This window comes from Lagenorhynchus albirostris, chromosome 2 (genome assembly GCF_949774975.1).
Source record: "Lagenorhynchus albirostris chromosome 2, mLagAlb1.1, whole genome shotgun sequence".
NCBI classification, from domain to species: Eukaryota; Metazoa; Chordata; class Mammalia; order Artiodactyla; family Delphinidae; genus Lagenorhynchus; species Lagenorhynchus albirostris.
The window spans coordinates 71,298,144-71,359,091 of NC_083096.1; the positions used below are offsets into that span (position 1 = coordinate 71,298,144).

Here is a 60,948-nt window from a genome sequence, read left to right on the forward strand (position 1 = left end):
TCTCTCTGATTTATCATAGTTGCTAGAGGTTATATTTTTTATTTATTTATTTATTATTTTTTTTTTTAAAAAAAACTTTATTGGAGTATAATTGCTTTACAATGGTGTGTTAGTTTCTGCTTTATAACAAAATGAATCAGTTATACATATACATATGTCCCCATATCTCTTGCGTCTCCCTCCCTCCCACCCTTAGAGCATGTCTTTAAAGACAGCATTAAAAATAGGGCTTGGACATTTGGCTGCAGGTGGGGAGGTGCAGAGTAGGTGAAGAGTTGGGTTTAACCAAAGTTGAGGCTCAGCTAGAAAAAGAGGAGGAGGGATATGAGAGTGTGTGCAAGGGAGTGATTGAAATAATTGACCATAGAAATTTGTCTGGATAAGAAGGGAAATGAGGGCCTAAGGCAGGTAACAATGAAAAAGTAGATCAATAGGTCATTCATCCCAGTAAGGTCAGCAGACTGTTGGAGTAGTGTGGTCAGAGGGGATGTTTGAAATTAAGGTTATGAAGGAGTTGCAATTATTGGTAAGGACCAGATCTAGGCTCTAACCCTGGGAAGGAATCTTTCTTATGGCTCTTGTAATGAACTTATTTTGAGCATATAAATGTTCTTCAGTTTGAAATTATATAGGGATAAATGAATGCTTTTTAGAGGTTATATTTTTAAATTAATCTTTCCAAGATCCAAACTTTTTAGAAAGTTTCTAGTATTTTATATTGCTTTAGTATTTTAATTAATTTTATTTCATTATTATTTGTTTCTACTTTCTTTGGGTTTATTTTGTTATTTTTTAAGCTTTTTGAATTAAAATATTTATTTTTCCTCTTGCTTTACATTAAATATTATAAGGCTATAAATTTCAGAGAACAACTTCAGATTTACCCTGTTCATTTTGATGTGTAGTGCTGTTGTAAGTTGTATTATATAAATTTTCATTTTTATTTTTTCTTTAATTCACAGTTTATTTAGATGTTTATATTAAGATAATACACTTAATACAAAAGAGCTCAGATCCTGGAGTTGGGGTGCCTGGGTTTGTGTCCCATCTGCCACTTGCTATATGTGACCTTGGGCAAGTCGCTCAGCCCCTCTGTGCCTCAATTTCCTTATTTGTAAAATGTGAAGTATAATAGTATTGACCTCAAACAATTGTTGTGAAGCTTGAATGAGTAAATATTTGAAAGTTCTTAGAGTAATGGCTGGCATATAGTAAGTGCTATTAAGTGTTTATAAAATAAATCTTCAGTAGTATGAGGAGGGGTAATGGAAGGTTTGGCTACTTTTTTGGATTGATTTCTTTATTGCATTATGGTCCATGAATATTATTTGTATATCATTGTTTCTGAATTTGTTGAGGCATCCTTTGGGGTCAAAACATTCTCTGGATGAAGGTTAGAGTTTTAGGTTAGGCTTGTTACTTGTCATAACTTTTTTAGTCCTGTTAACCCATTGATTATTTTATTAGTCCAAAAGACATGTGTTAATATCTCCTACTATGATTGGTGTTTGTTTGTCAGTTTCTCTTGGTAGTTTTATTGGTTTTTGCACAATACATTTTGAAGCTATGCTGTTAGGATCTTACAAATTCAGGAATGGAATACCTTCCTGGTGAACTGTTTTGTTTACCAATATTATATGTCTCTTAGCGGTTTTCACTTAGAAAGATATTTTGTCTGATATTCATAACGTTACATCAACTTTCTTTCTTTTTTTTTTTTTTTTTTTGCGGTATGTGGGCCTCTCACTGTTGTGGCTTCTCCCGTTGCAGAGCACAGGCTCCGGACACGCAGGCTCAGCGGCCATGGCTCACGGGCCTAGCCGCTCCGCAGCATGTGGGATCTTCCTGGACCGGGGCACGAACCTGTTTCCCCTGCATCGGCAGGCGGACTCTCAACCACTGCGCCACCAGGGAAGCCCACATCAATTTTCTTTTTGTCAGCATTTTTCTGGATAACGTTTCAACCCATTCATTTTCAACCTGTGACATTTTTTTTTTAAAGGGGAAAGTGGATCCTTTCTTTTATTCAATTTATTTTTAAATTTTATTTATTTATTTTTGTCTGTATTGGGTCTTCGTTGCTGCATGCAGGCTTTCTCTACTTGCGGCGAGTGGGGGCTACTCTTCATTGTGGTGCACAGGCTTCTCATTGTGGTGGCTTCTCTCATTGTGGAGCGTGGGCTCTAGGTGCACAAGCTTCAGTAGTTGTGGTGCACAGGCTTAGTTGCTCCGTGGCATGTGAGATCCTCCCGGACCAGGACTTGAACCCGTGTCCCCTGCATCGGCAGGCGGATTCTTAACAACTGTGCCACCAGAGAAGTCCCTGTGACATATTATATTAATAGTATAGTGTAGATTATTAAAATTCAGTCTGAGAGCCTCTGTGTTTCAATTGATTAGCTTAATTCATTCACACTTATTATAATTAGAGTAGTTGTTAAATATTACTGCCATCTTATTTTATATTTTCCATGTGCTAAGATTTCTTAATCTCTATTTGTTTCTTAACAAATCTTTTTGTTTGATTAATTTCTTTGTTCCATTTTTCTGGTTAGAAAGTTATATATACATCATTTCTATTTATCCAAGAGTTAACCTTAATTTTTACAATTTAATTTTGTAGAATTAAATGCAGAATTAAAAGGTAGAATTAAAAATACAAAATAGTACTACATTATTAAAATGTTTTCTCTAACCACCCATGATTCTTGCTTCTTAGAAGCACCTACTTTCAACTCTTTTACCTGTGTCTCATGTTATTTGCCTCCACATTTCTGCTATATTGTATATAAAATGCATATAATGGCATTTAATTCTTAAATTTTAGGCATTATTTCTTCCTAGTTCATTTATAACACCATCATTTGTACACATGAACACAAACCTATGCACATACTTCTCCTCTTGTCATCCTCCTAGTAAAAATTAAGTCTATTTTCAAAATATACATTATGATAATATGCAACTATTACTCACAACTGAGCCATGCAGCATACTCTAAGTGAACATCTCTTCCAGTGCAATCTTTGTTTTTCTAACTAAGTTTTAGTAATTGAGTCTGTGAATGAAAAATGTTGCCTGCCATATCAGTAAACAAAGGGTGTTGCAACCATCAAGCTATCACATTACAGGCTACCCCCAAGGGTGATCCCTGAGGGAACCTAGAATGGAAACAGGATGCCCACTGCCAAGCCCTCAGCCACTGTAGCCACACACACCTCCCCTTTCCCCTTCTCCACCAACCTGACTGTGCACCCTGAGGGGACTCAGGATAGGAAAGAACAGGATCCTGGCCCTATATGGCTAGGGTACATATCAAAGAAATGATTTCAGTGAGCCCAGACTCTTGCATCTTCCCATGTATAGTAAGGTGCTAAATTCCTTAACTTGAGCTATCTGGTTTTCTTTAGTTAACAGTAATCTTTTGAAGTGCTGACTACCTGGTCTTTGTTGCAAAAACTCCTGTATATCCTGGCTCCTCCCTTACTTCTTTGGAATAGTCCCTCAGAGCTATCTGAGAGGCTGTGTCCCATTCTTAAGTTCTCAGTATTGTCTGCCAGATAAAACATAATTCTCAACTTTTAGGTTGTGCACTTTTTTCAGTTGACAGGTCCATTTATTTGTTTAGTTTTCAAGTAGCTCTAATTAATCCAGCCTCAAATTTTCCACCAGAACAGTAAAACCTTCTTCCATAGTTACAGTCAAACATATCAGGTAATATTCCCAAGTCACTTTTATCTGACTGTCTGTCTGTCCATCTATCTAGTTAGTTGGCCTCCTAGTTAGTTTCTTTTTGTCTTAAGATCATCTCTTTCTATCTCCAATCCAGCTCTTGAGTTGCTCTGTAGGACAGCTGCAGGGCTATAATCCTGGAACTTTCCTCCACCAGTATTCCTCCCACTTTAATAATTCCTCCCAGATTTATTAAAGTATAATTGACAAAAACTGTATATATTTAAAGTGTTACTGTGTGATGATTTGATACACATTTACATTGTTAATGATTACCACAGTCAAGTGTATTAACACATCCATCACCTCATATAGCTACCTTTTTTTTGTGTGTATGTGGTAAGAACACAAGATCTAATATCTTAGCAAATTTCAAGTATTCAATACAGCATTATTAACTATAGTCATCATACTGTACCTTAGGTCTCCAGAACTTATTTATCTTATAACTGAAAGTTTGTACCCTGTGACCAACATCCCCCCATTTTCTCCCAGCCCCTGGCAACCATCATTCTACTCTCTGCTTTTGTGAGTCCAACTTTTTTTGGATTCCACATGTAAGTGAGATCACACAGTATTTATATTTCTGTGTTTGGCTTATTTCACATAGTATAATATCCTCCAGGTTCATTCATGTTGTTGTAAGTACCAGAATATCCTCCTTTTGTATGGCTAAATAATATTCCATTGGGTGTATATATATGAATGTGTGTATACGTATGTATATAATATCTCCCACATCTTCTTTATTCATTCATCAGTTAATGGATGCTTAGATTGTTTCCATGTCTTGACTATTATGAATAATGCTGCAATGAACATAGGAGTGCAGATATCTCTTTGACATACTGATTTCACTTCCTTTGGATACACTTCCAGAACTAGGATTGCTGGATCATAAGGTAGTTCTATTTCCAATTTTTTAAGGAACCTCCATACTACTTTTCACAGTGACTGTAAACAATTTACATTCCCACCAACAGTTCACAAAGATTCCCTTTTTTTTCCATCCTTGCCAGATTTAGTTATTTCTTGTATTTTTGATAATGGCTATTCCAAGAGATGTGAGATGATACCTCATTGTATTTTTAATTTGCATTTCCCTGATGATTAGGTGTTGAGCACCTTTTCATACACTTGGCCAGCAGCATCCTGAGATTCCCTGATCTCTTGCCTATGTCAGTTTCCCTGTATCCTGGAGCACCTCTTCAATAACTTCCTGAGAACAACAATATGGGATATACATTTCTTGAAATATTACTTCTTTGAAAATATCTTTATTCACATAGGTTGTGAATCATTTGCTTAATATATTAATGTAGCTTAGAAATAATTATCCTTTACAATATTGAAGGCATTGCTTCATTGTTTTCTAACTTCTAGTGTGGTTGTTAAAAAGTCTAATTTCAGGGCTTTCTTGGTGGCGCAGTGGTTGGGAGTCCACCTGCCGATGCAGGGGACACGGGTTCGTGCCCCGGTCCGGGAGGATCCCACATGCCACGGAGCGGCTGGGCCCGTGGGCCGTGGCCGCTAGGCCTGCGCATCTGGAGCCTGTGCTCCACAATGGGAGAGGCCACGGCAGTGAGAGGCCCATGTACCGCAAAAAAAAAAAAAAAAGTCTAATTTCATTTGAATTATCATTCCTTATAATATGATTTTTTCCCCTCTCTTTCTCTTTTTGGAAAATTTTAGCACTTTTTTATCCCTAGAGTTTTGGTATTACAAGATGATACTCTTTGACATATATACTCTTATTTGTTTTTCCACTATGCTAGTCACTCAACCTGGAAGTTGATGATCTTTAATATTTTGAAATATTCTTTTCATTGATGTTGTCTCTCTTCCATTTTCTCTATTTACTTGTTCTGAAACTGGTATTTGTTGGACATTAAACCTCTTCTATTGATCCTCACATTTTGTTTTCTTTCTCTTTCATTACCTAACTTTTTTCTTCTTTTTAATACACTTTCTGGAAGACTTTTTCAACATTCTCTTTTTAAATTTACTAATAGAATAAATTGTCTTTAACAAACATTTTTGTTATAGAAACCTTTTTTGTTTCATGAATGCACTTTATTCTCTCATCTCTTTGAGAATATTAAATACATATAAATACACATGCATCTATATTTAAATTTTTCTCTCTTCTCTATGCATTGTGTCTCTTTTCCCCAGTATTCATGTTTTTTTTCTGTTTGCTCCATCATAGTCTTTCATGTTAGAAACTACCTTGATTTTTCATTTGTATCTAGGAGAGAAGCTCTAACAAACTAGTTGGAAGTTCTATGTATATGTCTGTGTATATAGGACAATAAAGTGACAAATCATTTTTCACTGGGAAGTACCCATGTCAATATCTATAGATGTATTCTCTTGGGATTCTTTATTTCCCCAGGGAGGATTACTGTAATGTTCTTTCTGGTGGCTACACACCTTGTTGCCAGAATTCTGGCAGACCACGGGGGAGAAGGAGCCTGAGGGGAAGTCTTTCTGCTTGCTGTATGGACGTTTTCTTCTTCCCCTATTTTCTACACAGCATTTTTCTTTAGTTCTGCAAATATCTCTGGAAAGTGTGAATTTCCAGTATTTTACCTGAATGTGGGAGGGGCACTGACATTGCTATGCAGAGTGGAGAAGGAACCCCCATTTTATATATTCTGGAAGAGCCACATTTAGAGAATTAAGAAAGTTGGAATGAAGTCATTGTCGAGAACTCTGAAGGATCTGAGATTTACCTTCCTTCCAAGCTTACAAGTGAGCCTGCCATAGTTCCATGGATGCAGGTAAAAGATGCAAGACACCTTGGACTGAAGCAAAAGACATTATTACTCACAGCAATAGTATTGACATTTGCACCAGTTCTCCAAGTTCCAATTCTTACAGAGGAACACAAAGAGAGCCAGGAAATACCTGAACAGGCAGTGAGTTGCGTTAGAAAAGTGGAACTCTAAGCTTAGGGTACCTGAATCTGAGATAATATAAGTATGACTGTTTACTCTATGCTCCAGAGAGAGACACTCTATCTTCCAAGGCTGTTCACTATAAAAGTACACTTGAAATAATAATCTGGAACAAAGGCAGTCAGTGTGTCTGCTCACAAGACATGTAGAAATGCAAGAGACCCAAGGAGAACTGTCAGAGTTCAAATATGCACAGCAAAGTCTAAAAGGAAAGGACGACGTGTTGTGTGTGACAGTGGGTGGGCGTAAATGTTGGCTTCTATAATAAAGTGTAGAAATATTGAGCATCACCTATGGAGGAAAAGCAGTGTGGCTTTTATAAGGGGACTGTATCCTTTAAGAGGCTAGATGAACCATTTGCTGTATAAATAAGAGAAATAATATACTTTTAGTTCAAAAATTGGAAGGGCTCTCTCTCTAACATTTGAGCCATTAAAATGAAGAAGCTTTATCATGGTTATATTAGAGGTGGGTAATAAAGGTCAAGATTAATGGTTATTTATCTTCATAGAAATGTATATACTTCTCAAAGGTGTGAAGATATAAAGTCAAATGAAAATAAATGGCAGGAATTTCTTTGCAGCTGTCAGGAAGAGGCAGGTAAATTTCAGTGAGAAAATGAAACATAATGCATTAGAAGAGGAGAGCATAGAGTATGATTAAAGCACAAAGTGCTCTGAGTTATTAATTAAAAAGAAAGTATAATTTGAAGTTACTGTGGGCTATTCCTCAGTATGCAGGGCTAAATGATTTTTTTTTAAAGATGGATTTAATTAGCGAGCATTAAAAACAAAAGCAAGAACCCTCACACAAATCCTTGGTTCACCTTCATGCAGTGCAGGTGACTCCCCATCCATGCTACTTGAGAAGGTTCAGAGAAGAGCTGGTAAATGCCCTCGTGAGAGTGGCAAGGGCTCCTGTGTGCAAGTAGCCTGATAAGACAGAGACTCTGAAGTCTGCAGTGGTAGAAGCAGAGAAGGGATGTGATTTTACTTCAATACATTATGAATAATGTGAACAGAGCTAATACAGTTTCATTCAACTGACACAATATTAGGAAGTACACAATGACGTATTTAGTTCAATCAAATTCAACCTCTGTATTTTGGAAAATCCCATACACCAACGCACTCTTCAGCTTCAGGGACTCAGCTGGGTTTCTCTTTCTTCCTCACAGGAGGCCCCAAGGACTCAGTCTCTTTAAAGCTGCTATGAACCACAGAGCCTAGACCCATTCAGAACCACACTTGTTTCCTAAAAGTGACATGATTGTCTCTAATAATGATAAAAATCATGGCCAACATTTTCTGAGATCTTACTTTGTGTCTGTCATTTTGCTCAATGCTTTATGCATTAACCTATTGGAGCCTCACAATATTCTTCTGAGTTAAGAACTAGTATTGTATAGATAAGGAAAGTATGTTACAGAGAGGATCAGACCTTGCCTAAGGTGAAATAAAATTCAATCGTAGGAACCTATGACTTCAGAGCCTCTGTACTTAACTGTAGTGATTCTCTTGCTGCTTCATCTGTATCTTTATAAATGCTGGTCCCTCTAACTAGATGTCCGCAGGGACACATGCATCATTCACCTTTTCCTTACTGTCTTGGATAATACCTCCTTGATAGTATACTCTGGCCCTACTGCTGAGTTAGGTGCCCCTCCTTTATGTTTCCATACCATCTTATACTAATCTCCATCGTAGCACTCATTACTCTGTACTGTCATTCCCATTTACCCTTCTCCTCTAATGATGTTCTGAGTTCCTTAACATCAGGGATTCTTTCCAATGAATTATTCAGTCAATATATATTTATTGAGAAACAAGTATGTTGTAGCCATTGAATCCATAGATCTTAGTACATAGTAGAGGGATCAGAAATATTTGATGGACAAATAAATGAATCAATACTCTTCTTTGGGATTCTTCTCCCCTTAAGATCAATTGTGGATTTTTTTTCACTAATCTCACAGAAAAATATAGGAGTTAATTGCATAACCACATTGAATAAAATATAAAACTAATTGCATTCATGCAAGCTTCCTGTAATTATTGCCTTTTATCTTTAGCTTCCAATTCCCACTCTGAACTGATCACTGCGAGTCTTCCTGGTTAAGCACTTCATGCTTAAGGATCTCTGCTGGTGGGAAGCCTCAAACCTTGTATATACTTAGAGTTGACTTATATAACATTTACTAGGTGCCAGACACTTTTCTAACCACTTTGCATAAATCAACAAGTTAGTCCTCACAACAACTCTCTGAAGACCAAGCCGTTTTAGAGATAAAGAAACCGAGACACAAAGAAGTTAAGTAACTTGCCTATGGTTACATTGTTAGGAATTGGAGGAAAGAGGATTCAGTCCTGGGCAGTGTGAATCTAGAGTCCATGCTTTTAATCACTGGGCCCTATTGCCTCTCATTACTCTCTATTTCCTCTAGAGCCATAATGATGGGCAATTGCATTTTGACATATTGTTTGTGGGAGATCATTTGGTAAAAATTTTGTAGAGAAGAACAATACTCTATTAAATACTCTTTAAAGTTTAGGATGCTCATGGTCTTTAACTTTGCATTTTCACTTCCTGGTGTTCACTTATGTGTGAAATGGCATGTTTATAGAGTTTTCTATTTCAGAATTGTTTACAGTGGCAACAGCTAGAAAAAAAAAGGACCAAAACATTCATCAGTAATAAACTTGGTTAACAAAAATGACATATCTATAAAGTAGAAAGTTACGCCACCATTGAAAAATAATCAGATGATTATTTAAGTGCTCTACAGAAGGACATCTCAGATATTGTTAAATATGGTGGGGAAAGTATTAACATGTATGTAAACACATATGTGCTTTTATATTAGCTAGTATATGCAAGGCATCTCTATATTTATATACTATATATTGCCTGGAAGGAATATAGGGTGGAGGGGTAAAGGGAGGAAGTGTGCTTACTGACTATGTTAACGTGACTTTGCTATTTAGTTGTTTTCGTAATACAACTTTACTCTTCCATTACCTTCATCAGCATGGCATTACTATTTCAAAACATTCTTGCCCAGGAAGACAAAAGTTGTATATAACTTTATTGTTCTTCTTAGGAACCTCTACCAAAAACTTATGTCAATGAGCATCAAACTGTTTGGATTTTTAATAAATAGCATCAAATGACTGTTAATGCTCTAAGGAAATTGAAACTCTAATCTCAAAAGTATTACTTTGTTGAGTCTATCAGTCCTAAATTATTAAATCATGATCCTTACCCAATCCTAATACAGTCCATGAATTGAAAGACTGACGTACGCCATACTCCGAAACTTTGTCAATAGCCTAACTTTGCACTTCCTTCTAACTTTGCACTAATACTTTGTCAAGGTGGTATTCTCCCTTATCAAAGTAAGAATAATCTCAGCCTTGTTTTCAGTAGGTTATTGGGGTAGTATTTTCAAGGAACCAGCATCCTAAAAGCAACAGGAAGGAAACTGAAAGAAGAATAATGTTTAACTATAAACCTGTTTTACTTTTGGATTGCTGTTCAACGTCTGTGTATTACTTGTTCAACAAAAGAATTGGAGAAAGGAAGGAGGAAAGAATGAAAGAAAGAAACTAAGGTATTGGATGGGAACACTTCAAGAGAGAATATAAATGAAAAATCCCAGACCTCAGTCCTTTGTCATTTCAATATGTAGAGGCAAAGTAGGAGCAACCAACAGAGAAACATTATCTATGATACAACTGAGCTAAAAAAAAAAAAAAGTTCCGAATGCTTTAAAGTTCTTAGATTGAAGCAGAGTCATTTGTAGAAGAAAGGGAGAGAGGAGGACTGTAATTTATGTTTGTGGTTGTGATTAAATTTCATGAATTCTAGAACACCTTAGACGCAAGGGGCAAGTAAATTTTAATGTCTCCATATTAAATTCATTGTTTCTTAAGTAACTGAGTCATTCTTTGGAGGGGAGGAACGATTCTGGCTGCACCAATTCAGGTAAGCAAGACAGAGAGTAGAGTTAACTTGCCACACTGGCATGCCATTTCTTCCTCAATAAATCCAGTGGTCTGGGTCCTTTCTGGAGAGAAAGTGCTGTGCAGAAGGAGAAAAGAGCTGGAATTGAAGTTGGAGATCCAGCACGGACTGCTTTCTTCTAAGAAAAGACGTTTGCTTGTATCTTCCTTCCTCAGTTTCCACTGTGGGTTCAGTGGCCACCCCCCCCTTCCAAATTTGATGAGAAACATTAGTCTATCCATCCAAGAAAGACAAGACACAAAGAGAGCCACATGTGGAAACATTATAGTCAAATTGTTAAATGCCAAAGACAAAGAGAAAATCATGAAATCAAGAAGAGATAAACAACTCATCACATACAAGGGCCCCAAAATAAGATGAACAGCTGACTTTTCTTCAGATAGTAGAGTCCAGAGTCAATAAAACACGTCTAAATTGCTGGGGGGAAAATCCTGTTCATCAATAATTCTTTTTTTTCCCCCCAAGTTTTCTTTTAAAGGAAATGTTTAAAGTACCCAACCTTAAAAAGTGACTTCAGGAAAAGAAATGCAAGTAACTGTGGATCTGAAGAATGTCTGTAGGGAATGATCTATAGCTTCCTCTTAAATACAATCTGAAGCTTTCAATGCATGATGCCCAAGGTCAAGAATTCTATATTTAGCAAAACTATCATTCAAAAATGAAGGTGAAGTAAAGACATTTCCAGGTAATCAAAGACTTGAGAGTATTTGTTGATAGCAGACCTGCCTTACAAGAGTACAAGAGGAAATTTTACAGACTGAAAGGAAGTAACACTCGACAACAATTGGAGCCCATACAAAAAATATAAATAGTACCAATTATAGTAATTACATAAAGCATAAATGTATGCTCTTATTTAGATTAAATTTTGATATCAAAAGTGATCATTTATCTTTCCCTTCCTACCCCAGCACTGGCTCCCATGATGGTTTCATGCATGAATCTCTGTTCCAGTAAACCATGACTCCTTATATTTGCCCGTCTCTGCAATCTTAAGGGCTGTAGTTTTCCCTGTGTCCTCACCTTTCTTATGGATTCAAGAACTGTTGATTTTTCAGCCTGTTCAGGCTTTCACTTTCTTTCATTAGGATAGAATGGTGTGTTCCACGCTCCTTACATGTGGAACCAGGAACCAGAATTCCTAATCAGATTTTTTTTTTTGGTCAAAAAAATTCTTTTGAATAAATCCCCTTTCAAGCATCCAAGTTGAATTAATTCTAGATTTAGTTAACTGTATGTGTTATTATAGTTTATATCAGTTTATGATGTACACTGAACATCTTAAGTTTGAATTTTATGCTGTAGACCATATTTTGACCTCATAGAAATCTCAAGAACGAGAATCAGTGGGCATCAATTTAAAGGGCTATATAGTTATAATATTAACAATAGGCTGAGGTTATAAGAACATTTTTTTTGAAATTTGTACTTGAAGCTCACTTTTATGCTGGCCCTAGTTGTGTCAGACGACACATCACCAGTCACCTGAAACCTTGACACCAGTGACTTTATTTACAATATCTCTATCTGGAAATTTTGCAAAACTACTTGAGAAGAGATTTTAATATCCTTCCAATAATCCTGGAAAAGAGCTTTATTATCTACAATTATGTCAAGGCATTCTTGACATCTTTACTTTTTTTTTTTGCGGTACGCGGGCCTCTCACTGTTGTGGCCTCTCCTGTTGCAGAGCACAGGCTCCGGACGCGCAGGCTCAGCGGCCATGGCTCATGGGCCCAGCCACTCCACGGCATGTGGGATCTTGCTGGACCGGGGCACGAACCCGTGTCCCCTGCATTGGCAGGTGGACTGTCAACCACTGCGCCACCAGGGAAGCCCCGACATCTTTACTTTTAAGTGTTACAGACTCTGATTAGAGTTGGTCATTGAGATCAACTAATTTTAACATTTGCTGATCTCACTATCATGTTTGAAGTAAGCTCTAAAGACATAGCTTTACCAGATGATCACTATGGTGAGATGAGAAATACAGAGGCAATGTCTTCTTCTGGCTAATGCTATCCTGAAAATGGTAGAAATAATGAAGATATAAGAGTCAAAAGGACAATTGTAAAGGTAGTAGTCAGAAGACTGTCAGTGACAGAATCAGTGATTGGACTAGCAGAAACCAGGTCCAACATAACTTAGACATAACAGAGAAAATGATCAGTGAGTGGATCACAAAAGGTTAGCTAGAGAGTGGCCACAGCCTGAACCAGTGATAGAAGCAATCCTGTTGCACACACTGAGGATGCCAGCCTGACACACGTCCTCCAGTTCTTGAACTGAGTAAGAGTGGGTTGCAGGTGCCAGTGAAAAGGTATTACCCCATTACTGCTATGGGTTGGTGATAAGAAAGCAAGGAAGATGATGATCTGTGTTTCACAGTTCTCCAATATTCAGATACTGATTCTTGCCTACAAGACTTGAAAGCAAAATGAGATAATGCCCGTGCTGAACATCTTTGAAGGAAACAGGACACTAAAAAAGAAACACAAGGAGAATGTGAAAGTGATAGCTAGTAAAGATTATAGTCCCAATGATGACATTATCAGCCACTGTTATGAAGTATAGGCTTAGGGGCAGAAAAAAACACTCTTGAAAAATAACTCACTCACCTCTACGTATACCATTTCATTGAAAAATTTTACAATAAGGAGATTTAGAGAAAGTCAACATTATTTATTAACACCAGGTACTGTTCTTTTTCTCTAGGGAGTATACTCTATAGATCAAGAAAGAGATATGTCAAAATTTACTTCAAAGGAGCATGGACCTCCATGTCTGGAAACGTGGGTAGTAGGGTAGCCTGAATGGCCCTCCCAAAGCCTGGCCAAGTACTAGTCATCTTCTCTACACAAAGAAGCAGGAAAGGAGAGCCCAGGACTCAGAATACTGTTCTGGAACACTCCCAGGGCACATACTTTGTGTTGGCAGTCACATTGACAGAGACGAATGGATCAATCCCAGATATTCATCATCCTTCCCTGTGTTGCTGTCTCCTCATTGTGTCATCAAAGGCCCAGATCAAGGATGAGTACAGAAGGTGTTGAAGTGCCAGGCTCACGCAACACCTGTGTCTTCTTTGACCTGAACCCACCTCCTTAATGGTCAAGTAAGGTAGTTGTTTTCATAATTCTGCTGTTCATCTTATGTTGAAATTTTCCCTCCCTCCAACCCCTGTCCTAAACTTAGTAAATCATGAAAAACTTCTTAATTTGTTCTCAAGAATGGTGAGCTTTTGGCCAGTGGAAGAGCACTGATGTTCCCCTGAGCCTCAGACATTATTCAATAGTGCTGCTCAGAGTACTGTGTAATCTGTTGTATAGTTAGAACCTCACCTCTCCCTTTCCTTTGTCCAGTTCATTCAGATCCAGATTTTCCTTAGAGTTTAGGCCAAACTCTACTGCTGTTACTGAGATCCTCTTTAAAGATTTCTCCAGCTTTGGGTGGTAGCACCGCCTTGTTCTCTTTTTTTGTCTTTTTGACTTTGTACCTGCTGACTCTCTCTGGCAGTGTCATCATTGTGACTATCATTTGCTTGGGTTGTCACCTCCATACTCTGTTGTACTCCTTCCTGAGCATGCTGTTCATCTCTAAGACCTGCTACACTCTGGTCCCTACATTCTGTCTGGCCTCCTGAGCCCATTGTCATTCAAGACTATGACATCTAGCTCTTGAATGCATGAGCTATTTCATGTATGTAACCAACAACTGTTTCCTGTTCATGGCCATGCAGTATGAACACCATGTGGCCATCTGCAGCCCCACTATGGGATTCAGTCATTGTATTAGAGTTTTCCAGAGAAACAGAACCAAGAGAATATATATTGATATATGTAAGAGATTTATTATAGGGATTGGCTCATGTGGTCATGGAGGCCAAGAAGTCCCACAGTGTGCCCTCTGAAAGGTGAATAGCCAGGAAGTCTGGTGGTATCATTTAGTCTGAGTCTGAGGGCCTGAGGATCAGGGGGCAAATGGTATAAATCCCAGTCTCAGCCTGAAAGCCTGAGAACCAGGAACGCTGATGTCTGAGGGCAGGAGAAGATGGATGTCTCAGCTCAAGCAGAGACAATTTGCCCTTCCTCTGCCTTTTGATTCTATTCAGGCTCTCAACAGATTGGATCATGCCTGCCCACATTGGTGAGGGTGATCTTCTTTACTCAGTCTACTGATTTAAATGCTAATCTCTTCTGGAGACACCTCCACAGACATACCCAGAATCAATATTTTACCAACTAAATCTCTAGACATCCTTAGCCCAGTTAAGTTGACACAGCATCACAGTCACCCTAGGTAAGAGGCCTATGCCAGTTGGCATCTGAGTCACTGGGAACTGGCCTGGACATGACACTGTACAGGTAACATCTGTGTTTGGCCTGCCCTTCTGTGATACCTTGGTCATCTCTCACTTCTTTTGTGATGTGAGGTACCTGCGGAAGCTGGCCTGCACAGACAGACATCACTGTCAGTGAGATCATCAAGTTGTCATCAGTGTCTGTGACGTTGTTTTACTCGTGGGCCTGGTCTCCGTCTCCTATGTCGTCATCTTCTGCACCATATTTAAGATTGCTTCATAATCTTAAGATTGCCTTGGAATCTTAAGGCCTTTGCCTTTGAGTCAGTAGAAGGCTTTTGCCACCTGTACCCCCCACCTCACAGTGATCATCATCCACTATGGCTGTGCCTCCATCATTTACCTGAAGCCTAAGTCCCAGAGTTCCCTGGGGCAGGACAGACCCATCTCAGTGACCTACACCATCCTCACTACCTGGTGGACCTTGTCATGTACAACCTAGGGAACAAGGAGGTCAAAGCTGCTCTTCACACAGCCACGGTTTAGATACTACTCAGGGACTTCCCTGGTGGTCCAGTGGTAAAGAACCCGCCTTACAATGCAGGGGACATGGGTTTGATCCCTGGTCAGGGAACTAAGATCCCACATGCGGCAGGGCAACTAAGCCCACGTGCCACAAACTACAGAGCCCACGTGCTCTGGACCCTGCGTGCTGCAACTAGAGAGAGAAAACCCGCATGCCACAACTAGAGAGAAGCCTGTGTGCCGCAAAGAAAGATCCCATATTCCTCAATGAAGATCCTGTGTGCTGCAACTAAGAACTGATGCAGCCAAAAATAAATAAAATAAATAATAATTTTATTTTTAAAGATACTACTCAACCCTCAGTGCATCAGACTATGACAGCGTCTCTTCGTGTACTCACTCTTCCAAAGTGTTTACGGTCAGGAACACCCTCCACTACACCAGGTGCCTCCGTGGGTTCTGCTCCTGCAATGGCATCTCAGGAGACAGCTCCTCTCAGACTGCCAGTCACATTCCCATGAATAGCATAGGGAGGACAGCTGCTGGTCTATAGGGTGCTTGTGTGTATTTGAGAGAAAAAAAAAACATTCCATCCCCTCCTCTAGACACTGCTGTCAGAAGTTGCCATAGTTATTTTACTGCCTCTCCCGGGAAATTATCATAAATCTATGATGCCTAAAATGTGAATGGCACTCCCTTAGATGTGGCACTGTCACGTACTGCACAACCTGCAGAATCCTACGCTGTGCTTCTGACTGTACAGCTGAAAAAGGGGCCTAGAAACAAGTAAGTGCCAGTTTCTTTCCCAGAGTCTTTATTTAGTCCTGGATTGTCTGAAAGGCTGAAGTCACTGACTACTATTATCCACTAGAATACCTCCAGTTTCTCTAAGTCAAGTCTGGTCAAGAGAATGTTTAAAACTTATAAGTTCTGGAGTTATTACAAAGGTGAGACCCAACACGGGGATCCTAGACAGGACTAGCCTCTCTGGGTCCTGTAAACCAGAACCATCCCCAAATCTAGCAAGAGCTAGTGGTACAAATTTACATGCATTGAGTTCAATGCCATGGTTGCTCACCCTGCCAATATCCTAGGGTATCTTCCTAACCAGAACTCACATATACAGGGGCTATGATGTTAAATTCCCAGTTCTGAGCCTGGTGGGTCTTGTTCTGCTATCAAAGAAGAAAACATGCATGCTTTAAGTATTTACTGTATAACAAGCACTATGTTAGAAATTATAGGGCTTCCCTGGTGGCAGAGTGGTTAAGAATCCCCCTGTCAATGCAGGGGACATGGATTCGAGCCCTGGTCTGGGAAGATCCCACATGCTGCAGAGCACCTAAGCCCATGTGCCACAACTACTGAGCCTGCACTCTAGAGCTCGCACACCACAACTACTGAAACCCACGTGCCTAGGGCCCATGCTCCTCAGCAAGAGAAGCCAACACAATGAGAAGCCCATGCACCGCAACAAAGTGTGTCCCCACTCACCACAGCTAAAGAAAGCAATGAAGACCCAACCCAGCCAAAAATAAAAATAATAACACGTATATATGGAATCTAAAAAAAAAAAAAAAAAAAAAAGGTTGTGAAGAACCTAGGGCCAGGACAGGAATAAAGACGCAGATGTAGAGAATGGACTTGAGGACACAGGGAGAGGGGAAGGGTAAGCTGGGACGAAGTGAGAGAGTGGCATGGACATATATACACTACCAAATGTAAAATAGATAGCTAGAGGGAAGCAGCCACATAGCACAGGGAGATCAGCTCGGTGCTTTGTGACCTCCTAGAGGGGTGGGATAGGGAGGGTGGGAGGAAGACGCAAGAGGGAGGGGATATGGGGTTATATGTATACCTATAGCTGATTCACTTTGTTATAAAGCAGAAACTAATACAACACTGTAAAGCAATTATACTCCAATAAAGATGTTAAAAAAATGATTAAAAAAAAAGAAATTATAGAGTCAGTACCTAACTATACTTGTGTTCTTTAAAACCTAATATATCAATTCTTTATTTCACTCATTTATTCAAGTGATATTTACCGAGGGCTTCATTACCTGTTCATGTTGATATGATGAAGCTGGTTCTTAGAAGGCTGGTATCATTCCAAACTTTTTGATCAAGGAACCCTTTATTTTTTTTCTTTTTCTTTTAAAAAATTTATTGTATTATAGTTGCTTTACAATGTTGTGTTAGTTTCTGCTGTACAGCAAAGTGAATCAGCTATACGTATACATATATCCCCTCTTTTTTGGATTTCCTCCCCATTTAGGTCACCACTGAGTTCCCTGTGCTATACAGTAGGTTTTCATTAGTTATCTATTTCATACATAGTAGTATATATATATATATATATCAATCCCAATCTCCCATTTCATCCCACCATCCCTTCCCCCCTTAGTCAAGGAACCCTTTAAACTCTTAAAAATTATTGAAGACCCTAACAGCTTTTGTTTATATGATTTTACTGTAGTAACAATTAAAACTAAAAAAAAATTATAAGTATTTTTTATTAATTCATTTAAAGATAACAGCAATAAACCTATTGGATGCTAACATAAATAACATGTTGTTATGAAAAACAAGTATAACCAAAACAAAAAAAAATATTTAGAAGAATGGCACTGATTTACATTTTTGCAAATCTTTTTAACATCTGGCTTTAATAGAAGATATCTGGATTCTTGTGTGTGCTTCTGTGTATAACCTGATGCCATATCACATATTATGTAGCCTCTGGAAAACTCCTCTCACAGGAAAGAATGAGTGAAAAAGATAATTAATGTCAGTATTATCATGAAAACAGTTTTAACCTGACAGACCGCCTGAAAGGAATCCCCTGACCACTCTTTGAGGATGTCTGAGCTAGTGTATAAGACCTTGTCTGTCTGTTGTGAGCTGTATTTGCTAATGTTTCCCCTCCCTGCACTGACTACACTGACTTTAGAATTTAAAAGGGAACTAGAAGAAGGAGTGGGGAAGCATCACTTCTTAGAAGTAGTGAGTAAAGGAACCAATGAGAGGTCACAGGTCTCTCTCATCTTTGGGCATTTCTATGGTCCATTGGAAGGGGCATCAGAAAATGCCTGAGTGGGTGAGGGGAAGAAATGAGATGTAGAGCTGGGGTCAGGAGGTTCTAAATGGATCTCATCACCCATTAGTGTTTGGTATATGGGTAAGAGATGTGCTTTACAAACTGTGTTTTCCTGTTGATTTTCTCTTATTCCTGGATCCCAACCAGCAAATTGAAGCCTATGCTGTGCTTCATAGCATCGGTTTCTGAGAATCAAGTGAGACCCTTTTTCCTCCCTCCCTCCCTCCTTTTTTCCTCCCTCCCTCCTTTCCTCCTTTTTTCCTCCCTTCCTCCCTCCCTCCCTCCGTTGTTGGCTCTAAGCACACTGGAGTTCAGAGCCAAGAAGTACAGTTAAAAAAAAATCTAAAGAAAAAGAGCTTCATCACTGCATATATCTAAGTGGCATCTGTTAGTCATATTCCTTTCTTTTTTATCATATGCCAAATTAGTATATGTGTACACAGCTGTTTTCTATTCTATTCTTAAGTATGGATCAATTTTGGCTATTTTTGTGCCAAATTTTGTGCTGTTTTAATTAATATAGATTTATGATTTATCTTGATATCTGCTAGATCAAGAAACCCATTGTAATTTTTTCTAAAAGTCTTGTCTATTTTAGCATATTACTAAACATAAGCCTTATAAAAGCAGTGATACTGTTTATCATTTTCATTGCTGCACCCCAGCAGCTTTAATAAAAGTGACACAGTGTAAGCACTCAGTAAATATTTATTAAATAAAGGAATGAACTAATCTTAGAATTAGTTTTTCAGTGTACATGCAGCATCTTACTGGGGTTGTTCATAGGATGGCACTGAATTTGTAGATTGACTTGGAGAGAATGGACATCTTTGCATCCTTAAATCTTCCCACCAATGGATATGGCTCCATTTGTGCAGTTCTTTCTTTAGGTCCTTCAGTAAAGTGACATAATATTCCCCAGGAGGCTCTTGTCAATTTTTGCTGTATTTTTATAAGGTGCTCAGGTGTTTTGTTATTGCTGTAAATGGATATTTTTATATAACAGCTCTATTGAGCTATAACTCACAGAACATAAAGTTCACCCTTTGAAAGTGCACAATTTAGTGGTCTTTGTTAAATTCGGAGTTGTGCAACTATCACCACTGTCTAATTTCAGAACATTTTCATCATGCTAAAAGATACCCTGCGTTAGCAGCCACTCTCCATTTCTCCCCTTTCCTCAACCACTTACAAACACTAATCTACTTTCTGTCTCTATGGATTTGCTCATTCTGAACATTTTATATAAATGGAATCACACAATATGTTATCTTTTGTGATTAGCTTTTTTTGCTTACCATAATGTCTTCAAGGTTCATCCATATTGTAGCATGTATCAATATTTCATTCATTTTTATGGCTAAATAATATTCTAATATATTGATAAACTCTATTTGTTTATCTATTAACCAGTTGGTTGAAATTTGGGTTGATTCCACATTTTAGGTGTCATGAATATAATGTTGCTATGGATGTTAATCTACAAGTTTTTGTGTGGACGTGTGTTTTTATTTGTTTTAGATATATACTTAGGAATGAATTGTTGCTGGATTCCATTTTGCTGAGGATTTTTGCATCTATATTCATAAGGAATACTGGTCTATAGTTTTTTTTTTCTTGTTATGTCATTGTCTGGTTTTGATATTAAGATAATACTAGTCTCATAGAATGAGTTGAAAAGTATTTCCTCCTCTTCTGTTTCTTGAAAGAATTTGTAAAGTATTGGTATTAATTTTTAATGTTTCATTGACTTTACCAGGGAGACTGTCTGGTCCTGGGCTATTCTTTATGGGAGGTTTGTTCTTGTTATAGGTCTATTTAGATTTTCTATTCCTTAAGTGGATTTTGAGAACTTGTGTCTTTCTTGGAATTTTCCATTTTATATAGGCTGTCTAATTTGTTGGCATACAGTTGTTCATATAATTCTCTTATCTTTTAAAATTTCTGGAAGGTCACTGGTAATATCTTCTCTTTAATTTCTGATTTTGGCAATTTGCGTCCCCTCTCTTTTTCTCTTGGTCAGCTTAGCGTAAAGGTTTGTCAACTTTGTTGATTGTTTTAAAGAACCAACTTCTGTTTTTTTTAATTATTCTATTTTTTCTATTATCTAATATCATTTATTTCCCCCCAATCTTTTTTTTTTCCTTTTGTTAGCTTTAGATTTAGTTTGCTCTTCTTTTTCTAGGTTTCTAAGGTGAAATCTTAGGTTAATGACTTGGGAACTTACTTCTTCTTTAATATACACATTTACATTTATAAATTTCTCTCTACGCACTGCTTTTTCTGTATTCCATAAATATTAGGATGTGTTTTCATTTTCATTCATCTTAAAGTACTTCCTAATTTTCTTTATGGTTTCTTCTTTGACACATCGGTTATTATTTAGGAGTGTGTTAGTAGCCACATATTAATGAATTTTCCAAATTTCCTTTTTTTTTAAAATAAATGTATTTATTTATTTAATTTTGGCTGCGTTGGGTCTTCGTTGCTGCACGTGGGCTTTCTCTAGTTGTGGTGAGCAGGGGCTAGTATTGTGGTGCACGGGCTTCTCATTGTGGTGGCTTCTCTTGTTGCGGAGCACAGGGCGGGCTTCAGTAGCTGTGGCGCCAGGGCTCAGTAGTTGTGGCTCACAGGCTCTAGGTGTGTGGGCTTCAGTAGTTGTGGCGCACGGGCTTAGTTGCTCTGCGACATGTGGGATCTTCCCTGACCAGGGCTCGAACCTGTGTCCCCTGCATTGGCAGGTGGATTCTTAACTACTGCGACACCAGGGAAGTCCCAAATTTCCTTTTATAAGTGATTCCTAATTAGTTTCATTGCATTCAGGAAATATATTTTGTTTGAAATCAATCCTTTTAAATTTACTGAGGATTACTTAAGGGTCTAACATATGTTCTGTCCTGAAGAATGTCCCTTGTTGAGGAGACTGTGTATTTTGATAGGGTGGAATGTTCCTTGGATGTCTGTTCTAGTTGGTTCATAGTGTTGTTCAAGTCTTCTGTTTCCATGTTGATCTTATGCCTAGTTGTTTTATCCATTATTGAAGATGGAGTATTAAGGTCTCCAACTATTATTATTGAATAGTCTATTTCTTCCTTCAGTCTGTCAGTTTTTGCTCCATATATTTTGGGACTTTGTTGTTAGCAACACGTACAATTTATAATTATTATGCTTTCCTGATGGATTTAACTTTTATCACTATATAGTGTTCTTCTTTTCTCTTGTAACAATTTTGGTCTTACAGTCAATTTAGTCTGATATTAATGTATCCATTCCATTTTTTTATTACTGTTTGCATGGCATATCTTATTTCATCTTTTTACTTTTAATGTAATTTGTCTTTGAATGTCTTTGAATCTATAGTCTGTCTCTTGTGAACACCATATAGTGGGATCATATCTTTTTAATTCACTCTGCCAATCTCTCCATCTTGATTGTATTATTTAAATTATTTCTGTTTAACTTTGCTGATCAGGTAGGACCTACATCTCCCATTTTACTATTGGTTTTCTTTCTTTCTTTTCTTTTTTAAGTATTTGAGTTTTTTATCTGAAATTCAATTTTAAAAAAAGCATTCTTTATTTATTTTGGCTGCACTGAGTCTTTGTTGTGGTGCATGGGCTCCTCATTGTGGTGCATGGGCTTCTCTAGTTGTGGCGTGCAGGCTTTTCTAGTTGCAGTATGCAGGCTCTAGAGCACGCAGGCTCAGTAGTTGTGGCATGTGGGCTTAGTTGCAGTATGTGGGATCTTAGTTCCCTGACCAGGGATTGAACCCTGGGCCCCCTGCATTGGAAACACAGAGTCTTAACCAGTGGACCACCAGGGAAGTCCCTTACTATTGGTTTTCTTTCTGTCATTCTTTCTTTTTTCCTTTTGTCAACCTATTACTGCCTTCTTTCTGTTAAGTAGATATTTTCTTTTGTAACATTTTAATGCCCTTGATTTTTCTTCTCTAGATTTTTTTGAGTTACTTTCTTAGTGGTTGCCCTGAGGAAGATCACAATTAAATTTTACTTAAAAAAAATTCTAGCTCTTATTAATACCAACTTAATTTGCAAAGCATACAAGGACTTTGCTCCAATATAGTTTCATTCCCTCACCTCTCTTGTGCTATTATTGTTATATATATGTGTAATATCTTTATACAATTTTATACAAGTCCATCAACATAATTTTGTTTTGATTGCTTTATGGTTGTATTTTAAGTCAGATAGGAGAAGAGTGCAAACAAAATAGATCTATATTGTGTTTTATACTTACCTATATGTATACATTTTTGTCTTTTTCCTGGCTTTAGTTGGAATGCTCAAATGTTTTGTCATGATATATGCTGTTTGGTGCAGACTTCTGATAGATGCTCATAGGTAAAGGAAATTTCTTTTTAGTCTTAGTTTGGTAAGAATGTTTATGATTAACTAAATGTTGGATTTATATCTAAGGTTTTATGTTTTTCATTTTTTGAGATAGTCATATGAATTTTATCCTTTAACTTTTATTATTCTGATAGATTCTTTTAATGTTGAATCTTCTTAATATTCTTAGTCTAAACTCAACTTGGACATGCTGGGGTTTTTTTAAACTATGGATTTCTTTTGTTAAAATTTTATTTAGAATATTTGCTCCTATCTGTAGGTGACATTGTTGTTTAATTTTGTATTTTGACTGCCTATTTCTGGTTTGATATAAGGTTTTTGAAACTGGTGTTCCCATGATTTGAGTTGGGGAGATTGCCCTCTTCTTATAAGACCTGAAAGAATGTGCATATTTTCTCTTAAATGTCTGGTCTCATGTCTTTCTCTTGAATAGGGGTAGAAAGTGTATTTTGATTAAATTTTAATTTTTCTTGATTATTGGTCTATTCATTTTTCTAATTATTCTCAGGCCACTATTAATTTATATTTTTATTAAAACTGTGTATTTAATCTACATTTTTAAATGTATTGATCTAAAGATTTTCCTGCTATTATCTTACAGTTTTAACAATTTTACTTGTATCCCTAGTTATGTAAATGTCCTTATTTTACTTGTGGTTTTATTTAAATAGTGCTTTTCTCATTTGCTCCTGATCGTATGTACCAAAACTTTTTATTTTCAAGACCTAATTTTTATTTTTATTGTTTTTTATTAAGGTATAGTTGATTTACAATATTATATTAGTCTCAAGTGTTCAATGTAGTAATTCAATATGTGAGTCACTATATTGATTTATCTTCAGTATTCATATATTGTCCCCTTATTTCACTCCTATTTGTCTTTTTGTTCTGCTATTCAAGACATTTCATAAAATTTCTCTTGTCACTCTCATACTTTTTATTTCAGCTAATGTATTTTTAATTTGTAAAATATCTTTCTGCTTCTGAGAACGTGCCTTTTATGTAACACTGCTTTTATTTCTCTGATAAAGGATTTTGTTGTATCCTTCTGAAAATGTTAAATAAGTATTTTTTGAAAGATTTTAATCTATTCCCTGCACTGTATCTGATTCTTCCATATTCTTTTGTTATCTGTTTATTAGGTTGATGTCTCTTTTCATGTTAGTGGTTTTCCTCAAATGCTTGGTGATCCTTTCAGTGCATTATAACTATGATTGACATACTAACAAGCTGTTCAGAAACTCTGTGTACATGTGTGTGGTGAGGTGGGATATATTGGATGGTGGGCTTTATTTACTAGGGTGATAATGCTGGGTAATGTGATAAAGCTGGCTTTATTAGGGTAAGCTTACTTTTTCAACATAGGACATTGAGCTGTCCATATCTAAGTCTTTGTTCTTGACATGCTGAATTTCTCAGGGAGAAATCCTTCAGTTTCTTGGTGGGGAGCTATAAGCTTTCCATTGAGCAAGAGAAGTGAGTTTAATTTTCTTATAGTAAATTACTTTATAAAAATATTATAGCTTTTTAGCTCAACACTTCTAGTATCTAGTTGCTTCCTCCTGTATTTATGGGGTTTTTTCCCCTAGTTTTTGTATGGCTAGACTCTGTGTCACTGCCATGCCTCTTTCTCCATGCCTTTTCCAGACAAGAGCAATTCTACCACCAACACTGTTCTGTTACTGCCTACCTGGGAGCAATAGCTGATGGGGAGGGCTCCTCTTCTGGGCTAATACCTCCTATTGCTTTCTCCTGGCATTTATCATTATTCTTACTTTCCACCATCGCTGGTATGAAGCAACTCTTGTGTTGCTCCCAAGTTTTGTAACTGGACTTTCGTTTTTATTCCCATATACTTCTAAGATACCTTATCAATCTGATTACATTTGTTGGGAGTCTATATCATGCCTCATAGTTGCTCAACATGACTCATATTTTCTAGTCCACTAAATATTCCATTTTTTAAAGCAGTGGCTATATAATCCTAATTTTAAAATCTTTTCTTTCCCTTCTTGGGTTTGGTGCAGGGGTGGGGTTGGGGAGTGTGGAGAGGAGAAATGTTGTATGTACTTATTGGGCCATAGTGAACATCAAAAATCAAACGTTCCACTTTCTTCTTTATAATTTTCTGATACTTTTTTCAAAGAATTAGTATTGCTTTTGTAATCAGGAAAGTGCCAATTCACATACTGCTATTTTAGAATAAAAGGAGACAAAAGAAAAAATAGGGGACCTCCTTCTCAGATACTTACCTACCATTTCAGCCAGCTTGGCGTGTCACTCATGCATGCAACACTGCATATGGCATCCATAGCTCCCCATGTTTTCCCTAAGTTTAGTGGATCACACCAGGAATACCTCAAAGTTCTGCTTTGCTTTTGGTATTTGGTCAAAATCTGCTGTTGGGTTGCTAATTTGGTTTGCAGTTTCTGCAAAGTTGATGGCTCAAAATCTTGTATGCCATTTTTTTGGCATCTCAATTTGTAGATAAACAATGATCATTTAATAGTATGAGTTATTGTCTCTAATCAGTCTAACAACATCAGTATTCTGAATAAAGCAAGTCATTTTGATTTTTTTAAATGTTCAAATATGCATTTTCAAATGGAGTTAATCATTTTATCTGTGACTTAGACTGAAATAGCTTTATATGCTTTTCATGATAAAATTCTATCAAGCAATTGAAGTATACATTTCATTTATTACTACAAGAGTAAAATGCAAGAATAATTGATGATATTGTAAAAGTTGTTAATTTTCTGGACAAATTTAAGAGTTTTAAATAGGAAAATAATATTTCATATAAATATTGAAATAGTTTGTTGCTTATTAGTTTTCGAAAGAACACTATATCCTTATAAAGCCAATAGATATTTATAAAATTTAAATTGTACAAAGCAGAATAATGGAAATTAGATATCAGAATTCTAATCTTTGTAAAATCGTCTGATGTTTTGTATTTATAATATTAAATAAAACAACTTTTCAGCACTGTGTTTTTAGCTTCTTAATTCCATTTAAGCCATGAATCTTATCATATTTTATACATGAGTTACAGCACAATTTCAGTTTTGCCACCCAAATCATGTATGACAGTATCCAGTATAAATTATTTTTAATCTGTATCTAATAAAGAATATGAAGAAAAGAAAGTGTTAGAAAAAAATGAGATATTACCTTCAAGTTATTCTGATTTTCTACCAATCTCAGTTCCTCACTTGAAAAATGAGCATCTATCTGGTATACTAAATGTGTGTTTTAGTGACTGCTAGAACAATCTAGCAGCTACGTTGAAGACTAAATGTCCTTCCTCTGAAATGTCAAATGTTTAAATATGATTACCAAATGTTTAATAATAAAATTCCAATGTTATTAAATTTTGAAATAAGATTTTAATTTTATTTCAGTATCCCAGAGACAATCTGATGATATTGGGCTGAGGCATTGACTTCCGTTGAATATTTTAACTCTCAGTTATTGAGTATTTGGTCAAAATATGTCTTAGATGCACCTCTCTTCACTAATATTACTTAAATAAAATGAAATAGAACAGAATTGACTAGAATGAAAAACATCTAAATGCATTGCATATAGTAAGGGTAAGTACTGTTTTGTCAATGTTTTGCTTGTTTGTATCTGTATGTGTATGTGTATATATACACAGACATACAGAAAATGTATGCATGCATACTGGGTTATGTTACAGTATGCATTGCTTATTGAGGGCCATGGACCATGGTAAAGAGTTTGAAATCTACTAAACTAGAAGGAGGGAAAGTGTTTGATGTAGAGCAGGACAAGCATTAACTGCTGAAGTTGCTAACAAAAGATAGTAATGCAAAGTTTGGAAGTGTTGTTTTTTTGTTGTTGTTGTTTTTTATAAGCAACTACAAATACATGACCAGATTTAAGGATGGATACAACAGCAATTAGAACTTAAGTACAAGTGGGAGGGAGGAAGGAGTCAAAAATTAGTGAAATAATATAAAATAGCCAGGAAAAATTGGAGAGGTAAGAATACAGGGATCATGTTAGCTAATAATAATAGGGATAATGATACATTATATTTCTCAACACCTCCTGTGGTTATCACAACAATTTATGCTCTGTTAATTCTACTATATTTGATTCTTACAATAGCCTAATGAGAAAGGCAGAGCCAGCATTGGTAACCCCATATCGTAGATAAGGAAAGATTCCATTACTTCCTTAGGAATACACAGTTGGGAAGGAATAAAGGTGTGTCTTAAATTCAAGTCTTCTTATGATTTTGTGTTCTTCCCAACAAAAGAGGCCAGTTGAGAAATGAAGGGTGGAACCAATATGTCTGGGGAAACTAAGTAAAACAATCACTTTCTGTGCTCATGAGATCACTGAAGCTCTGTATCAGGCTAAATGACTGGGATGTGTCTGGAGGATTAATCATCCAGAAGCGGAATTCCCCTCATCATTCTCCAGGGTGTCTAAAGAAAGAGACTCGACCTTGCACCAGGAACAGAAATAAAAGTGATAGCAGGCAGACAAAAACGGAGAATCAGAAATCTCTGTGGCAGTACCCTCCTCAGATGGATGAGGTTGAACCCTCTGGGTTTCGTTGATATAATTAGAAGTTTACAGAGATTATAGCGTTTTTCTTACTCTAATAAAAATAAAGAATATTTGCCCCTGTTTTGTCATTTACAAAGGATTTTCACACCTCTTATCTCGTGTTTGTTGTGAGAAACTGACGTTTTATAAATGAGGAAACAGTGGCTTAGAGAAGTTAGCTAATCATTCAAGTATATGTGGTGAATAAGAAGCAGAGCCAGGACTCAAAATGCAGTCTTTTTCTTACAGTGCTTATGTTATATCCACTTTACTCTGCTGGCTTCCAAAAACTGCTACCTAACATTTTCAGTAGCTAACTTTGCCAATATAGATTATTATTAATAAAGTTGAATGAACAGGGCAGCATTTTTGAGGCTACAGTCTAAAATTTAAAAAGTCTTTTTATTTACTGAGTAAAAGTGACCATTGGCAAACCTGGGGTACCTTTATTTTGGGGTTCTGTTGGATTCCACCACAAATTTTAAAAAATACTCAAATTTATGAAAGACTGAACCATAATGGGCTATTTATGAAATTACAATATTTGGACTAACTTTTGAAATTTATGAAATTACAATATTTATGAAATTTTGAAATTTTTCAAAATTTCATAATTTTCAATATTTATGAAATTTCAATATTTATGAAAATTTGAAATTATGAAATTTTCATAAATTTCAATATTTATGAAATTTTGAAATTATGAAATTTTCATAAATTTATGAAATTTATGAAATTACAATATTTGGACTAACTTTTGAAATTAACATGAAGGAGAACACAGCCTGTGAAAAACAGGTCACTTGGTACAAGTAAGACATTAAACTGTCCACTTAGTGAAGTCTTCATCTGGTTACAACATCACTCACTGCCCATTTCAGACTTTGAGCCATAAAGACATCATGGGAAATGCTCACTATAGTAATATAATGCATGTATGAGTTTAGAGGTAGGAGAGTGAGGGAGTGATTTCTTCTTCATTAGAAAGTTCATAAAAGAGAGATGCTTTAGTTTGGTGTTTTAAAAGGAGAACACCCTGGTTGAGTGGGCAGTGAGGGTGGCAGTAAGGGATTTCCATTAAGTAACAATAAGCTGTAGAAAAGCATGAGAATATGAAATGGGAAATGGGAAGCCACAAGTCACCAGGTGTTCTGTGTGGGACTGGATAACAGGCTGGGGGAGGGGTGCTGGAAGTGGAGGTGACTAGTGAAAGATGGCATATTAATTCAGGTCCTAGGGGGTTTGAAATGATAGTGTTGATGGTTTGAGTCTTTTTCTTTTGTTGAGTCACTAAGTTACCATATGGCTATTTCCTTACCCATCCAAATCTTCCCAATCCTCTCACCTGGCTATCCTTGTTATAGATTCGCTCTTGTATTCCCATCACTAGACACTTCTTTTCATTCTCCAAGCATCTCCAAAGGCAATACTAATTTTTTTTTTAACTGGGTGAACCATTCACATATATTATCACCAATAACCTTTGTACATTCTCATAATATAAATGCCAATATGATTACTTGGTGCTACCTCTTTCTTTAATTAAATTGCCAAGGAATTTTAATCACTTTCCAAAAATGTTTCTATTACATGGTCCTGAAAACTTAAGTTCCAGGTTGGCCATATGGGAGAATGCAGACTTATGTGGAAAAGATCCAGACTTCAAGGACTGATGAATTGTGTAGATGCTTATTATCTCTGATAGCCATTTATTTATTTATTTATTTTTAATGAACTTATTTATTTACTTTATTTTGGGCTGCACTGGGTCTTCGTTGCTGCACGCAGGCTTTTCTCTGGTCGCGGCGAGCAGGGGCTACTCTTTGTTGAGGTGCGCAGGCTTCTCATCGCGGTGGCTTCTCTTGCTGCGGAGCATGGGCTCTAGGCGCGTGGGCTTCAGTAGTTGTGGCACATGGGCTTAGTTGCTCCGCAGCATTTGGGATCTTCCCAGACCAGAACTCGAACTCATGTCCCCTGCATTGGCAGGTGGATTCTTAACCACTGCGCCACCAGGGAAGACCCGATAGCTATTTATTTATGAGGTCTAAGATGCAAGGAACTTGAATTGTCCATAAAAGAATGACTTCAATTGGGTGTTAAGCCTTTGTAACTTTAAATGGATAAAAGGGAATCCCATGTCCAAAAAGAGTGTTATGGAATATATTTAAAAGTTTAGTCCTGCCTTGGAGTAGCCTCCCCTCATTAATTCGTTCTACTATCTTGATCTTATTCTGTCCTAGCTGTGCAGACAACCCATCTACTTCCCCAAATCAAGTTCTTTCTCCTATATTTATTGCTCCATACCATCTATGCTCTCTTGTCAGATGCAGGCTTGCTTGTGCTTTGGAGAACCTTCTCCCTATCTCCAGGGGCTGGGTTTGTAGTTCTTTTTTCTCTTCTACCCAAGCACTGCTTAGTAGGCTGCAGAATTTTCACTGTAGGTGCTGTGGGCACTGCTTTACTTTTTCTTCTCTGTAGAATCTTCTAAGACCTTCTGTAAAACAGGCCCATCTTCTCAGGAAAGCTTCCTGCCAGTGGCCCGGAGCAGAGCATACTTGACCTCTTTGTTCCTCAGAGCGTACACCACAGGGTTCAGTAGAGGGGTGATGATGGTGTAGGTCACTGAGATCAGCTGACCCTGATCCTTGGTGTTCTCTGACTTGGGCTTGGGGTAGACAATGGAGGCACACCATAGTGGACCATGACCACAGTGAGGTGGGAAGCACATGTAGCAAAGGCCTTCTTCTGGCCCTTAGCAGAGGCAATTTTAAGGGTGGTGGAGATGATGAGGATGTAGGAAATGAAAACCAATCCCATGGGAACCAGGATCACCAGGATACTGATGATTAATGTCAGGATCTCATTGACAGTCATGTCAGTGCAGGAGAGCTTCATCACAGGTCAGATGTCACAGATGAAGTGGGCCAACTTTGTAGCACAGAAAGATAACCTGAATGCAGATGTAACCTGTGTCATGGCTACAACCAGCCCAATGCTGCAGGCCTCCCACACCAGCTGGATGCACACCCTCTTGTTCACGATGATAGAGTACCTCAAGGGGTTGCAAATGGCCACATAGCAGTCGTGCCCCATTGCTGTGAGCAGGAAGCAGTTGTTGATGGCCAAAATGATGAAGAACATCTGAGTGGCACAACCTGCCAAAGAAATGGGCTGACTCAGGCCTGTGAGGTTACAGAGCATCTTGGGTATAATGATGAGTGTGTACATGGTCTCTGAAGCTGACAGCATGCTGAGGAAGAAGTACATGGGGGGTGTGGAGGTGATGATCAAGGCTAATGATGGTCATAATGATGATACTGCCTGCCAAGGTTAACATGTACAGTGCAAAGAACATAATAAAGAGAGTGAGCTGGTGCTCATGGAAGCTGGAGAAACCCTGGGAAGTAAACTCACTCACCAAAGTGTGATTCTCTTTCTTCATTAAATCATATATGGCAGCTAAGAAAGTAAAAAATTATATAAGGAACCTAGATGGTTGATTTCTGTCAATAGCCGGCTGGGCAGATTCTTTTGGTTCATCTACTTCAGGTCTCTGCTTATTTATATTCATACCCATGCTCATTTCTTTTGGGAATGAACAGTGGAGTAATGTTCTTTGCTCACTAAGGAAAAAATACATGGTTTTTAGAGTCAGGAGGTATAAACTCATATTTTAGTTCTATCATGGGCTAAGTTACCTTGGGCAAGGAATTTACATCTCTAAGAGCAGTTTCCTCACGTTTATATGGAGGCAATTGTGATAACATCATAGATTTGTTGGTAGAAACATTTTTAAACTGTTAAGTATCAACTTATATTAGAATTCAAACAATTATTGAATCCATTCAAGTTCAGTGGTGTAATGTCGTGCAAAGCTCCACGCTCTGTAGCTACCTACTAATTCCCAAGCTTCTAGGGTTTAAGGTAGAGCTCTTGTCACTATGGTTTACACACTGCGTTCTCATTTCAGTCTTTCAACTCTGATGGTACTACTCCTCTCAACTTCTGTGCTACAGTCCTCTTCTCTAGACACTACTCATTTTTCAAAGCTACACAAAGCCCATAACCTCTGTAAAATCCTTTCCTATTCTCTCTCTCTCACCCTGCTCCCTCCCTCCCCCCAGCCCCAAACACGTGTCCTTGCATGGAGGTAGCATACAACTGTATACTATCTCTTTTGTGTTGAAAGCACCATAGTGCGTTTGTGATTACAAAATATGTTCACATACATTATTTAACTTCATCACCATCCAATGGAACAGGGAGGGCGAAGATTATTGTTTCTCTTCAGAAGCAGAGACTGAGGATCAGCTCCGTTTAGGTAACTGCCCGTGGACACACAGGTGTCAAAGGATGAAAATCAAGACTTGAACTCATGTCTTCTGATCCTGTGTCCATTGTTCCTCCCATTACACAAAACTGCATCATAGAACTGTCCCCATCATGGCTATATTATATAGTCTTTGAGAGTAAGGACCAAGTATTTCAACTCTTTATAACCCTATGACAACTGCAATGTAGGGCACAATGTCTGCTGATGGAATCGTTGCAGGTAACTGGTCCATCAAACAAATTGCCTGTTAGAAAGCAGAGTGCTGGGGCACCACAGCGAGCTCTTCTTCAAAGAAGAGGAGTTTTCAATGTTTTTTAACCTCTGTCTCCTTTCCCTCTGTCTATGCCTGTGACAGCAACAAACAATTAAAGAACTGGGCTGAATTTTTACATTGGAATTATAACTCTAGAAGAAAGCTAACACTATGAACATCTCATTGGAAAATATACTGGTAGTGTAACTTTTCTAGTAGCTTTTACCCTATTACTAAACAAACATATAATTATGTAACAGGTTAGCTATAAAAATAAATTTAATAATAGAATACATGGAGTTGCCTAAAAAGTGCATTTTGCTGGAAGTAAAGCAAATTAGCCACATTGAAAAATGACTCACTATTGGGTAAATTTCAAAGGCAAACTTCTTTAGTGCTTTTAAGATTAATCTATTTTTCAGAAATATAACATTTTAAATAAAGGAAATCTACAAAACGGTATTTATAAGGGATTGCTGCACAGTTACACTTCAACCCCTCCAAGCATGATATGAAAAGACATGGTATGAGGTTGAAAGAAAAATTTTATGTTAGACGTCAGGGACCATTTCTTAACAGGGAAAGTTGTTTGGCTTGATGTGTGTACCATGGTAAGTAACTGTAAATGTATCCTATGAGGCTTTATAAATAGTGTCTCTGTGGATTATGATTTGTGTGAAGACAAGAATATAGACAAGGAAACATAGCTGCTAAGTAGCAGAGCCACATTCTTTATTACCATATTAGTCAAGATAGTCTTTAATTCTGGAAGTCATTATTCCTTAGGATTAGCAGAGGATCTTTGAAAGTGGTAAATTAAGGCTAAAGAAGAACAAAAATTCATATACACCTGGACCCTTTCCAGCTTAATATAATTTGACCCTTTAACAACAATAAAACCCATACGTGTATTTTATTCCGTATGTGGCTACCTCTGTAAATGACTGAAGTCTTTTCCCAAATCTCACTTACTTTTCTTCCTGCAAATCTGAGGCTCAACAGAAAAATGGAGGTAGAGATCAGAAATGTGGCCCATTGGTCACAAGTATTCACAAATCAAGGTCATGAAACAAAGGCACCTGAACGTGGTCCTTCTGCCTGCTTTAGGGCCAGTCTAGGGCTGGAGGTAAAAGGAAAGTTACAGGGGGCTCCTCAGATACTAGATATTCTCTCCAGCTGGGTGAGGAGCTTTTGACACCCAAGAAAGGATCTCTGGGGATCATCTCTCAAGGTTTCTGGGTGACATTCCCTGAGCACCCTCGAGAGTCACCCTGGGGCTAGAAGCAAGCAGATGGCCGGTGCCCAGGGACCTTGTTACATAGAGGGCACATTCACCAGATTATATGGGTTTGTGCTTTGGGACTCTCATGGCACTTTGCACTGCAAGTAGAAACAGCAGTGGCTTATTTGTCAGGTTTTGTTTTTTTAAATAAATATTCTATTTTTATATAGTTGGGCCTTGGAAAACCATGGTTACAAAGCCCAAGTGAGCTCTAGCTAAGAGCCTCTGTCTTGGATTCCAGGAAACTATGCAGCTCTCCCTGTAGTCAAGAACCCTGCTCAATATCTTTTTTTTTTTTCTTCTTCTTCTTCTTTTCTGGAACTAAAACAGTCAATCTGGCTATTGTTTCTGTCCTATTGTGGGATTCAGAAATGGTAGACCAAAAGCTCAATAGACAGTAGAGACCTCCCCAGAAGGCCAGGAGATCACTGTCTGTGTCTAAAGAAACCTGAGCCAGGATTTCATACCCCAGGCCTGTCCAAGAAAATAATTAAATGCACAGGGCTTCACAAGCCCAGTCCGGGGTTACCTCCACACTGGTTTCCCAGCCCCAAGTCCAGGCATTTTTTCTCCCCCTAGGAGCATCTTATTCTCACTATTTTCCTCTTTTTTTTTTTTTTTTTGCGGTACGTGGGCCTCTCACTGTTGTGGCCTCTCCCGTTGCGGAGCACAGGCTCTGGACGTGCAGGCTCAGCGGCCATGGCTCACGGGCCCAGCCGCTCCGCGGCATGTGGGATCCTCCGGGACCGGGGCACGAACCCGTGTCCCCTGCATTGGCAGGCGGACTCTCAACCACTGCGCCACCAGGGAAGCCCCTATTTTCCTCTTTTATATTGGTAAAAGACAAACTGAGGCATATTAAAAATTTTAAGCTTTTTTTTTTTTTTAACAAAAATCAATGCAAATTGGGCAGTGCCAAACCAGAAGTTGTTAGGGGTGTCCCAGGGCCAGGAACTCAGGGAGAGACTTTTATAAAGAAAAAGGAGAGGCAAAGTAAGGAGAGTAATGACTGGCTGTAGCTTAAAGCCTGGTTGGCTTTTTGTGATTGGTTGTCCCAAGGCTTTGATTTTATAACCTGGAGGCATTTCCAGCCTTAGATTTTAGTTTGTTTACATAGGCTGCCATGGCATTGGAGGTCCCTCAGTTCGATGGCCTCCTTGTTTAATTTAACAACATGTACCTTATCTATCTCATGGCCAGATCCTGACAATTCTCCAAGTTAATTTTTCCACACATGGCAAAAAAATGAAGTGCCTGCATTCATACCTTGATAAACTTAAAAAATGCCCCTTGTACTTGGTTTGTTTTTTGGTTAAGTGGCGGGGGGGGGGTTGTTTTTTTTTTGGTTTTTTGGGTTGTTTTTTTGTATTCCTGCTTCTCCTCTACTGAATTTGTGGTAGCTTTTAAATTTAGAAAACTATAGAAATAAAGGTTTATAGCAAACATGAAGAAGTTTATAATATTTGCTCTTATCCATATCAGTTTCAGAGACATAAGAGGAAATGCTAGCCAAATCAGGGTTTCTTAGAAAACTCAAAACTTTTCATTAAATTATCATTAATGCAGTTAACGTCTCAACTTCTTTTCCTGGCTGTTTGCAGCTGAGTAGTATCTTCATAGCCATTATAGCCTTCAGTGTTTTGTGGTCAAAGTATGATTGGATAGTCTTCCATTTTGGGACCACCCCTGTGATTAAACTTTTTTTTTTCTCTGCTCTAGTGAGAGAAGAGCCAATTTGTCACTCTAGATATCATTGCAAACACAAATCAGCATTGAGGCATGAAGAGGCTCCCTGCCCCCAGTAGGAAGAAGGTAGAAAGCCTCTTTCATAGAAGACAATCAAGACAGCTCTAGCAACACACAATCGGGGTAGGAAGAACTTTATAGTTACAATCTGAGCTCTCTGTGAAAAATTAGGAGACCATGCTCTTAGAGGATACACTAGTGACCTTATTTTTCCTGAGGAGGTATCTTTTTGTTTTAAGAGCTGAAAAGGAAATCTAGCAGAATCCTAGGTTTATGGATAATCAGGAGAGGAAGGACAGTGGTTAGGGTTCTGTTAGGAGGTTGATGGCCAAACAACCTGACTCCTGGCTAGCAGGTCTCTCTGGGTATGGCTGTGAGAACAACTGAAGGGCTGAGCTAAGGGAAGTGCTGTATTCCTGGGCACTGTGTCCCTGGGTGCCTTAACCTCAGCCTAGCATTGTGTAGGTAGGCTTGTCCACATGCATGACTGTAGTTGTCCACATCCGTGCTTGCTTGTACTGAAACTTGGATGTTCCAGTTAGCGGCATAACAAACTACTTGAACTTAGAGTCATAAAGCAACAGCAGTCCTTCATCATCCATCTCTGGGAGACTGGTCTCAGTGAGGCTCTTCTCACATCGGGTCTCCCAAGTAGCTGTGGTCAGGAGTTAGCGGGAGTTTGCTCACTCACATCGTCAGTCAATGCTGGCTCTTGACTGAAATACCTACACCTAGCCTCTCCAAGTAGCCTGGGCTTCCTCACAGCCTGTGCTGTGGATTCCAAGAGCAAGCACCCCAAGACAAAGAGCCCGACAGAAGCTGTATGATCCTTTATGTCCTGGTCTCAAAAGTCAGGATGTCACAGCATGACTTTCACACCACCATAATTGTCCAGTCAGTCACAGAGACATGCCCAGTCTCAAGGGGAGGTGTACAGACGTTGCTTTGTAATGGGGGTGCAGCACACTAATAGGAGAGCATACAAAATGGGAGATAACTGCATCCAGTTTTTGAAAATACAGTCTATTTGCTATAGTGAATTAGCAAATGTCCAGGATCTTCTCTTGAACAGGTTAGGCTCGTTGTCCTCAAAGGGAAACAGGAAACAAAATAAAAATTAGACTAAGCAAATTCCAGGCTTTCCCTACTTAGGTGTTTCTGTAAACCTGACAACTGTTTTTTTTTTTTTTTTTTTTTTTAGTTCTGAGGAATATTAAGTATTTTTTTACATTTATTGTGCACTTTATTATTATTACATTGTAATATATAATGAAATAATTATACAACTCACCATAATGCATAATCAGTGGGAGCTCTGAGCTTGTTTTCATTTGCCACTCACTGATCAGTTTTTTTTTTTTTCATTGGGGTATGGTTGTTTTACAATGTTGTTAGTTTCTACTGTACCCCAAAGTGGAGTTCCTTGTGCTATACAGCAGGTTCTCATTAGTTATCTATTTTATACATATTAGTGTATATATGTCAATCCCAATCTCCCAATTCATCCTACTCGCCCTCTTTGCCCCCTTAGTGTCCACATGTTTGTTCTCTACATCTGTATCTCTATTTCTGCCTTGCAAACCAGTTCATCTGTACCATTTTTCTAGCTTCCACATATATGCGTTAATATACGATATTTGTTTTTCTCTTTCTGACTTACTTCACTCTTTATGACAGTCTCTAGGTCCATCCATGTCCTACAGATGACCCAATTTTGTTCCTTCCTGACCACTCTTTTTGAAATGCTTAAGTTCTAGGGATTCTTGGAAAAATGAAGGGGAAATGTGAACAACTCCTCCCCCACCACCACCACCAAAAAAAAAGAAGAACCTAGATCTTCTGCTAATCTAACGTTAGACACTTGAGATGACATTAATGAGTTATAAAGTAAAATAGGTATATATTTAGTGCATTACATGATAACTGGAAAGGCAAGCCAAAGTTCTAAACAATTTCAAAATTAACAAAACTCTGCCTTGGCTGACAAGAAGATTTTGAAGCTACTGGTTGCGATTTGCCTATGGGCTTTTGTATATGTTGCATTTGGTGTATGTTATGATCTTTCTTTATTTAAAAAGTATTTATCATATTTAATATAGCATATCATACTTATAAAACTATGTTTAAAACATGTCGAGATGCATAACAATAAAATAAACATTTGGAATCCCATCACTCGACTCAAGAACTACTCGACTCAAGAATCACTTAGGTAATTCTCATTTTTCCCACTTCCTTATCTCTTTGCACTGCACCCCCCTACTCTCACCCTCAGCCCCAACAGTTACTACTATCCTGATTTTTATGTTTATTTTCATTTTACTTATTTTATACCTTTATTATATGTGTATGTGTGTTTAAACAATACATTTTTTAGTTCTGTTCTTGAGCTTTATAAAAATGATATACTGTATACAGTTTTTTGAGACTTGTTTTTTAAAAAATTCAGTGTTCCTTTTCTAAGATCCAGAATGGAGCTATAGTTTATTAATTTAACTGCCTTACGCTATTCCATCATGTGAATATACCGCAGTGTTTTTTGTCCATTGTCCTGGTGTGGGATAATGGGGTTGTTTCCAGATTTTTGTTATTATAAATTGTAATGTTTCAAATATTTTACTGCATACTTTCTTGATTAAATGTGCACAAGTTCCTCTAAGGTTTATATCCTTTCAATAAATTACTAGCTCACGGAATAGAAAAAGTTTCAACTTTACAAGATAATACTAAATCGAATTTTGTATTGGTTGTACCAATTTACACTGTGACAGGTGAAGAATAAGAGAAGTTCCAGTTGATCTACATCCTTTCCTCCTTGTTATTAGACTTGCTAATTTCTGTCAAGCTAGTAGGTGTGACATGGTTGTGGTTTTAATTTACATTTTCCTGAATAACAAGAGGTTGAACATCTTTTCAAAGTTTATTGGCTATGACTGTTCTGTCTTCTGCAAAGTACTTTTCATGTCTTTATCCACGTTTCCATTGGGTTGTTTGTGTTTTTTTTATTCAACTGTAACAGCTTTATATGTACTCTGGACACCAAACTCTTGTCCTTAATGTTATGCAAATATTTTCTACCACTTTGTGGCTTGTCTTTTCACTTCTTTATGGTTCTTTTTATGGAACAAAAATTATTTTAATGGAGTCAAATTTATCATTCTGGTCTTTTTTGTTAGCAATTTTACATCTTCCTTGGAAAAAGAAATTTCTACCTCAGTGTCAGAATAGTCTCTTTTATTTTCTTCTAAGCCTATTAATATACTTTTCATATTTAAATCCATCTGGATTTGATTTTTGTGTATGAGGTAAGATAGATGTCCAAATTCATTTCTCTTTTTTCAACTGGATATCCAGTTCTATCAGCTGTTTGAAGAGTCCTTCCTTTCTCCACTGATCTACAATTTTATCTCTGTTATACATTATAAATCTTTATAAGCATTGGTCAGTTTAGCCACTCCATTCTGCTCCACTGGTCAGTTTTATTCCATGTACCCAGATTACACTGTCTTAACAACTATAACTTTATAATAAATCTTAGTTATCAGGGAGATCAACCCCTCTTATCTTCTTTTATTTTTATGTAGCTGGATCTTTACCTTTCCATACAAATTTTAGATCAGGTTTTTGGAATTGCATTAAACTAAAAAATCATTAGGGATGAACTGATATAGGCTCTCTCTCTATTTATTTAAATGTTTTAATTTTTGTTGTCAGTCCTCAAGATCACTATCCAGCTAGGTGGTACTCTTAGAAGGATTCACAGGGTACAGAAAAACTGTTACAGTCATGGTTATAGTTTATTACAGCAAAAGGGTACAAATTAAAATTAACAAAGGGAAAAAAGGTCCATGGGGGCAAAGTCTAGGAGAAACCAAGCATAAACTTCCAAATGTTCTCCCCCAGGGGGAGTCACATGGACATGAGTAATTTTCTCAGCAACAATGCAAAGTGACCATAGGTGCAAAGTGTTTTTGACCAGGGAAGCTCACCTGAGCCTTGCTCTCAGGCTTTTTATTGGGAGTCAGTAACGTTAGGCATGTAATAACCTGCATTACTGACCTCAGGTACTCAGACTCCAGCCCTTCGGAACAAAAACAGGTGTTCACCATAAATCACACTTTTAGCATAAATGATCTGATCAAGCAAATATCTGTGGTTCAAGGCCTCTGACATATCAAAACACTTATCAAGCAGAATTAATTCAAGAGCTCAGAGCTCATCTCCCATGAGCTGGCCGAGGTCCAGTCCTAAACACAAGCCTTTCTTGGGAATGTGCAGGATTTGAGCAGCCCAGGACTTCTGACTTAACCCTTTCCTGCACAAATACCTATAAAGAAATTGTAATATTTTTTTCATTTTTTTGAAACTTTTTAAATATACAATTGCAGACTTATAGAAAAGTTGCAGGAGTACTACAAAAACTCCTAAATGTCTTTGTCCAGGTACCCCAATTATTCACATTTTGTCCCACTTACTTTATCATTCTCTTCTTTCATCTATAATCTATCTGTATCTATCTATCTATCTAACTTTTTTCCGAATCACTTGAGAGTAAGTTGAAGCCATTGTGTCACTTTACCCCTAAATATTTTACTGTGTATTCCCTAGGAAGAAGCTCATTCTCTTATGTAATCACAGTATAATTATTAAAAATCAGTGTATACATATACATGTATATATATATACAGAGAGAGACACATACACATTAATATCAAATACAACAATACTATTACCTAATCCACAAATCATATTTAAATTACCCTATTATCTCATAATGTCCTTTATAGCTAAATTTTTTTTTGTAGTTTAGTATCCAATCCAAGATTACCCTTTACATATTTGTTTTCCTGTTTCTCTAGTGCCTTTTTATCTGAAACAGTACCTTACTTTTCTTTTGTCATTCTCTACCTTGATACTTCTGAAAAGTACAGGCCAGATATTTTATGGAACGTCTCTCAGTTTGAATTTATCTGAAGAGTTCATCATTTTCCCCTTGCACTTAACTTTGATTCTGTTTCACTTCTTTCCCTTCTTTGTACTTACTCTGATTTAATATCCTTCATGACTAGATTTAAATTTTGAATTTTTAGTAAGAGTATCGTGAAAGTGATGTATCATTCTCAGTGCATCATACCAGGAACCACGTGATGTCAATTTGTCCTAATATTAGTGATGTTAACTTGTTTAAGGTGGTGTCCACTAGGTTTCTCCACTGTAAACTTATTATTTTCCCTTTTTATATACATAATTTGTAGAGTGATATATTGAGATTAATATCCTGTTCCTCATCAAACTTTCACGCTCTGGTTTTAGGATCCATTGATGATTTCCTAACTCCATCATTTCTCCTATAGACTGATATTCTGTAAGAAAGAGGTACTATTTAGATACTAGTAGACTTAGATAATATAGGTACTATGAGATAATGTTAGTTACTGTTAACATTATTTATGTTGATGTTCAAATCATCACAGAATTGGCAAGTGGGAACTGCATTGGTCTGGCTCCTTTGTTCTTTTGACATGTCTCCATTATTCTTTGAGCAGTTTTATTTTTAATTGAGGTATAATCGATATATAACTATATTAGTTTCAGGTGTACATTATAATAATTTGGTATTTGTATATGTTATGAAATGTTCACCACGATAAGTCTAGTTAAAATCCATCACCGGGCTTCCCTGGTGGCGCAGTGGTTGAGAGTCCGCCTGCCGATGCAGGGGACGCGGATTCGTGCCGTGGTCCGGGAAGATCCCACATGCCGCGGAGCGGCTGGGCCCGTGAGCCATGGCCGCTGAGCCTGCGCGTCCGGAGCCTGTGCTCCGCAACGGGAGAGGCCACAACAGTGAGAGGCCCGCGTACTGCAAAAAAAATAATAATAATAATAAAAAAAAAATCCATCACCATACCTAGTTATAAATTCTTTTTTTCTTGTGATGAGAACTTTTAAGATTTAATCTCTTCATAACTTTCAAATATGCAATACAGTATTATTAATTATAGTCACCATGCTGTACATTACATCCCCATGGCTGACTTATTTTATAACTGGAAGTTTATACCTTTTGACCCCATTCACCCATTTTGACCCCATTCACTGGCAACCACCAGTCTCTTCTTTGAGCACTTCTTTAACCTCAAGATAGAGACATTCCAGGCTCATCTTGTACTTTCCCTGCACTGTTCCCAGAATCAGCCATTTCTCTGAGAAGCTATGGTATCTTTCAGTGGAGAATTGTATTTAGAAACCAAGATCTGGGTGCTAGGTGTACTTATTGCCACTGCTGTATATTTAATTTTAGACTCTAAAGCTAGAAAATGGGGGGGTGTATTAATATTTATATCTTAACAACCATGATTTATAATGATACCTCCAATTCTAAACTAATATCTCAGACTGTGTTCTAGTGTTCCCCCTTTCTCACTTCTTTTCCCAATGATAAGAAACCTATTATTCTCAGTATATTTGCATATTAGTTCAAGTCTAAAATACACAGAATTTTTTTTTATAAATTACTAATCCTTGCCATATCTAAAACCAAACCTGACTACTACAAGCAACTCTATGCCAATAAAATGGACAACCTGGAAGAAATGGACAAATTCTTAGAAAGGTATAAACTTCCAAGACTGAACCAGGAAGAAATAGAAAATATGAACAGACCTATCACAAGTAATGAAACTGAAACTGTGATTAAAAATCTTCCAACAAACAAAAGTACAGGACCAGATGGCTTCACAGGTGAATTCTATCAAACATTTAGAGAAGAGCTAATACCCATCCTTCTCTAACTCTTCCAACAAATTGCAGAGGAAGGAACACTCCCAAACTCATTCTATGAGGCCATCATCACCCTGATGCCAAAACCAGACAAAGATACTACAAAAAAAGAAAATTATAGACCAATATCACTGATGAATATAGATGCAAAAATCCTCAACCAAATAATAGCAAACAAATCCAACAACACATTAAAAGGATCATACACCATGATAAAGTGGGATTTATCCCAGGGATGCAAGGATTCTTCAATACACGCAAACCAATCAATGTGATACACCATATTAACAAATTGAAGGATAAAAACCATATGATCATCTCAGTAGATGCAGAAAAAGCTTTTGACAAAATTCAACACCCATTTATGATAAAAACTCTCCAGAAAGTAGGCATAGAGAGAACCTACCTCAACATAATAAAGGCCATATAAGACAAACCCACAGCAAACATCATTCTCAATGGTGAAAAACTGAAAGCATTTCCTCTAAGATCAGGAACAAGACAAGGTTGCACACTCTACCACTATTACTCAACATAGTTTTGGAAGTCCTAGCCACAACAATCAGAGAAGGAAAAGAAGTAAAGCTGTCACTGTTTGCTGATGACATGATACTATACATAGAAAATCCTACAGATGCCACCAGAAAACTACTAGAGCTAATCAATGAATTTGGTAAAGCTGCAGGATACAAGATTAATGCACAGAAATCTCTTGCATTCCTATACACTAATGGTGAAAAATCTGAAAGAGAAATTAAGGAAACACTCCCATTTACCATTGCAACAAAAAGAATAACAAACCTAGGAATAAACTTACCTAGGAAGACAAAAGACCTGTATACAGAAAACTATAAGACACTGATGAAAGAAATTAAAGATGATACCAACAAATGGAGAGATATACCATGTTCTCGGATTGGAAGAATCGATATTGTGAAAATGACTATACTACCCAAAGCAATCTACAGATTCAATGCAATCAATATCAGATTACCAATGGCCATTTATGGAACTAGAACAAATCTTAAAATTTGTATGAAGACACAAAAGACCTCGAATAGCCAAAGCAGTCTTGAGGAAAAAAAATGGAGCTAGAGGAGTCAGACTCCCAGACTTCAGACTATACTACAAAGCTACAGGAATCAAGACAATATGGTACTGGCACAAAAACAGATATATAGACCAATGGAACAAGATAGAAAGCCCAAAGATAAATCCACACACCTATGGTCAACTAATCTATGACAAAGGAGGAAAGGATATACAATGGAGTAAAGACAGTCTCTTCAATAAGTGGTGCTGGGGAAACTGGACAGCTACATGTGAAAGAATGAAATTAGAACATTCCCTAACACCACACACAAAAATAAACTCAAAATTGATTAGAGACCTAAATGTAAGACCGGACACTATAAAACCCTTAGAGGAAAACATAGGAAGAACACTCTTTGACATAAATCACAGCAAGATCTTTTTTGATCCACCTCCTAGAGTAATGGAAATAAAAACAAAAATAAACAAATGGGACCTAATGAAACTTCAAAGCTTTTGCACAGCAAAGGAAACCATAAACAAGACAAAAAGACAGCCCTCAGAATGGGAGAAAATATTTGCAAATGAATCAACAGACAAAGGATTAATCTCCAAAATATATAAACAGCTCATGCAACTCAATATTAAAAAAACAACCCAATCCAAAAATGGGCAGAAGACCTAAATAGACATTTCTCCAAAGAAGACATACAGATGGCCAAGAAGCACATGAAAAGCTGCTCAACATCACTAATTATTAGAGAAATGCAAATCAAAACTACAGTGAGGTATCATCTCACACCAGTTAGAATGGGCATCATCAGAAAATCTACAAACAACAAATGCTGGAGAGGGTGTGGAGAAAAGGGAACCCTCTTGCACTGTTGGTGGGAATGTACATTGATACAGCCACTACGGAGAACAATATAGAGGTTCCTTAAAAAACTAAAAATAGAATTACCATATGACCCAGCAATCCCACTACTGGGCATATTCCCAGAGAAAACCATAATTCAAAAAGACACATGCACCCCAATATTCATTGCAGCACTATTTACAATAACCAGGTCACGGAACCAACCTAAATGCCCATCAACCGACGAATGGATAAAGAAGATGTGGTACATATATACAATGGAATATTACTCAGCCATAAAAAGAAATGAAATTGAGTTATTTGTAGTGAGGTAGATGGACCTAGAGTCTGTCATACAGAGTGAAGTAAGTCAGAAAGAGAAAGACAAATACCATATGCTAACACATATATATGGAATCTGAGAAAAAAAAATGTCATGAAGAACCTAGGGGTAAGATGGGAATAAAGGCACAAACCTACTACAGAATGGACTTGAGGATATGAGGAGGGGGAAGGGTAAGCTGTGACAAAGTGAGAGAGTGGCATGGACATATATACACTACCAAACGTAAAATAGATAGCTAGTGGGAAGCAACCGCATAGCACAGGGAGATCAGCTTGGTGCTTTGTGACCACCTAGAGGGGTGGGATAGGGAGGGTGGGAGGGAGGGAGATGCAAGAGGGAAGAGATATGGGAACATATGTATATGTATAACTGATTCATTTTCTTGTAAAGCAGAAACTAACACACCATTGTAAAGTAATTATACTCCAATAAAGATGTAAAAAAATAGTAATAAAAAAATAAAAAAGAAGATGTGGTACATATATACAATGGAATATTACTCAGCCATATAAAGGAATGAAATTGGTTCATTTGTTTGAGATGTGGATGCATCTAGAGACTGTCATACAGAGTGAAGTAAGTCAGAAAGAGTAAAACAAATATATATTAACACATATATGTGGAACCTAGAAAAATGGTACAGATGAACCAGTTTGCAGGGGAGAAACTGAGACACAGATGTAGAGAACAAATGTATGGACACCAAGGGGGGAAAGTGGCAGAGGTTGGGGGTGGTGGTGGGATGAATTGGGAGATTGGGATTGACTTGTATACACTGATGTGTATAAAATGGATGACTAATAAGAACCTGCTGTATAAAAAAATAAATAAAATTCAAAAAAAAAGAGTAATTCACTTTAGAAAAGCTCTGAAAATTGTAATTAGGTGTTGAAATTAATATTGAAAATATTGCAAAGGGGATGAACTTTTCATTACATTCTATCACTTTTTGGAAACACTGATTTTGGTTGAGGTTCTCCAATTTTAAACACACACATACACACACACACACACACACACAAGTACACAAATACACAACGACATACACATACATCTCTAGCTGCTTTGTTTCTCTGACCATGTAAGAGAGGTGCACTCTTCCTTTTGGACAAAGCTATCAAACAGCTGAGTGACATCCTCTCTTGAACAAATAAAGCAGATGGAGTTGTATGCAAAACAGTCAAACAGGCTTTAGTGTAATATAGAAAATAAGAAAATAAAATAAAACCAAACCTACTAAATAGAATTTAGGAATGTTCTCTGCGTATACCTGTGTATGTGTGTGTGTGTGTGTGTGTGTGTGTGTTTCCTTTTTTGTAATCCAAATGGACTGTATTCTGTGTACTGTTATATGACTTGCTTTTTCACATAACAATACATTCGAGATGTCTTTACAAAACAATACATGAAGGTTTTTATCATTCATTTGAACAATTGCATATAGTAAGATAAGAGTATAACATAATTTATTTACCCTATTCTAAATATCCATGGATATATAGACTGTTTGCAGTTTTGGGCATTTTTAAAGGGTATTATAAAGAAAATCACTTTATATATAAAGTTCACATATAATTGTACTTCTGGGAGCACATCTGTAGGATACATTCCTGAAAGTAAGACTTCTTAGTGATATGTGCATTCAAAAACTTAATAACTATTACCAAACTGAAACCAAAATAAGATGTATTAATTTACACACTTTTCATATACTTATTAATCATTTGTACTTCATTTGCTGTGAATGTCCATTTACATACCTTGCTCATTTTTCATATTCTGTCATCATTTTCTTGTAAGAGTTCTCTAATAAGGAAATATGGCTTTTATTATACATGTTGCAGTATTTTTCTTCTGTTTATCATTATTACTGAGTTTGTGAGTTTGAAATATTATTAGCATTTTATTTATGTGTTTATCAAGGCCTTCCTAACTCCAACATTATTTTTTTTAAGTACCCATGTCTTCTATACTTTTTATGTTTCAGTATTTGATTCATCTGGAATCAAATTGGTTGTAAGAAACAAAGATGTACTTCTTAAAATGAAATCAGATGCACTTTTTATTATTACCTATAACTAGGCCATTGTCTCAACACCATATATCAAATAATACAAACATCTCATATTTTTACTACATTATGCTACCGTATGCTAAATCTGCCTCCCCCCAATTATTTTTGTTTGGAATTTCCCCAGTTATTCTCACATTTAACAATTAATGGTATTTTTATTGATTTTTCATTGTATTCACAGAAATTTAAGAATAAACATCTTTAGTCTATAATACTGAGGCTTTCTACCCAAAGCAAGATTTAAATGGTAATGTTTGTCTTCTTTTATGTGTTTCAGTAGGGTTTTAAAATATTCTTCATGTAGAAAATGAGTATTTTTGGGCTTCCCTGGTGGTGCAGTGGGTGGGAGTCCGCCTGCCGATGCAGGGGACACGGGTTTGTGCCCCCGTCCGGGAGGATCCCACGTGCTGCGGAGCAGCTGGGCCTGTGAGCCGTGGCCGCTGGGCCTGTGCATCCAGAGCCTGTGCTCCACAATGGGAGAGGCCACAACAGTGAGAGGCCTGCGTACCACAAAAACAAAAAACAAAAAAAAAGAAAATGAATATTTTCTATTTCCATGTATTTGATCTGTTTTGTTTCATTTAGGAATGAGATATCTTCTTCCATTATATTTTCTAAAGAACTATTATTTCCATCACTTATTTTTCCAGTTCATTCTCACTGGTATCTTAATCTAAATAATTCCTCAATTTATAAAGCCCTACATTTTATATCTATGTTTATTTCTGTCATTTTCAAAGTTCCATGTTACTGCCCCCTTTTGTCCTCTCTACCCTGTTAAAATTCCACAGACTATCATTTCATTGCATTCACATTTAATTCACGTGCCCCTGTCTTACCTGGCATAATACCAATCTTGGTTAAATCAAATTTTCCTCTTGTGCAGAGCACCCATGCAGCTGAACTTCACTGGTGGAAAATATATTCTTATGATAACTGGTCTTACTTAGAATTCATAACATTTAACACTAAGTGGGGTCTTGATGTTACTGGGGAACCCCTCTGTATTCCTGCCTACCATTTTTTCTCTCACCCTCTTTGCACTTTTCACACATCCTTTTCTATTCTCTAACTTCCAAAGATTCTTCCTTATCCTTTTTTAAGCACATGACTTTATTTTCTGTTTCATTAAGAACAATTAAAGCAGTTAGGAGAGATCTTCCATGTAGTCCCACCAACACATCAACCCAACCATGTGCATCTGTGCTCAGTACCAATCCTCGTATACTCTCACTATGGGGAGCACTCTGTATACATTGAACAAGACCATCTATGCACTTGTGCACTGCACCCCAATTGCCTTTCCCTTACTCAGGACTTTGCTTTAGCAGTTTTCCTCTATGTCTTTTGAATCATCAAATTTGCATTAGATCACTTTCATTTACAAACTTATTTGCTTGTAATTTTCCTCATCCTAAAAGAACAAACATAAAGGCCAATAAAAACAACCTTCCTGTGATCCCGTATCCTTCTCCAGCTACGGGTTCATTTATTTGCTCCCTTTTACATTAAAACTCTTTGAAGGAATTGCATTGTCTTCAGTTTCTCTCCTTTGTTCTCTTGAATTCACACTAAACAGGATTTTATCACCATCTCTCATGCAGATTTTTTTCGATGAGACCAAACACCTCATATTGCCAAATCTAACAATCAATTCTAACACAATGTACTTGGCATATTGGCAGCATTGGACCCAATTGACTAATTTCTCTTCCTTGGAAATCTCTTTTCATGTGGTTTCCAGGACACACATATTTTCATATTTCATATTTTCCCCTTCCAATGTCATTTTTCTTTTCTCCTTCAATTTCTTTTCTCCTCAATTTCGTGATGTTGGACTACCTCAAGTTTCAGCCACAAACCACTTCTGTATTTACAGTTGCAAGCTAGTGATCACTTCCTCTTCTGGCTTTAAACAATTTCCAAACTTAAATCTCCACTCCATACTTCTTTTCAAACTCCAAAGTTGTATGTTCAACAGTCATCTCATTTTCTCTTCTTGAATATCTCCTCAGCATCTCAAATAGAACATGTCCCCAGCTGAGCCGATAAACTCTTCATTCAAAGGGACACTTTGTTCCAAGCTGCCATCACCTCTAACTTGGACCACAGCAGCAAGGTCCTGACTGGCCTCTCCCTGTTTCTCCTTTGGGTCTGGGGGTTGATTACAGTAGCAGTCAGAGTAAAGATTTTAATGTCTAAATCAAATCAGGTAGCCCCTTTGCTCAGATAGCTCTACAATGAATTTTTAACCCTCTTAGAATAAAATTCAAAGTCCTTACCATAGCTTATAAGACCACAGTTTCAATCTTCCCCTTAATTGCCTTGGTCATTACCCTCCAGCCACACTGGCCTATTTTTTGTTCCTCACACATGCCAAGGTTAACCTCTCCCCAGATCTTATCTTAGCTTGGAGCACTCTTTATTCTATGTGGCTCACTCACTCCTTCATTCATTCTTCTGCTCAAACATCACCTTTCCCGACCACCTGATCTAAATGGGCTACTGTTTCCTGCTGCCAGGGATGACTATCCTTTTGTCCTTTTTTCCTTTTGCTTTTTCTCCAAACACTATCATTTCCCAAAATAACAGTACATGTAACTTATATACTTTTAAAATCATCTATGTTCCTCTTGGAAAATAAGTTCTGTGACAGCAGGAACTTTGCTTCGTTGACTGCTTGTTTGTTTTTGTTAGTGATTTTTGCTCTCCTCTGTTTGGTATTTGCCTGGAATACAGTTTTCCATCCCTTATTCTCAACCTTCCTGTTTTGTTTTAGGTACTGATAAGTGCTAAAAAACCCATAAAACACCTAATAGAGTGCCCACATTGATGGGCATTATAGTAGATGAAGTGATCAAGGAAGGAATCCCTAAAGATTACTTCTCATTTTAGTTGAGGCTTGAATGATAGAGAATGAACATGCATAAATGAATGAATGGGAATCTGGAGAAAAAGAGCACTCTAGACTGAAGGAATAGCAAGTATAAAGTTCCTAAGTGGGAATAAACCTATGTTGATAGTTACCGGACTAGTAGGTAAGAGGTTAGACATAAGAGATGAGATCATTCTTAATGGCATGGAGTGACAAGGACAGGTAGGGCCTATAGGTCATCATGAGGAGAGTAAATTATATTTCAAATACAATGGGAATCCATTGGGTATTTTTAATTAGGGGAAGAGCATGATCTGATTTTCATCTTTAAAAGATAACTTTGGCTGTTATGTAGAGAATTGATTGGAAAAGAATAAGAATAAACAAGGAGAGTAGATACTGACAGAAGATTGTTTCTGTATAGGAGCAGTTTCAGTGGAGATGGAAGGAAATGCATAAATTTGTTTTGTAGGTAGAACTGACAAAACTTGTCAGGAAATACTACTCGACATGGCCTCAAAGGCTAATTTTCTCTCCCCTTTCAGTAATTTGGCAAAGAGCTGACAGTGGAAGAATAGGTTGATACTAGCTGCTGAGTTCTTGATGCTCCCTCTTCTAACAAGGATCTTTCAACTAAGAAGCTCCTTTTGTTATGTAATCACTTAGATGTTTCCTGTTCCTCTTTTTTTTTTTAATAAATGTGCCACTCCTGTGAAAGATCATATAATTATATGAACTTGACAGAGACAAACATTTGACAAAATCCAGCACCCATATATGACAAAAACTCTTAGTAAGAATCAAAGGGAATTATCTCAATTTGATAAAGAGCATATCAAAAAAAATCAATAGGATCATAAGGATCAATAGGATCATAAGACTGGATGCTTCCTTCCTAAAATCAGGGACAAGGCAAGGATATCTGCTCTCACCACTCTTATTTAACATGGCAATGGAAGTTTGGCCTACTGCAATAAGACACAAAGAGGAAAAAAAAGGCATATAGATCAGAAAGGAAGACGTAAACCTGTCCCTATTTATGTGGGTGACATAATTATCTATGTAGAAAGACCCAAGGCATTTGCAAAAGCAAAATAAAACAAAAACACTTCCTAGAAGTAGTGAGTTAGGTAAGGTTACAGCATACAGTATCAACATATGGAAGTTAATCACATTTCTATATACTAACAGTGAAAATGAGGGAACCAAGATTAAAAGCACAATATCATTTACAGCAGGGGTCCCCAACCCCTGGGCCATGGACCACTACTGCTCCATGGCCTTTTAGGAACCAGGCTGCTCAGCAGGAGGTGAGCAGCGGGAGAGTGAGCAAAGCTTCAACTGTATTTACAGCCGCTCCCCATGGCTCGCATTACTGCCTGAGCTCCACCTCCTGTCAGATCAGCAGTGGCATTAGAATCTCATAGGAGCACAAACCCTACTATGAACCGTGCATGCAAGGGATCTAAGTTGAGTGCTCCTTATGAGAATCTAATGCCTGATGATCTGAGGTGGAGCTGAGGCAGTGATGCTAGTGCTGGGGAGCAGCTGAAAATATAGATTATCATCAGCAGAGAAGTTTGACTGCGTGGAGACCATAATAAATCAACTGCTTGCAGGCTCATATCAAAGCCTGATCAGTGAGTGGCAAGTGAAAACAAGCTCAGGGCTCCCACTGATTTTGCATTATGGTGAGTTGTATAATTATTTCATTATATATTACAATGTAATAATAATAGAAATAAAATACACAATAAATGTAATGTGCTTGAATCATCCCCAAACCATCCCCCCCCCAACACCGGTCTGTGGAAAGATTGTCTTCCACGAAACCAGTTCCTGGTGCCAAAAAGTTTGGGGACCACTGATTTAACAGTTTCTCCAAAGAAAATGAAACATTTAAGTATATGCTTAACAAAACATGTATAAGATTTGTATGCTGAAAAATTACTAAATGACGGTGAAAGAAATCAAAGAAGACTGAAATGGAGAGACATACTTTGGTCATGAACTGGAAGACTCAACACTATAAAGTTGTCAATTTTCCTTAAATTGATCTATCGATTTAATGCAATTCCTATAAAAATCCTGGCAAGCATTTTTGTAGACATAGACAAGCTTATTCTAAAATTGATTTGGAGATGCACAGGCCTTAGACTAAAGACCTAAACTAAAATAATCCTGATAAAGAAGAATAATGTGAGAGGAATCACTCTACCCAAAATTAAGATTTACTATACATCTACATTAACCAAGATACTGTGGTATTGGTGGAGCAGTAGACACATAGATCACTAGAACAGGGTGGAAAACTCAGAATTTGATGCACATAAATACGCTCAACTGATTTTTGACAAATGTGCAAAATGGAAGATGGTAGCCCTTAAAAAAAATTGAACTGAAGCAATTGGATATCTGTAGGCAAAAAGTTAATCTTGATCTAAATCTCACAGCTTATTACCAAAAACCTCACAATGGATCATTGACTTAAATGTAAAAAATAAAACTGTAAAACTTCTAGAAAAAAATTATAGAAAAATGTGTAAAATATGGAAACAAAAAAGACCCCAAGTAGCCAAGACAATCTTGAGAAAGAAGAGTAAAGCTGAGGTATACTCCCTGATTTTGAATTATATTACAAAACTACAATAATCAAAACAGTATGGTGCTGACATCAAGACAGACACATAGATCAGTGGAACAGAATAGAAAGCCCAGAAATCAACCCACTCTTATATGGGCAATTAATCTATGACAAACAAAGCAATATATAATGGGGAGAGGGCAACCTCTTCAATAAATGGTTTTGTGAAAACAGGACAGCTACATGCAAATGAATCAAACTAGACTACTCTCTCATACCATGCACAAAAATAAATTCAAAATGGATTAAAGACTTAAATGTAAGACCTCAAACCATAAAACTTTTAGAGGAAAACATAGGTAGTAAACTCTTTGACATTTATCTTAGTGATTTTTTTTTGGATATGTCTCCTCAGGCAAGGGCAACAAAAGCAAAAGTAAGTAAATGGGACCACATCAAGCTTAAAAGCTTTTTCACAGTGAAGGAAACTATCAGCAAAATGAAAAAGCCACCTAGTGAATAAGAGAAAATATTCACAAATGATAGATCCAATAAGGGATTTTAAAAAAAAGCTCATACAATTCAACATCAAAAAAAACCAAACAACCCAATTGAAAATGGACAGAAGGCCTGAATAGACATTTTTTCCAAGGAAGACATACAAATGGCCAACAGGCACATGAAAAGATGCTCAGCATCACTAATCCTCAGGGAAATGCAAATCAAAACCACAATGAGACATTACCTCACACCTGTCAGAATGGCTATTATCAAAAAGATAACAAATAACAAGTGGTGGTGAGAATGTGGAGGAAAGGGAACCCTCATACACTATTAATGGAAATGTAAATCGGTAGAGCCACTATGGAAAACAGTATGGAGATTCCTGAAAAAATTAAAAATAGAATTACCATTTGACCCAGAAATTCCACTCCTGAGTATTTATCAGAAGAAAACAAAAACACTAATTAGAAAAGTTACATGCCCCCAGTGTTCATTACAGCATTATTTACAATAGCCAAGATATGGAAGCAACCTAAGTGTCCATCAATAGATGAATGGTTAAAGCAGATGTGGTAAATATTTACAATGGAATATTATTCAGCCATAAAAAAGAATGAAATCTTGCCATTTGTGACAACATTGATGGACCTAGAGGGTATTGTGCTAAGTGAAAGAAGTTAAACACATACTATATGATTTCACTTATATGTGGAATCTAGAAAGCAAAACAAATGAACAGACATAACAAAACAGAAACAGAGTCATAGAGAACAAACAGGTGGTTGCCAGAGGGGAAGGGGATGGGAGGAGGAAAGAAATAGGTGAGGGATGTTGAGGTACAAACTTCCATTTGCAAAATAAATGAGTCATGGTTATGAACATAACTATGTACATCTTTGTATGGTGACATCGTAACTAGGGTTATCATGGTTGATCACTTTGAAATGTAAAAAGTAAAAAACAGAAGGAGACTTAAACCAATGGAAAATAATACTATGTTTTTAATATGGAGGCTCAAGATCATTAAAATGTTAGTTTTTCATAAATTAGTTAATAAATGCAATAGGATTTCAATAAAATAATACCAGAGTTTGGTTCGCTTGTATGTATGTAACTGTGCTGAGTATGTGTGTGTGTTCGGGAGGGGTGTAAGTTAAATAAGCTGCTTCTAAAATTTATATGAAGAATTTAAACAGACAAAACACCTAAAAATATTCTGAAGGAGAATAATGGCAGGTAACTATCTCTATTAGATAATAAAACATTTTTAAAAATCTATGATAATTAATGTTGTTGACACATTAAATAAATATATAAATGCAACAGAATAAAAATTCTACATTATTTCCATATTTCACATTGTTTCAGAGGACTTTCATTTGCCCCAGGGAAGGGTAAGCCCAAAAGAATCCAGAAAAAAAAGGTCAATTGAATTTCAAAAAGATTTTTTTAAACTCATAACTAAAACATTTGTCTTAAAAGATGAAATAGTTTTTAACTTTAGCAAACTTTTCTAGAGAGGAAAGCTACATTTAGTTTACAAAGAATCATTTTGAATATCAAAAGTCTAAGCACCAAAAGTACTTTGTATGTGAAATGTATAATGTAAACTACTACAGAGTTAGGAATAATTTAGGTTTTTCTGCCAAAATAAAATAAAGGTATCCAGCTTTGTGGAGAAGATAACACTGGAGTTAGTTGGATATTGGGGAAGGCCCACTCTTAGATCTACCAGCAGAGACCAGGTTTACCCTGCTGTAAGGAAGGACCAGTGGCAACGGATAAAGCAGAAGGGATATGTCCCTCACTTCCCAGCCTCAGAAAACACGTGAATCCTGGTGGAGCAGAAACAGTTGAGTGATACATCCAAGTGGATGCCTTGGTGACACCCCACTTTGTCTTATTTACTCCATTATAGGGTCAAGGGTGCAACTGAATGTCCAATTGCCCTCAAGCAGTGGTTGAGAAAGGGCCAGTGGACCTAGAGTAGTCACAAGGAAGATGAAGTGCAGGAAATTAAAGAGCATGATAAAACCAGAGTCATCACAATAGATAACAAGGATGACCACGGGAGTCATGTATTTACATAGAAATCCAACATGGACAGGTGGAAGTGACCATGGATCAGGTTCCTCTTCCTCCATGCTAAGAAAACTAGAAGGCTTTATTACCAACCCAGGGTTCTTGGACTCCTTAATCAATAGAAATTGATAAGAGGTCAAACTAGAAATTCACGCAAGGCTTTATTGGGACTTGTGTTGTGGCACAAGGGACTGAAAGCAAGTAGCAGGTTCCCTTGCTTGCTCCTGAGTGGGGGTGAGCTGGTCCCTTAAATGGGGTGAGGGTAGGGGTGGACCCTTGGGTCAAGCCAGAGGGGTGGCTTAGGTGGTCTGCGCACCCCTTGGTGGTGCTTTGTGCAGGGATCATGTGCAGGACCCTGATTTTGCTTGACACCTCAGAAGTGGAAGTTGGGTTTTTGGTTGTTTTGTATCTTTTTTTTATGAATTTATTTTTATTTATATTATTTATTTTTTGGCTGCGTTGGGTCTTCATTGCTGCGCACGGACTTTCTCTAGTTGCAGCAAGGGGCAACTCTTCATTGTGGTGCACTGGCTTCTCATTTTGGTGGCTTCTCTTGTTGCAGAGCACGGGCTCTAGGTGTGTGGGCTTCAGTAGTTGTGGCACATGGGCTCAGTAGTTGTGACTCGCGGGCTCTAGAGCACAGGCTCAGTAGTCGTAGTGCATGGGCTTATTTGCTCCGCGGCACGTGGTATCTTCCCAGACCAGGGCTCAAACACATGTCCCCTGCATTGGCCGGTAGATTCTTAACCACTGCACCACCAGGGAAGTCCCAGTCATTTTGTATCTTATTGCTCATAATTGCCTGACTGCCATGTGTGCGGTTATTTTTAGGTCCTTATAGTTTATTTGTATTCTGTTGCTGGAGGAGAGTTTTGTCCAGGTGCAAGCACTGCAACAAAGGGTCCCAGGTCCCAGGTCCAGCCTGTCTCACCTGCACCAGAACTTGATTCACCCAGAGTATAATGGGAAAGAAAGGGCAGGAACAGGACCTTGAATTTCATTGTTTACTCATAAAATGACTTAATTACTAAATTGCCCCAGTTTACATGAAAAAGACTAGATGACTTTTTTCTGTCAGGCAGATTGGGAGCTCAGAATTACAAAGTAGACTGAACTGCAGAACCGTTTTAAAGTTAGATTTTTATGTGCTTGCATGCACAGCCTATAAAATGCATGATCATTTTAGAGATTTTGATATTTTTATATTTCAAAAATATTTTATAATGAGAATACTGTGTACTCATGTGTATCTTATGTATCTTTTAATAAATAGATCAGTATAATAATTTTTATTTGCTCAGTAATTATCAATTTTGATCATTATAGTTTGATTCAACACCTATCTTGTGTCACAAATTGAGTCTAAAGTTCACCCTGCTTCTTTTTTATATTTTTAAGGTGAGGAGCAATAAATTGCCTTTTATTATTCCATTTCTAACGCAGTTGCTTTAATTTTATGGAAGTTTTCATGTCAAAATCCTTTACTGTCGACTCTTTTCAGATTTTCAGGACTAATGAAATTACCTAATTTATCAGAAAGGTGTTATGCTGCCTTTTTTCATATTTCCATTTAATTCTCTTTCTTTGCCTTTGTGACTTAGCTTAGAAAGGGCAGGAGAGGACCCAACCTGAAGGACCTTTTCTAAACTCTCTTTGGCTCCTCCTGACCCTCCCCTTGTACTTCTGGCTTCTCTTGCTCTCCTACCACAGGAAGCTCCAATTTGGATCTGCTTTTAACTTTTCTTTCTTTTCAGCCAATTTCACAGCATTCTTTCAGCAGTTTGCTCCCTGAGCTGTTAGTCTTCTCTTCCTCTGAGCCTGCTGTGCATCCTGTCCATGAGGGAGACCCTTCTTTCAGCCCTGCAAGGACTTCTTTATGTGACTCATCTCTAGCCAGAAGAAGCGAAGCATCAGACCAAGTCATGTGTGCTGCATGCCCATCATATGCAGTTAGGAGTTCTCTCCAATTAACTCCTTCACTTCCCACCTCATGGTTCCCTTTCCTTTGAAGTCCCACATGTTTGAAAATATTCTCTCTAGAAGGATTTTAGCTCACTGCAAACCCATTTCCTAAAAGATATCTATATTTTTGCTTTGCCTATCTTATTAAAGCACAAGGCACTTAGATTTCTACACAATATCCTCCCTAGTGACCACTTGTTCAAGCATCCAATTTATGTTAAAAGAGGATTCAATGGACTGGCGATTTTAATGTAGTTTATACCACATTAAAAAGTGGACTGGTCACTTTAAATTTAAGCTTGAGATAAACACTAGATCACATTCTGACCTTGTAATTATCTACTGGAATACAGCCAATGGGTGTCTTTGAGTGACTTTTGCTTTTATTTATGCTAACAAAAGGTTGAGGAAGTGAAAATCAATTATTAGAGGCTAGACCCCAGCTCCACTTTTGCCCTGTCTGTGATGTATGAGACTTCACTAATCATTTGAAATCTTGGTTCTGTAACTTTACCTATATAGGCTTCCTCCTGGAAGGCATGCACACCTATTTGGGTAGGGATTTCATCTTAGGAAAGGGATTTCCTACCCACCACTCTCCACAGAGCATCCTGGACTTCTTTTGTTTCTTAGACTACACACAACAGGGTTTTGTAAAGGTGTGATGACAGTGTAGGTCACTGAGATCATCCTTGGTGTTCTCTGACTTGGGCTTGGGGTAGGGAGTGAAGGCACAGTCGTAGTGGACGATGACCACAGTGAGGTAGGAGGCACAGATGGCAAAGGTCTTCTTCCAGCCCTCAGCTGAGGTGATCTTGAGAATGATGGAAATAATGAGGATGTAGGAGATGAAGAGGAAGGTTGCAGGGCCTGTAATGACCAAGAGACTGATAATTAAGGTCAGGATATCATTGATGATTGCGGTAGCACAGGCCAGGTCCAACACAGGTTGAATATCGCAGAAAAAATGCTCAATCAATGCCTTGCAAAAGGGCAGTCTGAAAATGGCCACAGCCTGAACCAGTGAGAGTGAGAACCCCATGGCACAGACTGAGGATGCCAGCCTGGCACAGACCCTCCAGTTCATGATGATCGAGTAATAAAGTGGCAGATGGCCGCATAGCAAGCATACCCCCTTATTGGCAATAGGAGGCAGTTGGTGATGGCAAAGCCAAGGAAGGAAAAAAGCCGAGCCCCACAGCCCTCCAGGGAAGTGGATTGGCTCAGACCTACAAGGCTGGAAATCATGCGAGGGATGATGACCAGGGAGTAGAAAGTGTCTGATAGGAGAGGACACTTAGAAAGAAGTACATGGGGGTGTGGAGGTGATGGTCAATGCGGGTTACAGTCACAATGATGACATTGCCAGCCAGAGTTAGAATATACAGGGTAAGAAATGCCACAGAGTGTGAGCTGATGTTCCTGGAAGTTGGAGAAACCTTGGAAACAAACTCTCTTACCTCTGTGTGGTTGGCTGTCCTCGTTGAAGATCTCAGGTCTGAAATACAAAGTCAGCACCATCTCTTTGGACCAGAGACTGCCCTGCCCTCTGGTGAGCACACTGTCCAGAGCAAAGATTGAACACCACAAAGACCCAGTTCAAAACTTCATGAATCACCTGCCTTTTCCAGGGACACGGCAGACTAGGTCCTAGAACTGGAATTAAAGATACAGAGATTTTGAGCAACACTATTTAAAAGTTTGAGGTAAAGCATTCTTTTCAAGTACTCCTGGGTCATGTAAAAAATGACAACCTATGTATGGCCCATGAAATTGGTCTCAAATTTTTCTTAAAACTGGATTTTCTTAAAATGTAGACCACAGTCTCAGGCCACAGTGTAATTAAGCTAGAAATTGTCACAAAAAGGAACTTTTTTTGAAAACTTACAAATAGTTGATAATCTAACCAATAGTTCAAAGAGGAGCTAATAAGGGAAGTTAGAAAATATTTAGAATTAGAGAATAATAAAAGAATCATGTACCAAAACATGTACAATGCATTTGGAACATAATTAGAGGAAAGTTCGTAGTTTAAAATGCTTGTCTGTTACAATTTTTTTTAAAGACTGAAAATTAATGAGTAGAGCATCCATCCTAAGAAGTTATAAAAATAAGATAAAAAAAGACAGTAGAAGGAAAAAAAATAATGGCAAAATGTTAATGATATATAAAAGAAAGATAAAACAGACAAGGTCCACAAGGGTAAAAGTTTATAAACTTTAGGTAAACTGCTAGTGAAACTGACCAAGAAAAAAAAAAAAGAGGACATAAACTCCAGTATGAATTAATAAAGGGACAAAATAACAGAAGTTTCAGACACAAAAAGATGAAGAGCAACATTATGAACAATTTAATATCAATACATTTTTAAACTTCAATGAAATGGATGCATTTCTAGAAAAATAATTACTTACCAATATTGAATGAAGAAGATACTTGAAAACTACTGGAAATAAAGACAGTAATGAAAAATCTACAAATAAACCTCCAGACCAAGAACAATTTACCAATACGTGCTATAAAACATTCAAGGATAAATTAATTTCAGTCCTACACAAACTATGTTTGGTAATAGAAAAAGAGGGTATAGGGGAGCAAAAGAGACCAAAATGTGTCTCTTTAGCATGAGGGTTAAGTTAGGCTGATTTTTTTAAAAAATAAATTTATTTTATTTATTTATTTTTGGGTGCGTTGGGTCTTCGTTGCTGTGCGCGGGCTTTCTCCAGTTGCTGCAAGCAGGGGGTACTCTCCATTGCAGTTCATGGGTTTCTCATTGCAGTGCCTTCTCTTGTTACAGAACACGGACTCTAGGCGTGCGGGTTCAGGAGTTGTGGCATGTGGGCTCAATAGCTGTGGTTCATGGGCTCTAGAGTGCAGGCTCGCTAGTTGTGGTGCATGGGCTTAGCTGCTCCGTGGCATGTGGGATCTTCCTGGACCAGGGATCAAACCCGTGTCCCCTGCATTGGCAGGTGGATTCTTAACCACTGTGCCACTAGGGAAGCCCTAGGTTGCTTATTTTTAAGGTCCAAAGACTCAGGAAGAATCTTTGACCTTTCCTCTAACTGACTAAAAGAATGTAGATGGAGGACTTGTTCCAGGAAGGGAGCTAGCACAATAGATAACTATGGTATGAACCAGGTATGGTAGACAGGGAGGAACCTAGCAAAGTCTGCTTGTTAAAATTTCTGTGTCCCATTGTTTCTGCCTGGCCCAGCAAGCATTTGTTTACCAAACATTTGCTTTTCCATCTCCTTGTGAATTGCCTTTCTCTCCTTTGAAGTCCCAAACCACTACTCTCAACATCTCTTTTTTCTTTGGCTGCAGATGGTATTTAACATGAGGGTTTTAACCATTTTGGTGAGTTACTCAGTTTTCCTTAATCTCTCCCATATATACATGTTATTAAACTTTTGTTTGGTTTTCTCTCACTAATATGTCTCAGGTCAATTTAATTCTTAGACCAGCCAGAAGAACCTTGAAGAGTAGAGGAAACTTTCTTCCTTCCTGACTAGAGAATACTCCTTACCTCATTTATTGCAGCTGGAATTATCTTGACACCAAATTTATCAGGCCAATCTCATGCACAGAAATAGATGCAAAATTCTTAAGCAAAATGTCACCAGACTACATCCAACAGTGTATAAGATGGGTATGTGACCAAGTTGGTTTTATTTTAGGATGCAAAGTTTGTTTAACATTAAAACAGTCCAGTTATATATTTCCTCACATGAATTGTTTAAAGGAAAAGAGACATGATTATTTCAATAGTTGCCAAAAAGCATTTTTAAAATTCAGTGTCTACTTATAAGAGCCCTTAGTAAACAAACAATAAAAGATTTTCTTTAAGCTGATAAAACATGTGTACAGCAATTCTTCAGCCAACATATACCTAGAGGTGAGATACTGAAGGATTCTCTTTAAGATTAAGAACAAGATAAGGGTGACTGCTTTATCCACTTCTCTTCAACATTGAATATTGAATATTCTAGAATATTCTAATTTCTTGCCCAGTAAGGCAAGAAAAAAGGAATTAAAAATACAAGGATTGAGAAGGAAGAAATTCTTTATAGATTATGTGGTTGTGAACATAGAAAATCTAAGAGAAGCTACTGAAATTATTAGAATTATTAGAGATTTTAACAAGCTTTCTGGTATAAAATTTATATATAAAAATTCATCACATTTCTGTACATAAACAAATTGATATCAAATTAAATTTAAAAGGGCTATCATTTATAATAGCTTAAAAATAGAAAATACCTAGGAATGAAGACCTTTATTAAGAAAATTATAAAACCTTAATAATGAACACTAAAGAAGACTGAAATGAATGGTGCGATACACAATGCTTATGAATTGGAAGATCTAATATTATGAAGATTCCAATTAATCAAAAATCCATGAATTCATACTCTGAATTCTGTACAATTCAATCAGAATTCCAAATGGATTGTTTTTGGTTGGTTGGTTGTTAGATTGACAACTGCTCCTAAAATTTATATGGGAGTACAAAGATCCAAGAGAAGCCAAAACACTCTTAAAGAAGAAGAAGCAGTAAAGAGGGTTGCCTTTCAAATACCATTACTTATTATAAGGCTATAGGAATTAAGAAGGTGTGGTATTGTCACAGGGATTAGTGGTC

General features: G+C 37.4%; 2 pseudogenes; one reads left to right on the forward strand and one right to left on the reverse strand.

Annotated features, from left to right (window-relative positions):
* Positions 1-13,160: 13,160 nt before the first annotated feature.
* On the forward strand, positions 13,161-15,561 carry LOC132515437 (olfactory receptor 10J3-like; annotated as a pseudogene).
* Positions 15,562-30,112: 14,551 nt separating this feature from the next.
* Positions 30,113-57,827, reverse strand: LOC132515438 (olfactory receptor 10J1-like; annotated as a pseudogene).
* Positions 57,828-60,948: the final 3,121 nt, after the last annotated feature.